The 72089-nt window shown below is 33.3% G+C and overlaps 4 protein-coding genes and 2 pseudogenes across 6 annotated transcripts in view; 1 reads left to right on the forward strand and 5 right to left on the reverse strand.

Moving 5' to 3' along the window:
• Positions 1-6032, reverse strand: part of LOC118042732 (TMV resistance protein N-like) — a 7735-nt pseudogene extending 1703 nt beyond the window's left edge.
• A 15947-nt stretch (positions 6033-21979) lies between these two features.
• On the reverse strand, positions 21980-28092 carry LOC118042729 (TMV resistance protein N-like). Of its 3 annotated transcripts, none has more exons than XM_035050453.2 (7): positions 27963-28092; positions 27210-27815; positions 25107-26199; positions 24718-24993; positions 23598-24617; positions 22566-23512; positions 21980-22499 (listed from the first exon to the last, which is right to left on the reverse strand). In XM_035050453.2, the coding sequence occupies exons 2-7, from the start codon at positions 27713-27715 to the stop codon at positions 22259-22261; spliced, it is 4083 nt and encodes a 1360-aa protein (XP_034906344.1). In that variant the 5' UTR covers positions 27716-27815; positions 27963-28092; the 3' UTR covers positions 21980-22258. The 3 variants fall into 3 exon arrangements, with proteins under 3 accessions (XP_034906344.1, XP_073261748.1, XP_073261747.1); XM_073405647.1 differs by having other exon boundaries at positions 27210-27810; positions 27963-28060; XM_073405646.1 differs by having other exon boundaries at positions 27210-27969.
• A 6313-nt stretch (positions 28093-34405) lies between these two features.
• LOC118042746 (TMV resistance protein N-like) lies at positions 34406-36844 on the reverse strand (annotated as a pseudogene).
• Positions 36845-50795: 13951 nt separating this feature from the next.
• On the reverse strand, positions 50796-54095 carry LOC118042730 (malate dehydrogenase, chloroplastic). Its single transcript, XM_035050454.2, has 2 exons — positions 53910-54095; positions 50796-52331 (listed from the first exon to the last, which is right to left on the reverse strand). The coding sequence occupies exon 2, from the start codon at positions 52321-52323 to the stop codon at positions 51085-51087; it is 1239 nt and encodes a 412-aa protein (XP_034906345.1). The 5' UTR covers positions 52324-52331; positions 53910-54095; the 3' UTR covers positions 50796-51084.
• Positions 54096-64390: 10295 nt separating this feature from the next.
• LOC118042736 (GDSL esterase/lipase 7) lies at positions 64391-66725 on the forward strand. The gene is made up of 5 exons (XM_035050463.2): positions 64391-64814; positions 64957-65078; positions 65697-65921; positions 66080-66332; positions 66427-66725. Exons 1-5 carry the CDS (start codon positions 64589-64591, stop codon positions 66636-66638), a joined length of 1038 nt encoding a protein of 345 aa, XP_034906354.1. The 5' UTR covers positions 64391-64588; the 3' UTR covers positions 66639-66725.
• A 4519-nt stretch (positions 66726-71244) lies between these two features.
• Positions 71245-72089, reverse strand: part of LOC140954836 (uncharacterized) — a 1420-nt gene continuing 575 nt past the window's right edge. The window contains exons 3-4 of the mRNA XM_073405667.1: positions 71810-71874; positions 71245-71709 (exon numbers count right to left, since the gene is read on the reverse strand). Of these exons, the coding sequence (XP_073261768.1) occupies positions 71389-71709; positions 71810-71874 (386 nt within the window). The 3' untranslated portion in view covers positions 71245-71388. The remainder of the gene's footprint in view (positions 71710-71809; positions 71875-72089) is intronic.

The raw sequence follows: 72089 nt of genomic DNA on the forward strand, positions 1-72089 counted from the left end.
TGAAGATAGTTTTGTAATACCAGTCTCATCCAAATGAAGCACCAGCAATTCATTCATGTTTCCTATTATATCTGGAAACTTCTCAAGTTTTGAGCAGCCATCAAGCGTGAAAACATTAAGTGATTCCATTTCTAGATTGTTTGGGAGAATCCTAATACTTTTACAGTTCACAAGATTCACAAATTGAAGCTTCTTGTGAGTGCGCAGTGATGGATGGACCTCAGACAAACTTGTACAACCTTCAAGAATCAGACTCTCGAGATTTTGGAAATTCCAGTAAAATCTGGAGTCTTGGTCATTGTATAGTGAGTTGCTGAGAATTGATGATTTTCAAATTAACTGCACTCTGCAATCAGGCAGGGGGAGAAGAAAATATGGGATGCTACTATCATAAATATTACTAGGAAAACGATAAAAAAAATACAAAGGCCCTTAAATTAGGTGATGTCACCTTACGCCCATACCATAATTGCTCAATCCTACTGTTATCCATGTGAAGTTTCAACTAAGCTCATCTACCTGTAAACCAGCTGGCAATGAATTTTAAAGGGTAAGAATGCCATTCAAGAAATCTTAGCTTATTGGAAGGATTTTCAGGTCCTTCATAAAGCTGCACGTTGTCGATTTTGAGCAATCTTAGTCTGCTCATTTTAGAGAAGGCTTTCATGTTCCATTGTGCCTCTTTTATTCCAGGCATGTCCAGGAAAATGGCTTCTATTTTTTCTTTTCCCTGTTAACCAAAAAGGGAATACAAGTAAAAAACAAATACAAAGTAGAGATGGAGCGTAAATTAAAATAAACTTCATGAAATCTTATGGATAATGTTCTCTATCAGTTACTCACTGTGCTGTCCATCAGTGCAAGGCAGGCATCCTCGTATGTCCACAATCTACTGCGCCTTCCAGGCTCTTCAGGGGATTCACAACGAACAATTTCCTTACCCAGTATCTGTAATAAATTATGCATCCAGACTTGATCCCGAGAGACACTTATGAGAGATCTCTCAATAAGAACTGGTATTCCAATACCTGCATGGAATCCACGGCTTTCAAGTATCCTTGTTATTCGATCAATTTTAAACCCCATCAGGAAACATGCAATGTCTAAAAATATTTTCTTATCTGATTCATGGAGACCATCAAAACTAATGCGAAGCACATCAATAATTTTGCCATCAGGAATCTCATTCATTCTATTAATTGCACCTCTCCATTCAGGGATACTTCTTGCATACAAAAACGAATCTATAACTTCAATAGCTAGTGGAAGGCCATTAGCATAACCCACAACTTGCTTTGATAGTTCCACAAAATCTTCAGCAGGCTGGTCATTTTTGAAAGCTTTCTGGCTAAACAACATAAGAGCATCATCATCATTCAATTTTTCAGCCTCATAAATTTTAGTATCATCATTTCCAGTTAACACATTTGTATCTCTGCTTGTTATGATCATTCTGCTCCCTGAACCAAACCATCTAGGCTCCGCAGCCAAGAATTCTAGTTGTTTTTTGTCATCTACATCGTCAAGGATAAGAATAATCTTTTTAAGTCGTAACCTCCGCTTTATCATCTCAATCCCTCTATAAGAATCCCATACAGAAGCACGTTCCATTAGGATTTCAGAAAGAAGTTGTTCCTGTAAATGGTGTGGTCCATCTTTCTTAGCAAAAACTTCTCTGACATTTGCTAAGAAGCAGTTGCCTTCAAATTGCCAACGAATCCTATCGTATAGTACCCTTGCAATAGTTGTCTTACCTATGCCACCCATTCCGCAAATCCCTATGAAGATTGTTTTGCCTACTTCTTCACCTATATAGCCATTTAATACCTCTACACGAGAATCTATTCCAACTAATTTTTTGCTAATTGTTGGCAGAGTGACGCTTAGTTTGTACGATATGTATTCAACAATTATTTTAATTGATTCCGATTCATTCCTGCATAGGAGGGTGCAAAACATTAATCATGCAATGTGCAAAAATCAAATCAGATAGTGATAATGGGAAGATAAACATTAGCATATTGTAGCTCGAAAATGTATTGCTGTTAGCCGAAAATTAATACACCAAACTTTGAGAAAAATAGGGCCCTGATAATAGATAGCTTCAAGAACATAGAGGAAAAGGAAAGAATAAACTGAAAAAGGAACCAGGATTGTATTGATGCTAAGAATGATTCGTACAATAGCTATCTTATTACCTATAGAATCACACAGTTACTACAGAAGCATGCATACAAGAACAAAAGCTAGGAAATAAAATATCCATTAAGTTTGGTTTTAACAGACCAAAAGGCAAAAGAAGTTCTATCATATTTTTTGTCGACCACAATGTTATTTTTATAATTATTTTTTAACAAAAAAAATCAATTATAGTATTTTGAGTTTTTTCCCATATTAGCATAGCCTGAAGAAAATTTCCCAAACTGACATAGTTTAAGTGGTTACGCAAATCCAATCCATGCACCTTGAGATGCACTGATATCACATATACTTCTCACAACCCAACAAAGAAAGAAAGGAAGATTTTTTTGCGTTAGTGATGCCTATGCAATTGATGAAAAGTTTTTTTTCCCACCTATAGTATTTTGAGAAATAATTTTTTTCATGGGAAAAAATTCATGTAGCTTATATGTCATTAAAAAATACTAATGATAAGTTGCCACTTGTTGAAAACTTCACTTTAATGTGTAGTTCTTTAACTAGATTTTTGGCCTCCAGGGTTGGATTATTTTTTCTAATCTTTAAAGAATATAATAATATTTTGACAGTAAAAATTTCAATACATGCTTTAAAAAACACTTTTAAAATATTAAGATAATAATATATTAGACGACGATATATTTATTTAAAAATATAATTGTGATGACAACACACTAGATTGACCTGGAGCAACTATGGTTAACTTGTGAAACTCACAAATCCGAAGCACAAATCCATGAAAACTCCATGGAACCCATATCAAAATAAAATAGCTCCCGATTTCAATCAACCAAATATTAAAAGCTAAACATAAAAAAATTATTGAATTAAAAAGGATTTTTTAAAAAATAGTAGCTAGATTGAACAAAGAATGAGAAATAAAAAGACTTAAGATAACCCCGATTATTTTAAAAATTATTTAAAAATCTTATAGAAAACAAATAAAAAAATTAATAGAGCTCAGTCTTTAATTAAATTAAATATTGAATAATAAAACAAGAAAAAAAAATGATTTTTTTTTTTTAAAAAAAAACCTAGACAAATCTCCTAAACCTAGGTTAGTGTCCTAAATTCTCAATCCATTAAATCCTAAATCTAGACTCAACCAAAAAGCTTAATTCAATATTAAAGTATGAAATAAAAAATAATATATATATATATATATATATATATATATATATATATAATATATATATATATTATATATATATGAGTTTTTTAAAAACTTGCCAAGGTAAAAAAGCATAACAATAAAAAATGAAGGATGAAATCGCCAAAAAAGTAAAATGAAAATAATCTCACATAAAATAAATAGTAATCAAAAGAATGAGAATCAAATATAATATATTAAAAAATTAAAAAGTATAAAATTAACAACAAATTTCAATTCTAAAAAATAATTCAAATAAAAAAATATCAACTGAAAGAAAATAGACCAAATATGAAAAAAAAAAAAATCAGATTGAAGGGTTACTATACAAGTTTAGAAGGTCGGGTGCGGAATTCAAAGAATAAAAAGAAAAGAAAAGAAAAGAAAAGTCATTTGGTGTCAAACCAGAAAGAATTACTCCACACATGCCACTCAGAGAGGCAGGTCATGTCGTGGTGAATTAAAAAACATCAATGAAGGTTTTTTTTTGGGTGTCATAAGTCATTGCTCATGCTGCTTAAATAAGACAGAACAACTTACTCGCTTGTGTATTCTACAAACAAGTCAACCACTTTTTTTTTTTTTTTCACAAAAAAAGAAGAAGCATGAATAAGCCCTTGAAGACAAGGTAAGTATTTTTTAATTTTAAAGGAAATAAAGTTATTGTATTGCACCTAAAAAGTGAAAAATCTTAAAAGAGCCCCTATAGCTAATTTATTTATTTTTGCTTTTAAAGGCAACTAAGTAATTATACCATTAATAAAAATACCTAACTACCCCTATCAATTCTATAATGACTATTGACCCTTATAAAAAAACCCTATTATCCCTAATAAGTAGTCTATTTTTTTAGAATGAAAAATGAGTAAATTCATTGTTACAATCCATTAGTAAAAGAAAGACACCTGTCAAATTTTAATTCAAAATAAAAAAATAAAAATATTCACAAAAACAATTATAAATAAATTTGTCTTTTTGATTTATAAATAGTTTTGATTTTTTTAATTCAAGATGGAAAATATTTTTATTTTATTTTGAAAAGCTAAAACCAACATATTCAAAAACTTTGGTCAATTTTTTGTTTCTTATGATGAATTTGTTGTCATTTCTTCACAATTTTTAATTTTTTAAGCTAACTTTTTTTTTTGTTCATGCTAGATTTGTTTTCCAACTTTTTTATACATTTTAATTTTTATGTTTAATATTTATTTTATTTTCAAAATATAAAGAAAAACCTAAGAATAGAAAGAAGTTTTATATAAAGATTAGAAATGCTTGATCACTTCATATCAAAATTATCATAAAAAAATAAAAATAAAAAATCATGCATATGAAAAAAATACACATTTACTATCATGCTTGTTCATCATGGAAACAATACAGGGCATATTTGACAATCTTTCCAGTTCCGGACCTTCTCCAAGTTTTCCTTGAAATTTTGTTCATGCTCAACGAAAGCTTCCTCATATTTCCGTTTCCGCTCGGTTACCTCTGAGGGATCCACATCATAAAAAACTGGCAGAACAGTTTGGCCCATCTCTTTCATGCACTGAACAATCTTGACAAGTTCATCCAAGCACCATGGTGAAGAAGCGTAATCTCTTGAAAATATAATGACTGAAAACCTTGATTCTTCGATGGCCTTCCAGAGAGCAGGTTCTATGCTCTTTCCTCTCTCGAGCTCCCTATCATCCATGTATACATCGATGCCTCTCTGTTTCAGATTAGAATATAGATGACTAGTAAAGTTGTTCCGGGTGTCTTTGCCTCTAAAACTAAGGAACACATCATACATATATAGTGGAGGAGAAGAAGATGAAGATGAGGTTATCCCTTGTACGCTGCTGGAAGCCATGAAAATCCCTATAGAGATAAATTAGTACCGATCCTTCTAGCCTCAACTAGCTCGCTTGGTTCAGCAATTGCTTTCCAAGCTATTTTGTATAAGGCCTGCCCTGTGGTCAAACATGAAACAGAAGGTAAGATCAAGAAATTCGGAAATTGAATATAGTAATCTACCAATTAGCAATTTCAAGCTGGAACATGTATAATTCTACTTTCTGATTCACCAAATGTCTACGAGTATTACACGAATCCAGACGAAACAAACCGTGTGGTAAGTGTTGGCTAAAGAGGCACAAGATCCAGCCAAGCCCAGTATTTTTTCTTCTTATGGTATCTTAGTAACCAACTTCCAAAGCCCTTTTCTTTCTTTTTATTCCAATGACTTCGAATTTTTTCCGGTTACTTTAGGTCAAGAACTCGTACCGGTAAGTTTCCTGGATTTTCTTACGGATCTTTTTCTTACACTGTAAAGAAGATGAGTTTCGGTGGAGAAAAAGCAAAAGGAGAAATGAAAGGGATATCGAAATTTGAGTTGCACTGGGCGGCAGAGGCACCTTCCTGTCAAGAGCAGGGGTTGGGACACACACATCTCAGTTGAAAAGTATTTTTTAATGAATTTTCAAACTAATAACTACAAAACTCTTACATTAAATATTATAAATTCCCATTGATTTTTTTTTTAAATAAACTTAGCCACCACCCGATGAACTGGAACTAATTAAAGAAAAACAAAAAAACATTCATATTAAATTGAGTTTAGAATCTCCACCTTTAATATTTTTATCACAAACAACCCAACTTTAATTTCTCTCCGATCCCAAATACCACTTCTTCTCCCTTTCCCAATATCTCATCTCAAACCTTTTAACAACGGTGCTTGATAATATAATACCAGTTATTTTTTAAAAGTTTATTTTTTTAATTATATTAAAATAATTTTTTTAATTTTTTAAAAAATAATTTTGATATAAATACGTTAAAACAATTTAAAAATAAAAAAATTATTTTTTTTTTTGAAAAATCAAATTTCCGAACGGTATGAAACCACTTTCCCAATCCAACTTTTGGATATTGATTCAAATCTCTTTAAGCACTCTGCTACACAAATCATTGGTACCAACACTACTTTTATAGAAAGGCCTAATTGAAATAATCAAATTCTTTAAAACTTATGTCGTTGTAAGCTTTGATTTTTATGGATATTTCCAACTTCTCTGGTGCACCTTTCAATTTTCCCTAGATTTATAAGTTTCCAATTAAAAACTGGTAAGAAATAAGATACACAATTTGCCGCCGCCATAGTTTTCAATAACACTTCCCTTGGTGATGCCATTTTTTTCTTTCAAGATTGGAGTTTTTCTGCATTTCTATCAATACAAAAACCTCAATTCTTGATCGCCCTCACCTTGTTAGAAACCTTAACCAATGAACTAGCCCCTTTGTCATCGTTGCAACAGCTCCACTCCTTCACTCCAACCCAAATAGCCATATCAAACCACCACAACATCCACCACCCATACCAGCAGCCCCAACAACCACTCTACAATCACCTCTTTCCCTCTCGTCAACAATTCAATAATTATAGCTTTGTTGTTAGTAGGTCTTTTCTTTTCATTGCTCCCCCAAAAATTGCATATTGGTTTTTTTTTTGTCCTTCTTCTTTTGATTTTTTATTTTCATCATTGAACCTTTAATAAAAACTTTATTTCTTTTTAATTTAGTCCTTCAATTCTAATTTATAATATATTATACTTTTCAATTTGGTTCTTATTTTTTTTATTTCTAGTTTTTTAGTTGACCCTTTTATGACAATTTTTTTTTCAATTTCATCCTTCAATCCAAGTTTATTTTATTTTATTGTTTTTAATTTGGTCCTTAATTTATATTTTTGTTTCCGTTTGCCCTTTTGTATAAGTGTTATTTCTTTTTAATTTAGTCCTTTGATTTTGAATTTTCATCTATTTCTTTTTTTTGTTTGGTCTATATTCTTTGGATTTCTTTCTTTTTTCCCTTTAACTCTTTTATAAAAGTTTTATTGACTTTTAATCTTACCATTCAATCCAAGTTTATGGTGTGTTATTTTTTTTCAATTTTATCCTCATTATTTTTTTATTTTTTTTTGTTCAAGTTATTTTTTTTCAGTTAACCCTTCAATTGAAAAAATTTAGTTATACTCTAATTTATTTTTATTCTTATTATTATTTTTTTTAATGTTTAATATACTGGTGCTTGTATAACAAAACTGAATCCAACCTCTTGGATAATGGAGCCACGATAGCTTGAACACCAAATGCAAACTCATAAAAATGGTTCTACGTCCAATAATGAAAATTCTTAAGGCCGCTATGTCAAAATTAAGGCCGCTAATCATTAATGAATCCCAGCCACTCATCTCCCGACACTTTCTACCCGTAATTAAGATAGCATAGACGAAGACTCCAAGAGATAATCCAATATTTCTTCCTGCTGAAGCACCATTAATTGCCTGCCTCAACTGTAATGCGGTTGATATTAATTGCAGCACTATTAAATGGAAGAGTGGAGCGTGAACAGTGGAGCCTTGCTTCACTGTCACACTGTTCACTAAAGTGAACAATGGGAGCGAATTTTAATTTACTCGTACTATTTCATGAATAGTGTTTTTTAATATATTTTGAAAAACTAGTGCGAGTGAATTATTTCATTCATACTGTTCACGTGAACAATATATATATTTTTTAAATTAGTTTAAGGTGAATTAAATTTATTCGTACTGTAATCTCAATTTTATTCTTGATAATATTTTACCTAATTTTATTGCACGCGCAAAAAATCATGGAAACTGTAGTTCTTGTCGAATGAATTTTGTACGTAATAAAATTGTAATTTTTTTTTAAAATGTTGAGTTTTACTCGAAAAACTAGTATTTAATATTATTTAATAACACTACATAAATTAGAATGATACCGCATGATGACGTAACATTTGTGGAATTTGATCGCAATTCCAATTATGTTCTTGTCGGGTCTGACCCAGTTAAAAAAATATTCAGTTTTTATTTTTATTTTAATTGTGTTTTTATTCAAAATAAAATAAAATTAGAAGGAGATCGCTTGATGACGTAACAAAAAATTCAGTTTTTGTTGTTGCGTGCTTAAGAAACCATGAAAAATATAGTCATTGTTGGATAGATTTCGAATGTGATAACATTGCATATAGTTTAATGGAATAATAAAAAATATTTGATATCAATATTATTTATTTTCATGATGTAATAATAGTAATTAAATCTACAATATTTAAATTAAAATATTTTTTAATTATTTTATAACCTCAATTTGAAAAGCATTTTTTTTAACCAAACACATTAAACTACTTTTTGTTCAACAACTTTTTTAAAACCACAACCACAACAGAAACCTCAATACCAAACATGAAGGCATCACAACTAGTCTTTTGAATCCATCCAAAGATAATACTTTAAGAATGTTTAAAAGCAAAAAGGGATTCTGGCGGTTGTCTTATTGAAGTTCCACTTACATCAAACTCCTCCAAACTTTTAACTTTCCCCAAATTTTATGGTATATTTTGAAGTTCAGAGCAGCCAGACAAATCGAGTTTTTAAGAGATTTCAAACAACGTATGCTACTCAGAATGCTTTAAAGGTTCTTGTAGTTGTTCATGCTCAATACTTTTAAGCCAATCAAATGACGAAATTGATGAAGATAGTTTTGTTCTCCATGTAACAAAAAAAGGAAAAGAAATCCATGACCAATATTGCTTCCCCCCCCTTTTTTTGAATAGAGGAAAAAAGTTTGAAAATTGTTGCTTTTTCATTTTTTTAGATATTCAAATTAACATATAAAGATTTGATATTTGAGGGTTTTGTTCAGGTTTTTAAGTGACTGTGTCGCACCCGACATCGTGGCGGCCCTAAAAATAATTCTCTCAATCATGGAAAAAAAGAACAGATTCTGGCATCCGGTTCTTTTAGAAAAAATGTCTCGTTTGAGGAGTCGCCACCTAGTATTATGGTCACTAGGAACCCTAGCTGGTCAACAGAGATTCTATGACTCGGGATTGGTTACGTAAAAGGGAAGATATTATCACCCCTTAAACGTTCTGCCTAAGGCAGACTGCATTGTTGGTTTTGTCTTAAATTTCTAAATATTTATTAATTTATGATGTGATGATTTGTTTATAATATTCCTGACTCTGGCGCCAGTGAATATTCGAGCTCGAATAATTCCAACTCTGGCGTTGGTAAAAATTCGTAGCTGAAAAAAATTAGATCAATATTTTTTAATTCCCTACTCTAGCGCCAGTGAATAAATAAAAATAAATTTATTTTTACGCATGCACATATTTTTTATTTTTCTAGCTAAACAAAATAAAAATACAACGAATAAAAATAATATAAATTTAAACTGGTATTTTTATTCCTGACTCTGGCGTCAGTGAATAAACCAATAAATTTACATTATTTTTATTCATGCATACATATTTTTTTACTTTTATTTTTTTATTTTTTCTGTTTTTATTTTTTGTTTTTCTATTGTTTTCTATTTTTTATTTTTTTGGCTGGGTCCAGCCCAGCCCATGTGGGCTGGGCTGGACCCAGCAGGCCTAGCCGGGTCACAGGCTTGACCCGGCTGGCCATTATTTTTTTTACCAGCAGGCGTGCGTGAACAATTCACGCACGCCCGCTATAGGAGCATGTAATTAAATTGCCAGAAGAAGGGAAAGCGCAACTTACCTGGTGCTGGAAGTGGCGATCCGGATTTTTCAGTCTTTCTTGGTCGTCTATCCTTGCCTCAAGATCCCTGCGTTCATTCGTTCCCCTTCTGTCGGTGTTCTCTTCTGTCAGCTGCTCGTTCCTCTCCTGTTTTTTTTCAGTCTTGTCCTCTGGTTTTGGAAGCTGGTGCTGGAGAAGAGGCAGTCAGTGGGTTTCTTGTTTCAACGTCCTCCTCTCTACGTCCCTTTTCCTTGTTTTGCTGTGTTATTCCTTGCTTCTCTGTTTTTTTTTTTCCCCTTTCTGTTTTTGTTTGTGCTCTCTGTTTACTTCTTTCGTGTTCTTCCCCTCAGTTTTTTTTTTATTCTCAGTCGCTCTCTATCTGTCCTGCCGGTTCCCCCTGGCTTTTTTCGTGCTCCTCGGCTCTACTCTTGTTTTTCTTTCCCTCGTTTCTGCCCCTTTTCCCTGGTTATTTTTCTGCTTTGTTCTGTGATTTTCTTCCCCTCTCCTGGGTTTTCTTCGCTCTGTCTTGCTCTCCCCACTGTCTCTGCGTATTATTTCTCTGGATTTATACTCTATTGTCTTCCTGTCGGTTCTGTGTTTTCTTCCCGTTTTATAGCCACAGAATTCCACCGTTACCAGGTAATCAATCGACTGTTATTGCAGGAGTAATGGTGGCGGCCGGCAGCTGAACCGTTGAAGAAGATGAACAGTGCTGCGTTTAATGGCCATTTGCATTTTGGTCCTTGAATTTCTGAAATCATGCAATCAAGCCCCTGGATAAAATGTAAATTTGGACCCCTTTATTTCAGCGCTTTTCCAATGTAGTCCTTGGATTTTAATTTCGAAATTTGGACCCCAAACCTTAATAGTTCTTCAATTAAGCCCCTGAATAAGTTAATTTAATTAAATTCAAGTCCAATTAAGTCTAAAACTTATCAATTATCCAATTAAACTCTTAATTGGATTAATTAAATCAATTCCAAGCTCAATTAAGTCTCAAAACTTATCAATTCTCCAATTAAATCCATGATTGGATGAATTAAATTAATTTCAAGCTTAATTAAATCTCAAAACTTTATCAATTCTCCAATTAAACCCTTAATTAAACAAATTAATTCCAAACTTAATTAGATTAATTCCAAAGTTTAATTAAACCCCAAAACTTCCATTCATATTGCCCTTAACCCAAAAATTAATTCATTCTTCATTTATTTCATTTTACTTGTTTTCTCATCATCATTATTTTTTTCATCGATTTTTTTATCCTTTTCAATAAATAAAATAATAATAATAATAATAATAATAATAAAATGGTCAAAAATTGGGTTATGACAGTTGCCCCCTTTTTATAATATTTACTATGCAAAGATATTGGAAAATTTCATTTTCTTTTATCTTTGTGTAGTAAATTTATAAAGAAAAGTAGATAGAGAAAGAACCCTTTTTTTTTTTTTTTTAGTCTTGAAAACTTTGAAAACAGTAGATTGACACATGACCTTTACAGAGATTGAAAACAAGAAACAAGTCATTTGGAAGACGATCCACCTTTTTTTTTTTTTTTTTTAAATGGATCAAATTATTTTGGGCAACCTGCCCGATGATAAAAGAAAGAAGAAGAATTTCGCGAATGGTCTAATTGTTCCAGGCGACCTGCCCAATGATTGAAAAAAAATACGAGGATGATTTTTTTTTTTTTTTTTTTTTTTTTTTTTTTTTTTTTTTTAAGGATGGTCACATTGTAATGGGTTACCTGCCCAGTTGGTATATTGTAATGGGTTACCAACCCAGTTGGTCACATTGTAATGGGTTACCTGCCCAGTTGGTAAATTGTAATGGGTTACCAACCCAGATGGTCACATTGTAATGGGTTACCTGCCCAGTTGGTATATTGTAATGGGTTACCAACCCAAATGGTCACATTGTAATGGGTTACCTGCCCAGTTGGTATATTATAATGGGTTACCAACCCAGTTGGTCATATTGTAATGGGTTACCTGCCCAGGTGGTCACATTGTAATGGGTTACCTGCCCAGTTGGTATATTGTAATGGGTTACCAGCCCAATTGGTCACATTGTAATGGGTTACCAGCCCAGTTAAAAGAGAAATGAAAGTGAGGGCTCTAAGGCGCACTCAAAAGGAGGTAGGATAGGAAATGCACTACCTTTGATGGTCGAGGGCTCGAAGGCGCGCTCGAAAAGAATTGAGGTGAGGGCTCGAAGGCGCACTCGAAAGGAGGTAGGATAGGAAATGCACTACCTTTGATGGTCGAGGGCTTGAAGGCGCGCTAAAAAAGAATTGAGGTGAGGGCTCGAAGGCGCACTCGAAAGGAGGTAGGATAGGAAATGCACTACCTCAAGAATGAAAAATGAAATGTGGTTGAAAAGTACAGAGATTTTTCTGGTGGCCTAATTCTCATGGGTAGGCTACCTAGGTTGAAAATTCTTAAAAGTGAAAATTTTTCAACAGCAATTTCGATCTTTGGCCATTTCAAGTTGGCCTTCCACTTGATGGATTTCGTTGGAATTTTCTCATATGAAATTTGCAAAACTCATTATCCAATGTCTCAAAGTTTAGATGATATGCATGCATCTTTACCTGATTTGAAATATAGGCCCCCCATTTAGTCTTCTCGTTGCTTGGTTGGTGAGATCTTGCTATCTGATTTGAGTCATCTTTGGCTTTCTAGTCCACTCGAGTTAGCCCATGTAAGTCTATTTCCAGATTTGTTTGCACAACTCAGCCTTTGTGGTGCTCATCATGACCCACTTACTTGCTAGAGATTTTATGTCTCATCAAATAATCTGAGAGGATTATTCATTACTCCTTGTCTCACTGCTAAAAACATTCGGTGTCCCTTGCTGAAAGGATCAAACTGTCTTTCATAAACCAAAATGCCCCCTTGTCTTGTTGTAGGAAATGTTCCTCTCTTTTTCTAGAATTTTTCCTTCTAAACACAATGTTGCCCCCTTGTATTGGTCATTGCCCCGAAGTGTGCTCTGTCAGCGACTTAGACAAATAATGGTTTTAAAAGACCATTCTCTCATTTCTCTTTTTGTTCATTTTGGTGAAGGAATGTGGGTCTATAATGAGTCTTGAAATCTTGATCTTGCATTTGGAAAACAAAAATTATTTCGATGTGAATCTAAAACAATTTGCTTTTGAAATCTTGCAACTCCTTAGTTATTTTCTTTCTTGGAAAAGAGGTTATTTGCTCTTATGTTTGGCAATGAGATCTTCTGTGAAAATACGTCATGAGATGAACTTTTGTTTCAAAGTGAAGGGCTCGAGAAAAAGCTCGAGGTTTTGTATGAGAAAAATTTGTCTCTTTTTGAATCATTCATTTTTATCATCATGAATAATAATGAGTAGTTTATTCTTGATGTCATGAATCTTATGAAAAAGTATTCTTTGCATTTTGAGAGCATTGTTTATTGTTCTAGGTCGCTTGCATGCTTGATTAGAAAGGACTTCTATAGGCATGTAACGTAGGCTATGGTTCTTGGCTATGAAAGAAAAGGATTCATAAGGCTCAAAGAGTGTTTCAGGGTTTCAAAGACTGAAGATCACGATCAATAGTTTGACTTTTGGCGTCATTCATATTTTCTTTTGCCGCTCTTCTTTGATTTGCCCCTCTTTTTTTCTTTTTCATTGCTTTGCTAGAGCATACTCATTTTATCTTGGTTATCACTTTTTCTTGTGATTTAGGCATGCCCCCTAGCATTTAAGTTTCTTGGACTCTTTTGCCTCTTGGCTTTCTCACGGCTTTATCATCTTTCTTGATCATTGAAATTTCACTTGCCCTTTACTTTTTTCTTGTGGTGTGGGCATGATCCCTAGCATTTGTGTTTCTTGGGCTCTTTTGCCTTTTGGCTTTCTCACGGCTTTATCATCTTTCTTGATCATTGAAATTTCACTTGCCCCTAGTGTAGGGTGTGATCTTAATCGAGATTTTTTATGAAAGAAAAAAAAATTATTCAGGCTCAAAAAGGGATCACAAGGGATGTATTTATTTTAGAACGTGAAAGGAATAACAAAGATGGCCTTTCCTCATTTCAAGCGCAAGCAGCTATGATCAATAAACTTTGACCTCATCTAGTGTGATGGTTTAGTCTTTGCAAAGATGTAATTCATGAGTTATGAGCAACAAGTTCACTACATACCATTATTCATACATTTAAAAACACATGATTCAAGAGTCATGGGGTAAGGGTATTTATTCATTTCTTTTTTCTTTCTTCTTTTTAGAGTTTGGTCACTTTTATAAAGGAGTTGCTTGATTCAATTGTCATTCTACAAGTAGAATGTCAAAAATATCGTTTTTGAATAAACATCAAATTATTTTTTGAAATCAAAATGCCAGATCAATTTTTTCAAAACTCCAATAGGGAAACTGATTTTTGTTAAAAGAGATGAATTGCGTCTATGAGATCGCACAAGGTTTCAAAGATGTGTTTGTGAATCTTTATAAGAAAACTCTTTCAGAAAAAATAAATAAATAATGATAATCGTAAACATGATTGAATGACAAACTCATTATTTCATTGAAATTTTGGAAAATAAGTTCAACAAGAAAGAACTTATGACAACATCTTGGGCTGTGAATACTGGCATGATAACATATAAAGGGGCTAAACATTTAGCGATCATTGATTGGAATTTTTGGAATCTTTCAATCATTCATTCTCCTCGACAGGGGCATCTTTTCAACAATCAATTGAAGTCATTTGTAGATCATTCTTGACCTAATATCACCATAGATTTATCTTCAAGATAGTTGATTTCTGAGAGTTGGTGTGAAGCAATTAACTATAGGAATGATAAGTGTCTTGGCAACCACCTTCAGTGAAACTGTTCTTCTCAGTCGGGTTAGCAATCTTACCTAACCTGATGGCTTGTTCAATCCTCTCCGCTATAACAACCAAGTCAGTAAAATGTTGTGCCGAGCTTCTAACCAGGTACTCAAAGTATGGAGCTTTAAAGGTGTTGGAAAATAAATTGATCATCTCTTTTTCCAACATGGGAGGATTAACTTGTGCAGCTACCTCACTCCATCTCCGGGCGTATTCTCTTATGGACTCCTTATTGTTCTTCTCCATAGCTTGCAAGATTAAACGATCAGGGCCCACGTCTATATTGAACTTATATTGCCTCATGAAGGCATCAACTAAGTCCTTCCATTTTTTAACCTTGGTATTGTCCAACCGCATATACCAGGTGAGGGCAGCGTCACTCAAGCTTTCTTGGAAGAAATGAATCAACAGTTTCTCATCATCAACCACCTCAGCCATTTTGTTGTAGTATGCTTTAAGATGAGTTATAGGGCATTGAGTTCCAGTATATTTGACAAATTCTGGCACTCTAAACTTTTTGGGAATGACAATGTTGGGCACCAAACACATCTCAGCAGCCTTTATAGGATCATATAGGTGAATTCCCTCCAATGCTCTCAATCTTTGCTCCAGGGCAACTAATTTGTTCATACCATCTTCTTTTACCCTCTTGCCCTTTTGAGATTCCTTCTCTGTAGAATCAATGGTAAACAACATTCTCGTGGGTATGCTGGTTGAAAATGCATGGCTTGTTGAAAATCAGATGACAACCCATTTGCCCCTAGATTCTGTGGATTGAAGGGATTTACGAGCATATCTTCAGGTTGAGCTATAAGTGTTGTTTTTCCGAATTTATCTCTCAAGGCTTGCTCGAGTAGACTAGTAAGCCTTGTGACTTCTTCCTTAAGATTGTCCACCTCTTTTTGATGTTGGGCTTCCAATTGGGCTCTTTCTTCGTTTTCCATTTGTCTTTTTCCCGAACAAGTGTTATAGATGGGTTTCAATGGGGAAACTATATTTCGACCTGCTAAATGTAAATCATGCAATTATGCAAAAATGCTGAAGCAATAAAAAAATACATATGAAATGCGGACTTGCCCTTTACGGGGTGACAACCTAATAGAAAGATCCTAATTATTCAGTGCATCAAGGGGTTGGTCATTATCTAGTCTCAAAAGGTCTCTCGCATGCTCAGTGATCGTCCATGAAAGGTCGATATGAGGCTTACAAGTAGTGTGAAGATAGAGGCCCTGAGTAATATCAGTTTGGCATATCAACCACTTCCAAGTAAACAATCAAGCGAGAGTTGGATGGTTTCACGAGTCTTACCCAGGCTAAAGCCATTGGGGTACCGTTACTTCCCCACTTATCCTAGGTTGTAAAGTGTGTGCTCCCAAAGTGATGCATGACAATATAAACAAGGATGCATGCTAAAGCAATAAATGCAGGAAAAAATAAACAAATAAACACAACAACAACAAAAAATAATAATAAAAAAATAGCAATAATAAGACAAAAGACAAAGCTTAATCCTAAGTCCCCAGTGGAGTCGCCATTCTGTCGCACCCGACATCGTGGCGGCCCTAAAAATAATTCTCTCAATCATGGAAAAAAAGAACAGATTCTGGCATCCGGTTCTTTTAGAAAAAATGTCTCGTTTGAGGAGTCGCCACCTAGTATTATGGTCACTAGGAACCCTAGCTGGTCAACAGAGATTCTATGACTCGGGATTGGTTACGTAAAAGGGAAGATATTATCACCCCTTAAACGTTCTGCCTAAGGCAGACTGCATTGTTGGTTTTGTCTTAAATTTCTAAATATTTATTAATTTATGATGTGATGATTTGTTTATAATATTCCTGACTCTGGCGCCATGGAATTATTCGAGCTCGAATAATTCCAACTCTGGCGTTGGTAAAAATTCGTAGCTGAAAAAAATTAGATCAATATTTTTTAATTCCCTACTCTAGCGCCAGTGAATAAATAAAAATAAATTTATTTTTACACATGCACACATTTTTTATTTTTCTAGCTAAACAAAATAAAAATACAACGAATAAAAATAATATAAATTTAAACTGGTATTTTTATTCCTGACTCTGGCGTCAGTGAATAAACCAATAAATTTACATTATTTTTATTCATGCATACATATTTTTTTACTTTTATTTTTTTATTTTTTCTGTTTTTATTTTTTGTTTTTCTATTGTTTTCTATTTTTTATTTTTTTTGGCTGGGTCCAGCCCAGCCCATGTGGGCTGGGCTGGACCCAGCAGGCCTAGCCGGGTCACAGGCTTGACCCGGCTGGCCATTATTTTTTTTACCAGCAGGCGTGCGTGAACAATTCACGCACGCCCGCTATAGGAGCATGTAATTAAATTGCCAGAAGAAGGGAAAGCGCAACTTACCTGGTGCTGGAAGTGGCGATCCGGATTTTTCAGTCTTTCTTGGTCGTCTATCCTTGCCTCAAGATCCCTGCGTTCATTCGTTCCCCTTCTGTCGGTGTTCTCTTCTGTCAGCTGCTCGTTCCTCTCCTGTTTTTTTTCAGTCTTGTCCTCTGGTTTTGGAAGCTGGTGCTGGAGAAGAGGCAGTCAGTGGGTTTCTTGTTTCAACGTCCTCCTCTCTACGTCCCTTTTCCTTGTTTTGCTGTGTTATTCCTTGCTTCTCTGTTTTTTTTTCCCCTTTCTGTTTTTGTTTGTGCTCTCTGTTTACTTCTTTCGTGTTCTTCCCCTCAGTTTTTTTTTATTCTCAGTCGCTCTCTATCTGTCCTGCTGGTTCCCCCTGGCTTTTTTCGTGCTCCTCGGCTCTACTCTTGTTTTTCTTTCCCTCGTTTCTGCCCCTTTTCCCTGGTTATTTTTCTGCTTTGTTCTGTGATTTTCTTCCCCTCTCCTGGGTTTTCTTCGCTCTGTCTTGCTCTCCCCACTGTCTCTGCGTATTATTTCTCTGGATTTATACTCTATTGTCTTCCTGTCGGTTCTGTGTTTTCTTCCCGTTTTATAGCCACAGAATTCCACCGTTACTAGGTAATCAATCGACTGTTATTGCAGGAGTAATGGTGGCGGCCGGCAGCTGAACCGTTGAAGAAGATGAACAGTGCTGCGTTTAATGGCCATTTGCATTTTGGTCCTTGAATTTCTGAAATCATGCAATCAAGCCCCTGGATAAAATGTAAATTTGGACCCCTTTATTTCAGCGCTTTTCCAATGTAGTCCTTGGATTTTAATTTCGAAATTTGGACCCCAAACCTTAATAGTTCTTCAATTAAGCCCCTGAATAAGTTAATTTAATTAAATTCAAGTCCAATTAAGTCTAAAACTTATCAATTATCCAATTAAACTCTTAATTGGATTAATTAAATCAATTCCAAGCTCAATTAAGTCTCAAAACTTATCAATTCTCCAATTAAATCCATGATTGGATGAATTAAATTAATTTCAAGCTTAATTAAATCTCAAAACTTTATCAATTCTCCAATTAAACCCTTAATTAAACAAATTAATTCCAAACTTAATTAGATTAATTCCAAAGTTTAATTAAACCCCAAAACTTCCATTCATATTGCCCTTAACCCAAAAATTAATTAATTCTTCATTTATTTCATTTTACTTGTTTTCTCATCATCATTATTTTTTTCATCGATTTTTTTATCCTTTTCAATAAATAAAATAATAATAATAATAAAATGGTCAAAAATTGGGTTATGACAGACTGTATCAGTTATATATATTGGGATTCTCAATGAATTGTTAACGAGGTTAGTGAAAAATAATTTCATGAGAACAACTGGACAGTACTATTGTGCTTCTTATAATGATATAGGAGTTGCTTAGAGTTCTTGAAAATGGGCATTTCTTGCATTGATGGATGTCTGCTGCACATTTGTTTATGGCTTCTTATTCTTTTGTGTGAATAGCCCCTTATTCATAAAAGCCTTGAATTGATATGCATATCAAAAGATTAAAAAATGAAGAAGAAGGAGAATATGCTTTGTTGAAGACATTTTCAGATGTAATTATGGGTCCAAAACAAGCTGATTCATTGCATTTATGAGTGTTTGATCGCTGTCTTCGACCTTGTAAACCTTCATTCGACTTCATGTTTTTCAGGTAACAGCAATCTTTTTGTTATCCAAAAAAATGAGTTTGATCTGGAGAAGGGTTAATTTTGTAGTTAAGTAGATTCGTAGAACCCTTTCTTGATCAATTAGCCAATGCACCCGAGCTATACTGTGGGTATGATTCCTGCTATGTTTTCTAAGCGACGCTTCGATAGCTAGAAAATTTTCTTAGTGGGAACCCATGATCGATGTGTGTGTCTATATATATATATATATATATATATATATATATATATATATATATATATATATATATAATAAAATAAATCCAGTGGATGTTAGCTAATGATGTATTAGTATTAGGTGGCTCGCGGATTGCTATCTACCGGGTGATTTTTTAACATAAAAAAATAATGTTCACACTATGTCTGTTTTTTTTAACATGAAAAAATAATGTTGAGATTACTTTTAAAAAAATATAAGACTTTGATGATTAACTAATATTGGTTAATTTAATAATATAATTAAAAAAAACATCAACGATTACAAAGGGAACAAAAAATTTGACAATAATCGAGGGCCACCATCCATAGGTATCCAAAATGCCATTCTCAATCATTTTCAGCATAAAAACCTCAAACCCATCCTAATAGTTTCTATAGACCCATTTTTAACTTAAAAATCAATTCTAATCCACTTTAAATATTTTTAAATTGAAATTTAAGTTTCAAAACAAAAAACATGATATATCATTACCTATCACACTCACCTCTGAAACTCAACCACTTCAATACATGATAACCTAACTTGCAACTTCAAAGCGAGTGAGATCAAACATTACTTTTTCTAGTAAAAAAAGATAGGGGTTATTCACTCAAAAAAAGGCTCCGGTGCAACTTCCCAGCTGCTTTAGTTTTTTGCACTTGCTGGGATTGCATTAATGGATTTTTTGCTTTGCGTATGAATATGTTCACGCGTAGTGAGACTTGATGATTAGTTGTGACCATGCCATTGCATTTATAAAAATGGCAGCTTAGTTTTTGCTTATGTTCATGCTAATCTTTATCAACCTTAATTTGTATTTTATGAGCTCCTGTTGGTTTGCTTATGGTGCACTCCTATTGTTTTTAACAAATTTAAAGAATAGGACTTTATAATAAGCAAGGGTTTAAGATTTTTATACATGGTTGTGAAAGCAAACAATATTGTAATAGAAACTAGCAAAGGGAAACCCAAGATCCTAAAGGATTTTGTTCTTATGAAATTGTTGCTTAAAAATATTGAAGGCAGAGATAAGTGATCTTTAATATGAAAGATGAGCTGGTTATGCCATAGATTTCCACATTGTTGATGCCAACTTTATAAGTATGTAAATGAATCCTTTATAGTGTTAATGCCATTAGTTATTTTTTTTTTCCTTTAACCTATTTTTGGGAATCATATATTGTTTAGATGAACATTGAATACCGATCGATTTGCTAATTAAAACATCACTTTTGTTTATTGGTTTATTTGGTAAAGTTGGAGGACAAGCAATAACTCAAAGTTGCTTAACTAAAAGATTTTTATCTTAAGGAAGGAGTGATCCTTGCAAATACCACATCTGCTGGAATGGAACCAAGGATAGCTTCTGAACACTATTCATTAGTCTTCACTGCTATTTTTATTTCTCAATCACATCATGGTGGAATTTTAGAGTTTCTTAGTTGTTAATATTTGACAATCTTTGTTGTCTTTTGTTGGGGATTCCTACTCCCCATGCGCGGACCGGTGGTGTTCTGATAGTTGTCCATTGAAGACTAAGCACACTGAGACACAATATTTAATGTGGTTCGGCAAATTGCTTACATCCACTGAAGAGGTTCATATTATTAGAGATAAAGAAGGACACAATACAAATACATGGAGGAGGATCACATCCACTCTACTCAACTCTCAGCGGTGCACTTGCAGCTGCTGCAATGGCAGCAACCATGGCAGTTACTTTCTTCTTCTCTTCTCTCTTATTCTCCTCACAATCTCTTTCTCAATTTGCTCTCTACCTTATACCTCTATTTATAGGCATGGATGGTGAGACAAGATCCACAAAATATGGCATCAATTATGCCACTACATTTGCTTCCATTTTGTGTCAAATGGGTGATGAGTTGTTCCACTTGTATAAAGTGGAAGTGGAGTATTTGCCACAATAATGGCAATTTCCTAACATCTTTTTTCTTTGAATATGTAATTAAGAACAAAAGACTAAGGCAGGTACGTACTTTCTGATTTTTTATCATCTTCTGTAATAGGGTCTTACACAGGTGGAGCAACTAACAAAATTTTCTTCATGGTTGCAACTGTAAGATCATCCAAGTATTTACTCTCAATCTCTCTCAAACTCTTGACAAACATTATTCCAGATGATTGTTCCAAGTGTTGAAGAATTCAGTATTTAAGGGAAAGAAAATCTTTCGTGAGAATTTTCCTTATTGCCAATAACCACAAATTGAACGGTTGAGATATTCAATGACAATGTCAGTGGTGGAGCCCATGGTTGAAAGAAATCATAAATAAGAAAATCTGGCCTTAATGTTGTCAGAATGTTTGAGAAGCTACTACTTGCCATATCAAATGGTTGCATCAAGTTTCGCAAGGGATGATGTGGAAAGATCTGAAATTAAGAAGAAAAGAATAAGAAACTGATATTGTTTGCAGCTGTTTATTTCTTTTTCTTTCTACAACAGGTTGCTGCATATTTAACTGTTTATGCTAGCTTTTTCTCCATGTTGTTTTTCTCTTTTGCATTGCTAGAAAAATAGGGTGCAAAATGGCTATGAGAATCATGTTTTTAGCCAAAAACAATTGCCAAAACAATCAAGCATGATGAAGAATCATGTCATGTAATTCAACAATATGATTTTCACTACATTATTTTGGTTTGCTGCTGTTTATTTATTTTTCTTTTTACAGCAGGTTGCTGCAAATTTGACAATTTCTTTATAGGAGAAACATGCATTTTCACTTCACTTTACTTTAATTAGAATTTTGCTTTTATATGTATTTGCTAAATTTGTGTCGATTTTTCACTTGCATGAGACTATTTTACTTCACAAAATATCGTTAATTATTTATATTAATCTACACATATAGAATTAGTAGCTGGAAAAACCTCTTGGAATCTACTGTCACAGAAACACCGAGACGCCAAAATAAAAATAAACTGATAACCAAGATTGCAAAATGTGAGTCTAATTACCCCAAACCAAAACCATGAGCAAAAACAAGGACCCGTCCTAGCATGATGAAAATCCTTGCTATGTTTTTTCCCTCGTGTTGGCTACTTTGATGAACATGCAAACAAGAAGGAAGATCACAGGATGTCTTGAAATCACTACTCACTTTACTTTGATGGTAATTAACAAGGAAAAAAAAAAGCAAGAGCTAATAAGAAATTAGATCCACGGAAAACTGACGAAGATCTTCAAGCTAAATCAAGTTGGATTCTTCCCCAAAACTCATGCAGCAGAAGCTGCTGCACAGCCAGCTGCTGCTCAAGCAGCTGCTGCTCACTCAGCTGCTCAAGCAGCTGCAGCTGCTCAAGCGACAGCTGCTCAAGCGGCAGCTGCTCAAGTAGCAGCTGCTCTAGCAACAGCTGCTCAAACAGCAGCAGCTGCTCAGACAAGTGCTCGCTCTTCTGGATCCAAACATTCCTTTTCCCATTCCTATAAAGAGCATAGAATTGTTAACATCAAGTCGAGGTACACACACAAAAAATATGTAATGATTACCTTTTCAATGATCTCGATCCAGATGAAATTTCAACTTTACTGAGAATATTCATCCATCTTTGTACCTTCTCCTCGTTTTCCCTGAAATTTTCTTCATTCTTGTCAAAGACAATTGTATAACTCTCTGTTTGATCATCTATCTTTGATTGTTCGACATCATAAGAAACTGGAAACACAGTGTCCGATCTCATCTCATCCATGAATCCAACAATCTTGACAAGCTCTCCAAAGCACCAAGGTAAAGAAGCACAATCTCTTGAAAATATAATAATTGACAGCCCCGATTCTTCAATGGCCTCAAAGAGTCTTGATCTAATTGCCATTACTTTCTCTGGTTCCTTCTCAACTGGGATAATGCATCTCCAGGCTCGATCTGACTTTAAATAGGTGACACCATTACTAGTGTCTGTGACTCTGATGCCAGGAAAAACATTGGCCTTCCATTGATGGTAAGATGAAGAAAAAGTTAAAGAAGCTTTATATGAAGAAGCTACTTCTTTGCTTGTAACAATAAAATGGGCAGAAGATGGTTGTGGTGTAATATATAGAGAAGATAACAAACAAACACCACAATTCTTCACCTTTACTTGTCGCTCGTAAGAATGGAAGGACAACTCAATGTTGCTAAAGGATTCACGCTGCCATTCTTTAAGCTCTTTAAGGTAATCAAAAGATAGATAGAATAGCCAAATATGATCTGACAGAACTTGGATAGAGTTACAACTAATACACATCAGCGAAGAATAATTCTCTCTTCCATTGGCTTTGAAATCACATCGAAGAGGTCTTTCTCCATATGCACTGAATGCAACACATGCAACAAACCCCATGCTCCAACTAGGCACTTGCACACTAATTGAAGATCCCTTACTTTGATGGTTAAACCAGCCTGGAATTTCATTTCCTGGAACAGCGATACCAAATCCAGTTCTTGGATTAGACAAACCCTGTACCATAAAGAACCAAAATGTCAGATAGATAGAGAGAGAGGGAGAAAGATAGAAAAAAGTTGGGGTTTGATTAAGAGAACACCTGGAGGTATCTTTGAAGCATGGTCAACCCCATGTTGTCTTGGCCATTATGATTGTACAATTCCCAGCAGTTAAGACATATGAACTCTGATCTTTTGGAACTGCTTAGCTTTATCGGATCTGGAATTGTTTTTAGGCTTATACAACCATTCAAATATACCATTTGAACTTTAGATGGAACCTGAGGCAATGATTCAAGCATCGTGCAATCCTCCAAGACAAGCATTTCCAGTTCAGAAAGCCTATTTATGCTTTTAGGCAGGCTAACAAAGTTATTCTGGCTCAGATCTAAAGACCTCAATGAAGATAAGCAACCAATATCTTCAGGAAGTGCCCCTTCTCTTAGATTGCAAGAGCGTAAACCCAGTACTTCTAAAGAACACAGACCAGACAAAGAAGGCAGCACAACTATTCTTTTGCATCCATCGAAAGATAATACTTCAAGATTCTTTAAGAGAAAAACGGATGCTGGCAGTTGTTTTATTGAAGTTCCACTTACATCAAACTCCTCCAAACTTTCAACTTTCCCCAAATTCTCTGGTATATATTTAAGTTCAGAGCAGCCAGATAGATCAAGTTTTTTAAGGGATTTCAAAAAACCTATGCTACTTGGAATGCTTTCAAGGTTCTTGCAGCTGTTCATGCTCAATAGACCTAAGCCAATCAAATGATGAATCGATGAAGATAGTTTTGTAATACTAGTCTCATCCAAACGAAGCACCATCAATTCGTTCATGTTCCCTACTATATCTGGAAACTTCTCAAGTTTTGAGCAGCCATCAAAAGTGCAAACTTTAAGTGATTCCATTTCTAGATTGTTTGGGAGAATCCTAATACTTTTGCAGTTCACAAGATTCATATATTGAAGCTTCTTGTGATGTGTAAGTGATGGATGAACCTCAGACAAACTTGTACAACCTTCAAGAATTAGGTTCTTGAGATTCGGAATTCCAGTAAAATCTGGAGTCTTGGTCAGGTTCAGTGAGTTGCTGAGATTGATGATTTTCAAATTAACTGCACTCTGCAATGAGGCAGGGAGAAGAAATATGGATACTTCTATCATACATATATAGGAAAACGATAAAAAGAAATATAGAGGCCTTTAAATTAGTTGATCTCACCTTATACCCATACCATAATTGATCAAGATTACTGTTAGCCATGTGAAGTTCAACTAGCTCATCCACTTGTAAACCAGCTGGCAATGATTTTGAAGGGTAAGAATGCCATTCAAGAAATCGTAACTCGTTGGAAAGATCTTCAGGTCCTTCAGAAAGCTGCACGTTGTCGATTTTGAGCAATCTTAGTCTGCTCATTGTAGAGAAGGCTTTCATGTTCCATTGTGCCTCTTTTATTCCAGGCATGTCCAAGAAAATGGCTTCTGTTCTTTCAGTTCCCTGTCAACCAAAAGGGAATACAAGTAAAAAAATAAATACAAAGTAGAGATAGAGCGTAAATTAAAATAAACTTTATGAAATCTTATGGATAATGTTCTCTATCAGCTACTCACTGTGGTGTCCATCAGTGCAAGGCAGACATCCTCGTATGTCCACAATCTACTGCGCCTTCCAGGCTCTTCAGGGGATTCACTACGAACAATTTCCTTACCCATTATCTGTAATAAATTATGCATCCAGACTTGATCCCCATAGATACTTATGAGAGATCTCTCAATAAGTACTGGTATTCCAATACCTGCATGGAATCCACGGCCGTCAAGTATCCTTATTATTCGATCTTTTTTAAACCCCTTCAGGAAACATGCAATGTCTAAAAATATTTTCTTCTCTAATTCATGAAGGCCATCGAAACTAACGCGAAGCACATCAATAATTTCACGGTTAGGAATCTCATTTAGTCTATTAATCGCACTTTCCCATTCAAGGATACTTCTTCCATGCATAAACGAACCTATAACTTCAAGAGCCAGTGGAAGGCCATTAGCATAACCCACAACTTGCTTGGATAGTTTCACAAAATCTTCAACAGGTTGGTCTTTTTTGAAAGCTTTCTGGCTAAACAACATAAGAGCATCATCATCATTCAATTTCTCAGCCTCATAAATTCTAGCAACACCATTTGTAGTCAACACTTGTTTATCTCTGCTTGTTATGATAATTCTACTCTCTGGACCAAACCATTTACTCTCCGCAGCCAGGGATTCTAGTTGTTTACGGTCATCTACATCATCAAGAACAACAAGAATCTTTTTACGTTGTAACCTCCGCTTTATCATTTCAATTCCTCTAGAAGAATCACATATATTAGCACGTTCCATTAAGATTTCAGAAAGAAGTTGCTCCTGCAAACGACGTTGTCCACCTTTCTCAGCAAAATCTTCTCTGACATTTGCTAAGAAACAACTACCTTCAAATTGCCAACGAATCCTATCATATACTACCCTTGCAACAGTCGTCTTACCTATGCCGCCCATTCCACAAATCCCTATGAAAATTGTTTCGCCAGTTTCTTCACCTATATAACCATTTAATACCTCTAGACGAGAATCTATTCCAACTAATTTTTTGCTAATTGTTGGCAGAGTGACGCTTAGTTTGTAGAATATATACTCAACAATTATTTTAATTGATTCTGACTCATTCCTGCATATGATGGTGGAAAACATTCATCATGCTGTGTGCAAATCAAATCAGATAGTGATAATGAGAAAATAAATATTAGCTTGCAAATGCATGGCTGTTAGCCTAAAATTAATACATCAATCTTTGAGAAAGATAGGACTTGGACAATAGATAGCTTCAAGAATAGAGAGGAAAGAATAAACTGAAAACGGAATCTAGAATCACACAGTTACTAAAGAAGCATGCTTTCAAGAACAAAAGCTAGGAAATAAAATATCCATTAAGTTTGGTTCTATCATATTTTTGTCGACCACTAAGTTATTTTTATAATTATTTTTAACAAAAATTTCAACTGTCTTGCATAGTAAAGTTTTTATTTGTTCATGCTAGATTTGTTTTTCAACTTTTTTTTACATTTTCATTTTTTTATCAAATTTTTTTTTTAAAATATAAAGAAAAAGCTAAAAATATACATTTACTACCAAGTGTTTTCATCAACAAATCCACAATTTTATCATTCATTGAATATTATTTACCATCTTTTGATTAACAAAACTCAAAGAACACTAAAGCATTTGCTAAATGATTTGCGAGAAAAAAAATATAATAAATTGAAAAATAATTTTTCCGAACAAAACATTCAAAAAATAAATAAAAAAGAGATTTTCATTCGTAAATAAATGAAAAATTAGGAAAAAGTTAGAGAATTGTTTTTTAATTTGTATTTCTTAAAAACTGTAACAAATGAAATTTTGAAACGTGCTCCTTTTTTATTTTAAAAGTCAACATTAAAGAAAAATTAGTTTGATCACAGACAAAAGGGTCGTTAAATAGCTATTTAATGGATAAAAAATATACACTAACAATTATAAGAACTAGTTTTGATAATCTTGTTGTATTGTGATTATTTTGATATTTAATCACATGTTTCAATTGAAAAACATTAAAAAAAGAAAAACAAGAAGCTATGTTCATCATTGAAACAATATAGGGAAGATTTTAGAATAAGAATAAGTAGATAGATGATTTACCTATCCCGCACGTCCCAGCCTGATAGATTGGCCACCGAAGAGAGACAATCTTTCCAGTTCCGGACCTTCTCCAAGTTTTCCTTGAAATTTTGTTCATGCTCAACGAAGGCTTTCTCATATTGCCCTTTCTGCTCGGCTACCTCTGAGGGATCCACATCATAAAAAACTGGCAGAACAGTTTGCCCCATCTCTTTCATGCACTGAACAATCTTGACAAGTTCATCCAAGCACCATGGTGAAGAAGCGTAATCTCTTGAAAATATAATGACAGAAAACCTTGATTCTTCGATGGCCTTCCAGAGAGCTGGTTCGATGGTCTTTCCTCTCTCGAGCTCCCTATCATCCATGTATACATCAATGCCTCTCTGAGCCAGATTAGAACATAGATGACTAGTAAAGTTGTTCCGGGTGTCTTTGCCTCTAAAACTAAGGAACACATCATACATATATAGTGGAGGAGAAGAAGATGAAGATGAGGTTATCCCTTGTACGCTGCTGGAAGCCATGAAAATCCCTATAGAGATAAATTAGTACCGATCCTTCTAGCCTCAACTAGCTCGCTTGGTTCAGCAATTGCTTTCCAAGCTATTTTGTATAAGGCCTGCCCTGTGGTCAAACATGAAACAGAAGGTAAGATCAAGAAATTCGGCAATTAAATCTACCAATTAGCAATTTCAAGCTGGAACATGTATAATTCTACTTTCTGATTCACCAAATTTCTACGAGTATTTCACGAATCTAGACCAAACAAACCGTGTGGTAAGTGTTGGCTAAAGAGGCACAATATCCAGCCAAGCCCAGTATTTTTTCTTCTTATGGTATCTTAGTAACCAACTTCCAAAGCCCTTTTCTTTCTTTTTATTCCAATGACTTCGAATTTTTTCCGGTTTCTTGAGGTCAAGAACTCGTGCTGGTAAGTTTCCAATGATTTTCTTACGGATCTTTTTCTTTACACTGTAAAGAAGATGGAGTTTCGGTGGACAAAAAACAAAAAGAGAAATGAAAGGGATATCGAACGCGCATTGGCCACACCCATCACAATTGAGTGATTCATATTTTTTAATGAATTATCAAGTCCATATTATTTAACAAAATTTGTCTCTTTTCCAGCGCATAAAGCTTTTGCATTCCGAGAACTTTGCATTAATATGTGCATGCAAAAGTTCCAAGGTGAATCACAAAAATCGTTAATTATTGTCTACATAAAAATAGTTAAAATGAAAATAATAAGAATTTACAGAAATATTTTTAAGAGCAGGGGTTGGGACACACACATCACAGTTGAAAAGTAATTTTTAATGAATTTTCAAAACTAATAACTACAAAACTCTTACATTAAATATTATAAATTCCAATTGATTTTTTTTTTTTAAATAAACTTAGCCACCACCCGATGAACTGGAACTAATTAATGAAAAAACAAAAAAAAAATTCATATTAAATTGAGTTTAGAATCTCCAACTTTAATATTTTTATCACAAACAACCCAACTTTAATTCCTCTCCGATCCCAAATACCACTTCTTCTCCCATTCCCAATATCTAATCTCAAACCTTTTAACAACGGTGCTTGGATATATAATAGCAATTATTTTTTTTAAAGTATGTTTTTTTAAATATATTAAAATAATTTTTTTATTAAATTTTTTAAAAATAATTTTGATTTAAGTATGTTAAAACAATTTAAAAATATATATATATTTTTTGAAAAATCAAATTTCCGAACGGTCTGAAACCGCTTTCCCAATCCAACTTTTTGGGATATTGATTCGAATATCTTTAAGCACTCTGCTACACAAATCATTAGGATTATTCTTGAGGTGCCAACACTATTTTTATAATTCTTGTCGAATGAATTTTGTACGTAATGAAATTGTAATTTTTTTTTTAAATATTGAGTTTTACTCGAAAAACTAGTATTGAATATTATTTAATAACACTACATAAATTAGAAGGATACCGCATGATGACGTAGCATTTGTGAAATTTGATCGCAATTCCAATTATGTTCTTGTCGAGTTTGACCCAGTTAAAAAAATATTCAGTTTTTATTTTTATTTTAATTTTGTTTTATTCAAAAAAATAAAATTAGAAGGAGATCGCTTGATGATGTAACAAAAAATTCAGTTTTTTGTTGTTGCGTGCTTAAGAAACCATGAAAAATATAGTCATTGTTGGATAGATTTCGAATGTGATAACATTGCATATAGTTTAATGGAATAATAAAAAATATTTGATATCAATATTATTTATTTCATGATGTAATAATAGTAGTTAAATCTACAATATTTAAATTAAAAATATTTTTTAATTATTTTATAACCTCAATTTAAAAAGCATTTTTTTAATCAAACACATTAAACTACTTTTTGTTCAACTTCAATTTCAACTACAGTTTTAACCAAACATATATTTTTCCAAACTAACCTCAACTAAAAGTACTTTTTATAAAACAACTTTTTTTAAAACCACAACCACAACAGCAACCTCCAAACTTTACAGCAACCTCCAAAAGTATTAAAGTACTTTTTAATACTTTAAGAATGTTTAAAAGAAAAAAGGGATTCTGGCGGTTGTCTTATTGAAGTTCCACTTACATCAAACTCCTCCAAACTTTTAACTTTCCCCAAATTTTATGGTATATTTTGAAGTTCAAAGCAGCCAGACAGATCAAGTTTTTTAAGAGATTTCAAACAACGTATGCTACTCAGAATGCTTTGAAGGTTCTTGTAGTTGTTCATGCTCAATACTTTTAAGCCAATCAAATGACGAAATTGATGAAGATAGTTTTGTAATACCAGTCTCATCCAAATAAAGCACCATCAATCTCTTCATGTTTCCTACTATATCTGAAAACTTCTCAAGTTTTGAGTAGCCATTAAGAGTGAAAACTTGAAGCGATTCCATTTCAAGGTTACTTGGGAGAATCCTAAAACTTTTGGAGCTCACAAGATTCACATATTGAAGATTCTTGTGACTTCCAAGTGATGGATGGACCTCAGACAAACTTGAACAACCTTCAAGAATCAGACTCTCGAGTTTTGGAATTCCAGTAAGATCTGGAGTCTTGGATAGGTATAGTGAGTTGCTGAGATTAATGATTTTCAACTTAACTGCACTCTGCAATCAGGCAGGGGAGAAGAAATATGGATACTACTATCATACATATAAAAAGAAATATAAAGCCCCTTAAATTAGTTGATCTCACCTTACACCCATACCATAATTGCTCAATGCTACTGTTAGTCATGTGAAGTTCAACCAGCTCATCCACCTATAAACCAGCTAGCAATGCTTTTGAAGGGTAAGAATGCCATTCAAGAAATTGTAACTTATTGGAAAGATCTTTAGGTCCTTCAGAAAGCTGCATGTTGTCGATTTTGAGCAATCTTAGGTTGCTCATTTTAGAGAAGACTTTCATGTTCCATTGTGTCTCTTTTATTCCAGGCATGTACAACCTTCAAGAATTAGGTTCTCGAGATTCAGAATTAAAACATTAAAAATTACTTGCCTCCTGCTCAATTGCATCACCAATCATACAAGCAGTAGTCACAACTCTTGCACATCCATGTTCCCCACCTGTCATTACCATTGCTGCGAGTTGATGCATTGCAATAACAGACATCTTGTCAACTCCTGCTCTTTCGCAATTGCATCTGTAAAAGGCTCAAACCAACCAAGGAACAAACTCTTCATATATGGCAAATTAGGAGCCAACTTATGCTCACGCATATCCGTCAAAAGCTCCTTATATTCTTTCGTTGCCAGTTCCCATGCTTCCGCCTCAATCTTCACTTGCCTTCTCCTTAAGACCCTTTGCTTCCTTGACCCCATTCCAGGGTTAGCATGTAGCCTCCTCCTCCTAAAGTGCTCCTCTTTCTCCTCTTCTTTCCTCATTTCTGGCTGCAATTCTTGCACTTCATCGGCACCAAACACATTATCTTGAGACCTTATGTGGCCTTATGCAAATTCAAGTCCAAAATGCTTCCATTTAAGAGGGGTGTTATAAAATAATATAAATCATATTTTGAGACCTCACCTAACAGCTTAAGTTATTGGATTGAATTGATTATTTGACAGTCAAGAGAAATTAGTTTTAAAACGTAGTTATTGTATTTAAATTTTAATCAAAAATTAAATTGATGAGTTAAGATTTTGTTGAAAAATATTTTTTTGCATGAATATTAATTATAACATGAAATATTAAAATACTTAAAATTAATTATAGATAAATAAAAAATTAATTTCTAAGAATTCTGAATGAAATTGATGGAAAAAAAATCATATTGATAAGAAATTATTGGTTTTATCTTTTAGAAATATATATTGTTTTTTAATTTAAATCTAACACAGACACCAAAAACCAGAGTTAAAAAAATAGGCAGACTAGCTATTCCAAAATAATGGTTGAAATTTTCCAGAGCACGGGCTTTCCGCCATGTAAAAGTTTTAATATGGAAACAATCCTTCCATTCGCAAACATGGGATTATCCTAAATTTAAGAAGAAAATCCATACTTAGTAAAATGTGAATCTAATTACCCCAAACCAAAACCATGAGAAAAACTGTCGAAGATCTTCAAGCTAAAGCAAGTTAAATTCCTAACCAAAACCTGGGGAGCTGCGGCTGCTCTGCTGCTGGAGCAGCCGCAGTCGCCGCTCCTGCCGCTACTGGAGCACCTGCGGATTGAGCTCCTGCTCCTGCTCGAGCAGCTGCTGTTGCTCAAGTATAGTCAAACTATACATGGAATCGATGTTACATGTTTTGTTGGGTATTAAAAAAAATTTGTGCATGCATGTTTTTTCGATGCAATTTCTTACATAAAAAAATTTAAATTGTAAATACATATATGTAATCAAATAATCAAATAAATTAATAACTATGTGAAATAATAATAAAAAAAATATATTAACAATAACTAAAAATAAAATTAAAAAATTCAAATGTGTTAATAAACGGAACATTTATCTAGTTATATTTTTTGAATTTATTTATTAAAATTAATTTTTTTATTCAATCAAATGATATTAAAAAAAAACATACATATTAAATTGATTAAATAAAATAAAAATAGAAAACGTATTATGCAAGGTTGTTGTACTTGTTATGTTATCTGAAAATATATTTTTTTATTTTTTTAAATAAAGTTCTTTTATACAAAAATATTAAAAAAAATTATCGATTAATCATAATAAGTTTTTTTAAAAATTAAATACGAATAACACCATAAAAAACAATATCTATCCAAAAATAAATAAATAAACAAAAAAATAATCACAGATGAGGAATATTAATTGAAACATAAATTTTAAAAATATTTTAAAAATGATATATAAAAAAATATCAGTAAAAAAAGCAAATATCACTATATCAGAAGAAAAAAAAACATTGTTCTGTTGTTGTGGCTTAACTTGTTGAATCCGTGACCCGGAGCATAAATTCAAACGGGTTTAATATTGTTTTCCCTTTAAATTCATATTCAACCTTTAACAAAAAAAGAAATTAAATATGTGACCCAGATCATGAACTCAACCAGACTCTATATTGTTTTCTCTTAAATTTATATTCAACATTTAAAAACAAATACATACAACACCATAAAAAAACAATTTCTATTTAAAAAAGGTTAAATAAACAAAACAAATCACATATGAGTGATATTAATTGAAACATAAAATCAAAATTATCTAAAAAAAGATATCAGTAAAAAAACAGCAACATTAGAAAAAAATAATAATTGTCCGGTTATTATGGCTTAACTCGTTAAACCCGGAACTCAGTTCATGAACCCAATCGGGTTCAATTTTTTTCCTTAAACCTTAAAAAAATTAAATAGGTGACCCAGACTATGAATTCAACGAGATTCAAAAATTGTTTTTCTCTTAAATTTATATTCAACTTTAAAAAAAAAATCAAAAATTAAAAATACACAACACCATAAAAAAACTCAATCTCTATAAAAAAAACATCAACTGGGTTGAAATTTGTTTTCTTAAATTTATACTCAACCTTAAAAAAAAAAAAACTTGTGACATGGATTATGCACTCAACCGGTTTAATATTTTTTTCCATTTGAATTTGTAGCAAACGTAAAAAAAATGAAGTAAACAATATCATCCACAGTAAAACATGTTGGTTTAATTCAGACCATAAACTTAACTGAGTTTAATATTAAGTTTTCTTAAATTCATAATCTACCTTGAAAAAAAAACTTGTAACCCCATTGTGTACTGACCTTGCAAGGTGTTTTTCCCATGCAAAAAAAAAAATAAAATTTGTTAACATTAAGTTCTGAAAGTTGATATTTCAGCATTCCCAGTTTCATTTACTTGAAATGGTTGATAAATCGAGCCACACGCACAAAAAAGAAGAAGATTATTACCTTTTCGATCTAGATGAAATCTCAACTTCACTAAGAATATCCATTCATCTTTGTACCTTCTCCTTGTTTTCCCTGAGATTTTTTCCAATCTTATCAAAGACAATTGTGTAACTCTCTGTTTGATCATCTATCTTTGATTGTTCGACATCACAAGAAACTGGAAACATAGTGTTCGATCTCATCTCATCCATGAATCCGACAATCTTGACAAGTTCTTCAAAGCACCAAGGTAAAGAAGCACAATCTCTTGCAAATATAATAATTGATAGCCCTGATTATTCAATGGCCTCAAAGAGTCTTGATATAATTGCCATTACTTTCTCTGGTTCCTTCCCGACTGGGACAATGAATCTCTGGGCTCGATTTGCGGCTGTGATGCCATGGAAAACATTGGCCTTCCATTGATGTTACGACGAAGAAAAAGCTAAAGAAGCTTTATATGATGAAGCTGCTTCTTTGTTTGTAACAATAAAATGGGCAGAAGATGGTCGTAGTGTAATACATTCAGAAGATAACAAACAGACACCACAATTCTTCACCTTTCCTCTAGGCTGGCAAGAATGAAATGACAACTCAATGTTGCTAAAGGATTCATGCTTCCATTCGTTAAGCTCTTTAAGGTAATCAAAAGATAGATAGAATTATGGCCAATTATGATCTGACAAAACTTGGATAGAGTTACAACTAATACACATCGACGAAGGATAATTCTCTCTTCCATTGGCTTTGAAATTACAAAAAAGAGAAGGACTTTCACCATTTGCACTGAATGCAACATACGCAACAAACCCCATGCTCCAACTAGGCACTTGCACCCTAATTGAAGATCCCTTACTTTAATGGTTAAACCAGCCTGGAATTTCATTTCCTGGAACAACGATACCAAATCTAGGTCTTGGATTAGACAAACCTTGTACCATGAAGAACCAAAATGTTAGATAGATAGAGGGAGAGGGAGAGGGATATAAAAAGGTTGGGGTATGATTAAGAGAAGACCTGGAGGTATCTTTCAAGCATGGTCAACCCCAAGCTGTCTCGGCCTTTATGCTCGTACAATTCCCGGTAGTCAATACATATGAACACTGATCTTTTGGAACTACTTAGCTTTATCGGATCTGGAATTTCTTTTAGGCATATACAACTGTTCAAATTTAATGTTTTAACTTGTGATGGAACCTCAGGCAATGATTCAAGCATCCTACAATCCTCTGAGACAAGCGTTTCAAGTCTAGAAAGCTTATTTATGCTCATATGAAGGCTAACAAAGTTATTTCGGCTCAGATCTAAAGATTTCAATGAAGATAAGCAGCCAATATCTTCAGGAAGTGCCCCTTCTTTTATATTGCAAGCGCATAAATCCAGTACTTCTAAAGAACACAGACCCGACAAAGAAGGCAACCTTTGATCCATGGGATTCACAGATATTCTTTTGCATCCATCAAAAGATAATACTTTAAGATTCTTTAAAATAAAAATGGATGCTAGCGGTTGTCTTATTGAAGTTCCACTTACATCAAACTCCTCCAAACTTTCAACTTTCCCCAAATTCTGTGGTATATTTTTAAATTCAGAGCAGCCAGACAGATCGAGTTTTTTAAGAGATTTCAAGCAACCTATGCTACTCGGAATGCTTTCAAGGTTCTTGCACTTGTTCATGCTCAATAGACCTAAGCCAATCAAATGATGAATCGATGAAGATAGTTCAACAATACCAATCCCGTCCAAACAAAACTCCATCAAATAGTTCATGTTTCCCACTATATCTCGAAACTTCTCAAGTTTTGAGCAGCCATCAAGAGTGAAAACTTTAAGCAATTCCATTTCAAGGTTGCTTGGGAGAATCCTAATACTTTTACAGTTCACAAGATTCACATATTGAAGCTTCTTGTGACGTCCAAGTGATGGATGGACCTCAGACAAACTTGTACAACCTTCAAGAATCAGACTTTCAAGATTTGGAATTTCAGTAAGATCTGGAGTCTTGGATAGGTTTAGTGAGTTGCTGAGATTGATGACTTTCAAATTAACAGCACTCTGCAATCAGGCAGGGGAGAAGAAATATGGACACTACTATCATACATATATATGAAAACGTTAAAAAGAAATACAAAGGCCGTTAAATTAGGTGATCTCACCTTACACCCATACTACTATAATTGCTCAAGACTACTGTTAGCCATGTGAAGTTCAACTAGCTCATCCACCTGTAAAGCAGCTGGCAATGATTTTGAAGGGTAAGAATGCCATTCAAGAAATCATAGCTTATTGGAAAGATCTTTAGGTCCTTTAGAAAGCTACACGTTGTTGATTGTGAGCAATCTTAGCCTGCTCATTTTACAGAAGGCTTTCATGTTCCATTGTGCCTCTTTTATTCTAGGCATGTCCAAGAAAATGGTTTCTATTTTTTCTTTTCCCTGTCAACCGAAAGGGAATACAAGTTAAAAAAAAATACAATGTAAAGATGGAGCATAAATTAAAACAAACTTTATGAAATCTTATGGATAATGTTCTCTATCAGCTACTCACTGTGTAGTCCATCAGTGCAAGGCTTACATCCTCGTATGTCCACAATCTATTGCGCCTTCCAGGCTCTTTAGGGTCTTCACAACTAACAATTTCCTTACCCATTATTTGTAATAAATCATGCATCCGGACTTGATCCTCAAAGACACTTATAAGAGATTTCTCAACAAGAACTGGTATTCCAAAACCTGCATGGAATCCACGGCTTTCAAATATCCTTGTTATTTGATCAATTTTAAACCCCATTAGGAAACATGCAATGTCTAAAAATATTTTCTTATCTAAATCTAAGTTAGTGTCTCAAATTCTCAATCCGTTAAATCCTAAATCCAGACTTAACCAAAAAACTTAATTCAATGTTAAAATATAAAATTAGAAATAATACACACACACTAATAACTATTTACTCGAATTAGTTTTGATGCTCTTGTTGTATTGTGATTATTTCGATATTTAATCACACGTTTAAATTAAAAACATTGAAAAAAAAAGAAGCTATGATCATCATTGAAACAATACAGGGAGGATTTGAGAATAAGAATATGTAGATAGATGATTTACCTCTTCCGTACATTCCCGCCTGATAGATTGGTCACTGTAGAGAGACAATCTTTCCAGATCTGGACCTTCTCCAAATTTTCCTTGAAATTTTGTTCATGCTCAACGAAGGCTTTCTCATATGTCTCTGAGGGATCCACATCATAAAAAACTGGCAGAACAGTGTGCCCCATCTCTTTCATGCACCGAGCAATCTTGACAAGTTCATCCAAGCACCATGGTGAAGATGCGTAATCTCTTGAAAATATAATGACAGAAAACCTTGATTATTCGATGGCCTTCCAGAGAGCAGGTTCTATGGTCTTTCCTCTCTCGAGCTCCCTATTTTCCATGTATACATCGATGCCTCTCTGTTTCAGATTAGAATATATATAGATGACTAGTAAAGTTGTCCCGGGTGTCTTTGCCTCTAAAACTAAGGAACACTTCATACATATATAGTGGAGGAGGAGAAGATGAAGATGAGGTTATTCCTTGCACGCTGGTGGAAGCCATGAAAATCCCTAAAGCAATAAATTAGTACCGATCCTTTCTAGCCTCAACTAGCTCGCTTGGTTCAGCAATTGCTTTCCACGCTATTTTGTATAAGGCCTGCCCTGTGGTCAAACATGAAACAGAAGGTAAGATCAAGAAATTCGGCAATTAAATCTACCAATTAGCAATTTCAAGCTGGAACATGTATAATTCTACTTTCTGATTCACCAAATTTCTACGAGTATTTCACGAATCTAGACCAAACATACCGTGTGGTAAGTGTTGGCTAAAGAGGCACAAGATCCAGCCAAGCCCAATATTTTCTCTTCTTCTGGTATCTTAGTAACCAACTTCCAAAGCCCTTTTCTTTCTTTTTATTCCAATGACTTCGAATTTTTTCCGGTTACTTTAGGTCGTGACCTCGTACTGGTAAGATTCCTGGATTTTCTTACGGATCCTTTTCTTACACTGTAAAGAAGATGGAGTTTCGGTGGAGAAAAAGTAAAAAGAGAAATGAAAGGGATATCGAACGCGCATTGTGAGCAGAGACACCTTCCTGTCAAGAGCAGGGGTTGAGCCACACACATCACAATTGAGGTTTGCAGGCTTCTTTCTTCTTCTTGTTCTGTTTTTAAAGAGAAAAACAAAAGCCAACTGTAAATAAAGATATGTTGGCTAACGGGTATATATACTTTCAACTTGCTTTTGGCTCGATCGGTAAGCTTGGTAAGAAGATGCTATTTTAGCTATTCAAATAGCTATGCTCCAATGACTTCAAATTATAAATTGGATGACAAAATTTAACAATGAAAGGCATAATAAAATATAATCCATAATAAATATCATATTAATAGCTTTGTTTTAAATATTTATATAATTTTGTTGGTCTAGTAGGATCGAAAAGACACTTTAATGTATAAATTATTGTTGTTTAAAACAATATATTTAGTCTAAAAATTAGAAAATAGCATTGTTCTAAATATTTATATTATTTTTTCACATAAAAAATATTAATTAACAAAAAGCTAAAACATGGAGTGAAATTACTGTAACTAGTAAAACACTGTAGGTTTTGTCTTTGGTTTGTTGGAGAGTTAGGTTGTTTTCTAGGGCTGTTTTGGTCTTTTTAACAAGGATAAAAAAGAGAGGTGATGATGATTTTTGACGTAAGAAAAAGAAGTATAGGAGGAAAGACAAGCTTGGATTCAATAGCTATTGCGTGTTGTTCCCAGTTTCTTATTGGTCAGGGCTTGCGCACTTTGATTTACAGTTGGTTAGAAAAAAAAGTTCATCTCTATGGTATAAATATCTCTTATATCTATATTAATATTTGATGAAAATATGGTGAGTTTTTAGAGGATTTTTATACACCTAAAAGGTGTAGGGAAATTAGAGTCTAGGATATCAAATATAGCTAATGCTCATAGAGACTGAGCTATTCCCATAAGTTAAACGCAAGAAAAGATAGTCATTCTCTTGGGCGTGCCCAAGAAAGGAAAGCCATTCCACATCGCCAGACCTAGAATGTCCGGGACTTGGCACATTACCGATTCCAATGTGCCTAGATTTGGCTAGCATTATACCTGACAGGTTTTTATTAGGGTATGTTTATATTGCTGAAAATTTAAACTTATACATCTTTCTTGAATTTTTATAAAAACATACAAATAAAATCTTAATTCATCACTTTCAAACTCCGCTCCAACATTCTTTGATTGATGTATGAATATAGCATCCTCTCTTTTTTCTGTCGTGCATAGTGACATGGAAATAGTCGCACACAAGATGCCTTTTAGATGTTCAAAAATTTCACTATAGCATTCGTTTTTTTTTTTTTTGTCATTTTATATATTTAGCTCTCCATCTCAATTTACCCCTCATTTTTATTTTTTCTACCATCAACATTATTCATGGTTTACTTGCATGCTTTGTTTTGAGTATTGATTATGATTGATGAATTATTCGCTTTAATGAGATCTAACTGCTCTCCATGTAACAAAAAAAAGGAAAAGAAATCCATGACCTATATTGCTTTTCCCCCCCTTTTTTAAATAGAGGAAAAAAATTGAAAATTATTGTGCTTCCTATAATGATTCAGGACACTACAAGATTTCACAGTTTTACCGACGGAAATCTTCCGTCGGTGTGTGATTAGCAGTTCATCGGTAAATAATTTACTAACGGAATACATCCATCGCCTTTCCTTTCGTAGGTGATACCCCATTCCGTTGCTATTTCGGTCAGAAAAATAAAAAAAACCATTTACCGACAGTTTTACAGACGGACTTTGCGCGCAAAAAAAAAAAAGTTTCCCACTGAAAAATACCAACGGAGTTTTATTTCGTCTGTGATATGGTAATTTACCGACGGCTACTTTTCATCGATAAAGTTGTCAATGACTGATTGAAATACCGATCGAATATATCCGTCTGTAAATTTGTCGGTAGTGGTGGTAACATGCCGATAGATTAAGTCCGTCGGAAATCTGTCGGTGAATGTATGAAATACCGACCGAATTTACCATCTGTAAATTCATCAGTGATTGTGGCAGCTACTGTCAAATGCCGACGGATTAATTCCGTCGGTAAAACCCTTTGTAATAGTTTTTTTTCAAAATTTGTTTTTTAAAAATTATTTATAATACATAATATAAAATTATATAAATTAATGGTAATAAAAACTAATTATGCAAATAAAATTTATATTAAACATCAAATACAAAAAATCAAAGTTAAATAATATTCATTACAAAATAAATGTGTTTCAAAAACATATTAAATGAAATTTTAAATGTAAATAATGTTTATTACAAATCAATATAATGGTGGTGGTGGTGGAGGAGGAGGAGGAGGCTGGTGGTTATACGGCCAAAAAGGATTAGGCGCACATGTTCCACTCTGTGATACCATGTTTATGACCATTTCGCGAAGTTGTTCATAAGCCGCTTTTTGTTGTGCATACTCCGCTTTTTGTTGTGCATACTCCGCTCTTTGTTATGTAGACTCCACTCTTTGTTGTGCATGAGACACTTTGAGTTGTGCGTACTTCGATGATAGGTTGAATCCTCCATCATTTTTGTTTTAACTTTTCCGCATTGCTTTGTATTATTATATTTTTTTGGTTAGGACTCTAGAGAATGAAAATAGAAAAACAGTAAAGAAAGGTAATTAAATTGAAAAAATTATTTATCTTTTTTTCTTTCCAACTTATATGAAGAGATAATTTTAAATTTAAAGATAACTAATGAAATAATAATTTATTATTAGAAAACTCCTTGTTAAATTTAAATCCTAAATAAAAATAAATTCTAAAATATTTTGGAGGGGTGTTTGCAAGGGCCCGGGCCCAGCTTGCCACCCCTTAGTTCCGCCTCTGCTTTTGGCCATTGACTCATCACAAGAACATGCCCAATTAAGCATGGAGGATTTAACTAAATTTCCTTAATTAGCCCGATAATGAAGAATGTTTTAAGAATCTCATCCCAGATAGAATCAAAATCGATTTGGACAGGTGTTGTGCGTACTCCGATATTGATTGGGAGCTCCCAACGGTTGAAACACTACGGGTTGACCGCAAGTTGTCGGCCATAGTGTTGGAGAGCCCATAAACTCGATTTTTATCGGGTCCACCTGACGATTCAACCTCCATCCACAAATCCGGATCGAATTCTAGATGGGTCAAAGTATCGTCCCCGTATCTCTCCCTCAATCGATTATTATAGGTCTCCTGAAAATAAAAATAAAAACTAATCATCATCTTCAATTCAATAAACATAATAACTTACAAAATAAAATGGTTGAACAAACATACCACAAAATGTTGAGCATGGTTTTCAACGAATTGTTACACTCCCTTTTGACAGTCTTGACTCCGCACGTGCGTCTCCACAAATAGCTCCATCGGGCTCGACTCACGTCCAAGAGACGTAGCCTATAATGAAAAATTTTTATTAACAACAAATTAATTGAATGATATATTTCATTTAAATTAATATTACCATCCGTTTCGCATGTGCAGAAAACGGAACGGAGCCGCCGGTGTGCGTTGTCACCGAACCATGAATTGGCTAATTCTGGTTGCCAGCACCGGACTATGAGTGTCGTGTGAACCGCTCAGACATCACGTGCTCAAGATAGTTCAGCCATATATCTTGCGGGATGTATATCGGTTTGAAATTCCTTGAAACCGCAACATCGTTCAAGCCTTGGAACCACTTATCCCTCGTTTTTTTTGCCCTTTTTTGTGCTTCGTACCAAAAATCACGCAACCTACTTCACATAACCACAAATTACATTTCAAAACATAAATTTTGGTCTAAAAAAAACTTGTATTGTTTTTGATGTTACCTAGTTGCTGCGTGATTTTCCCACACCCTCCTCACAACAGTGTTATGCTCACTGTCCCTGCAGAATTTGTCCTGTGTATAAATAATTAATTTTAAATAAAAATAATAATTTATTTACAATTATATTAATAATTTATTAGCAATAAGTTGAAAACTATAAATTAACACCAACCTCAAATTTGTCAAACCATGCATTGATTTGAGGCATCTATTCAGGATGCCTGGATATTTGACTACATTGAAACAATGGAATCTCCATTGATGATATTACTCAAGCGGCCTCAATATTTACGAACCTGAAAATAAATGAAATTAATGAAATAGTGATTACTTCATAAATTATGTTATAATTTTTATTTTTTTCAAAAAAAACTAAAACCTTAACAAACTTACATTGAAAGATCGTCCTTCCATTGTGCCTTGTACTTATAGGTAAATTGATTTCACTGCGAAGGCACGCCAGATCTGCGCTATGAAGTAGCGCTGGAAGACGCAGCATCGGTTGACGGCACTAGACAAACTATTTACCTTACATGAACGACCAGCTTTGATAAGGAAATATCATCATCGCTGCTAGACAAACTAGCTACGACCTTACGTGAACGACCAGCTTTGGTTTTCGTTCTACGCATTTACCCAATTTTACACAAATAATTATATAATTAAATTCAAATATTAAAAAAAATTTCAACAACACCTCCCCTGTATTGGATACTAGGGGTGTTCACGGTCCGGTTCGGTCCGGTTTTAACATAAAAATTTAACCGAACCGGAAAATTCTATTCCTTGTTAATATAACCCGAACCGAACCGAGAACCGGTTCAAACCGAACCGGTTTTGTTCGGTTCGGGTCGGTTTTTTAGCTTTAGAAACCAGAAAAACCGAAATCAATTAAATAAAAAAAAAAAGCATTATATCCTCGTGTCCTGTCCTGTCCTGTCCTGTCCTCTTATTTAAGTGAAAAAAATTAGAGCTTTGGTAATAACAATCATCACGGTCCTGGATGTGGGACCCACTGAAGGGATGTCCTTCTACACTTGTGATGGACATTCCAATCACACGTTTTAGAAATGTTTAGAGGGAAAGGTTGTGTGGGTGGGGATTGGGAGTGCTGGGTTTTATTTTGTGGGGGGAGGGAAAGTCGGGAAAAGGGGAGGGAAAAGGGGAGGGGGTAGCTGGAAAGGTTTTGGGGAGGGGGTATTAATTATTAAGTTTAGAATGTTTTTTTTTTTTATATGTATTTTTAGATTCAATTAAACCGGTTCGGTTTAAGCCTTCTTAAACCGGAACCGAACCGGACCGGGTGGTTTTTTTAATTTTTTAATCGGTTTATTCGGTTTTTTCTATCGGTTCGGTTTTTTCGGTTAATTTTTTCTCGGTTTTTTCGGTTTAATCGGTTGGTCGGTTTTTTTGAACACCCCTATTGGATACTACCCAAATCCACAAACCTACAAATATTAACAATAGCCATAACCAATTGACCCAATCTATACTAATTATTCCAACATATTCAATTACTAATCCTAAGGTAAATTCAACATTAAGAATTACAATTGAACAAATTATTCAATAATTATTCCAATACAACAATAAAATATATTATTCCAAAATAAATGGAAAAAATTAAACATAAATCATGCAATAATAGAGTAAAATTAATAATTATTCCAAAATATTCAATTACTAATACTAAGGTAAATTCAACATTAACAATTACAATTCAAAACATTATTCAATAATTATGCCAATACAACAAAACAATAAATTCAAAAAAAACTCTAGACTAACAATCAAAATAAATGAAAAAAATAAACACAAATCATGCAATAATAGAGTAATTTACTAATTATTTCAACATGTTTAATTACTAATTCGAAGGTAAATTCAACATTAACAACAAATATTCTACAAATTAACTAATAATAATTATGCCAATACAACAATAAAAAATATTCAATAAATTTAAAAAAAAACTATAGACTTTAGGAATGAAATATGCATACCTTAATAATGTGTTGAATTCAAAACTTTATCTACATTACAAAAGAATACACCAAAACATAAAACATAAAAAAAATAAAAATAGCTAAACACAAAACCATTAAAAATAAAATGAAATAGAAGAAAAGACATACCTTTTAATATGATGAAGATTCACAAGAAATCTTGCTAGAGATTCTAGGTGAAAGTCTTGAAGAATTGAGAGGAAAGTTTTCATGAAAAACAGTGGAGAAGAAAAAATGAATTGAAGGGGTAGTCCGGGGAACTTATACTGCAATTTTACTTACGGATTCACCAACAGAAATAAAAAATTATTATTATTTTAATTTATTCCGTCGGTGAATAGTAAAAAATCCGTCGATAATTTTTGAATTTCGCTCCAACATTTTTAATTACCCTCTAGATTTTTCATGATCCATCGGTAAATCCGTCGACAAGATGACGCAGTTTGAGATGCATTTAATGCACCGCTCTTGGGAAATTCGCACATTCTGTCAGTAAGTTCGTCGGTAATATTGACCCACAGACAACTTACCAATGGACTAACGTCTATATGTATAGTCATCGGTAATTGTGGCATTTCATGTAATTGTTTTCAAACTCTCTGTGAGATGCCGACGGACATGAGTCCGTCGGTATTGATGTCGGTGATTGTGGCATTTCATGTAATTATTTTCGAACTCTCTATGAGATGCCGACGAACATTATTCCATCAGTATTGGTGTCGGTGATTGTGGCATTTCATGTAATTGTTTTCAAACTCTCTATGAGATGCCGACGGACATGAGTCTGTCGGTATTGATGTCGGTGATTGTGGCATTTCATGTAATTTTTTCAAACTCTCTGTGCGATGCCGATGGGCATGAATCTGTTGGTATTGATGTCGGTGATTGTGGCATTTCATGTAATTATTTTCAAACTCTCTATGAGATGCTGACGAACATTATTCCGTCGATATTGGTGTCAATGATTGTGGCATTTCATGTAATTACTTCAAACTCTCTGTGAGATTTCGATGGACGTGAGTCTGTCGGTATGGACGTCGGTGATTGTTGCATTTTATAGCAGGATGTATTTGTATTGCCTATTTACCTTCCTGCAAAAACTGAAATGATAAACTGTCCATCGCATAAAACAATAACAACAATGCTTAAACAATAAATATTTTATTTTACAAAATATATCATCCATAATCTAAATTACATGAAAAAAAAGGGTTTTACATAAGGCTTCATTTTGATAGTTAGTCAGAATTTAATTCTTCTTCGTCATCAATTGAATAGTCATCACCTTCATCGCAATCTTCAATATGGATATCATCTTCTTCATCGACATTTGCTTGTCCGCTAGAGCTCAAAACAACATTCAACTCCTCTGCATCAATATCAACAAGACTATCATCGAAAACACGAAAATTTGAATTTTCTTCCAATTCATTTGAAGGAGCTACTCGATATGGTTCAACCAACTCACTAACTTGAAAGACTTCATCTCGCACACTTGTGTCTTCGTTCTCATCTTGAACAACCTCGACACAACCTCAGGGTTTTGTTTTTAAAACGGACAACCAATCCACTCTTGATCGATCCTTTCTAAATGAGGGGGTGTATGTGTAATAAACTTGTTGACATTGCTTTGTGAAAATAAAACATCGTTTATATTGCGGAGTCTAGCTTTTGAGTTGATTTCAATCAGACTATAGTGCGGATCAACTTTAATTCCTCTGTCGGTCATGTCATACCAATAGTATTTGAATAAAAACACTCTATTCTGCTCACTATGGTATTGTAGTTCGACGACCTCTTCTAATTTACCATAGTAGTCAACTTCTAACTCACTACTAGTGGATCCCTTAACACAAACACTGTTATTGTATGTCTTTCTTTCTTGCCCATTTTCTTCAGTATGGAAAACATATCAATTGACAAAATACCCGTTGTAGCACTTAACTTTTCTTTCAGGCCCCAGGTTTAGTGAAGACAATGACTTAGGCACACTCCTTCCCATTTGATAAACCTTGTATGTAATGTACATCAATAAACAATAAATGAACGAGAATCTCGTAATACCATGCATACGTACAGTAATTTTGCAAGTTAGAATGAGTTTGTGATAGTGCTTACATGTGTTCTGAACCACGTGGCAAATTGTTCATCTGGGATTTGGTCAGCTATGAGTTATTGGAGAGCAAATATTGTCGATGTTGCCTGCAAAGTGATAATGAGTGTATGATATTACAATATATAATTAACAGTATATTACTGACAAAGTTTAATTAATTAGTATTACACATATAAACTTACTGAATAAAAGGTCTCAGCTCATCACAGTTAAATATAACATAGTTGTGTACTTGTTTGAACTCTATTTCTGACAAATATCTTCCTCTTACGGAATTTTTAGATGTGGGTCATCCAGTATTGGAGAATATTGACAAGTTCCCATTGGAAGGCACTTCACCGCCATCATCATGCCGTGGAATGCGATTGATTCTCGTTCTCAGATGAGGTTCGAAATAGTACGAGATAAATGTTGAGATCTCCTCAACAATATAGGCCTCACATATCGATGCCTCAACATGCGCCTTGTTCTTAACCTTTTTCTTGAGATTAAACAAGTACTTGCATTAAATTAATCAAGTATTTTTAATTAAGAAAAACACTTTTATATATGAATTACATTGCAACTGTAATATCTAACCCTTCGAATGGGTACATCCATCTATACTAGACCGGTCCTCCAGTTTTGCCTCGAACGGTAGATGTATAGGGAGATGCTCCATTGAGTCAAAAAATAATGGAGGGAATATCATCTCAAGTTTGCATAGTGTCTCGATGATATTCGTTTGAAGCCTCTCAATGTGCTGAACATTCAACTTGCTAGAGCATATATCTCTGAAGAAATGACTGATCTCCGTTAATGCATCCCATATTCCCTTTGGCAACAAATCACGAAAAGCTAATGGGATAAGTGTTTGCATAAACACGTGGCAATCATGACTCTTCATTCCATACAATTTGTAGTCCTCTATATTAAACAGCCTTGATATGTTCGATGCATGTCCATCCAGAAAACGCAAGCTCTTAAGCCATTTGTAGACTAACAGTTGTGCGTTTTTCTCTAACACAAAGCTTGTCCTTGGTTTTGCGACCCGTGACTTATCATAAACCAACTCCATATTTTTACGGTTACAGTACAAAGCTATATCCAATCTAGCCTTGATGTTGTCCTTTGTCTTCCCCTTCACATCCATGACGGTGTTGAAAATATTCTCAAACACGTTCTTTTCGATGTGCATGACGTCAAGTTTATGGCGGAACAGATTGGTCTTCCACTAAGGAAGCTCTCAAAAGATACTTCACTTTACCCAATTATGGGTCAAACCAAAACTAGAAAACTTTTGCTTGCCTGATTGAAGGCCAAACACAATGTCACCGTACTCTAATACAACATCATGTAATTCTTCACCAGAAAGATGCAGGGATGCAACATCCTTTTCAACTGTGCCAACAAAGAAATCTTTTTTGTTCTTTCTGTACCTGTGATTAAGTGGCAAGAAGTGACGGTGACAGTAAAAAAAAGAAGCTTTATCTATGTTTGCTAGCGTGAATGCCTTGTTGTTTTCCATGCAGTATGGACATGCGAGTTTCCCATGCGTGCTCCAACCAGAAAGCATTCCATAAGCTGTAAAATCATTGATAGTCCACATCAAAGCCGCCCTCATGAGGAAATTTTGTTTCCTCGATATATCATAAGTCAAAGCTCCAGAGGACCACAACTACGCCAACTCATCAATCAACGGTCAAAGACAAACATCTATATTCGGCCCCGGGCTGCTTGGATCGGGTATGATAATAGATAAAAACAAGAACTCTGCCTCATGCACATTCCCGGTGGCAAGCTATAAACTGTGAGTATGACTAGCTAACAAGAATAGGGAGCAGCAAATAACCCAAATGGGTTGAATCTATCTGTACATAACCCAAGACGAACATTCCTTGATTTAGCTAAAAAGTTAGGATGCACACTGTTAAAACGTTTCCATACTTCGCCGTCAGAAGGATGCACCATCACATCATCAACCATATCATGTGCTTGGTGCCATGTCATGTGCTCAGCAGTCCTTGGTGACATGAATAACCTCTGCAGTCTAGGTGTGATTGGGAAGTATGTAAGTTTTTTATATGCCACTAGAGTCTTTCCCTTGCCAGTTCTGGGTTTATAACGGGAATGCCTGCATGTCATGCACTCGGTCATCTCAGCATTTTCAAGATAGTATAACATGCAGAAGTTAGGGCACATGTCAATTTTCTGGTATCCTAGACCGAGGGGTTTCATCATGGACTTCGTAGCATAGAAGTTCTCTTTCAGCCTGTTCCCTTCAGGTAAAATGCTTCTAGCCCAATCAATAATTTTATCATACCCGGCCTCACTCAACCCGTGCTCTGACTTGATGGTGAACACGTGTGCTACGACCGATAATTTACTGTGGTTTGTGCAGCCATCCCATAATGGTTCATTAGAATCTTTCAACAAATCAAAAAACCTAGCTGCATTTGCATTAGGTTCTTTTTCTATGATTGGACATTGACTGACATTACTTTCATTCATTCTCATTGCATCCATAACCATATTTTTATAAGGATTAGTGTTGTCATTTGCCGCTTCATGCACGTTGCTAGCACTAAAAGTTGACCCAACCACCATTTCTCCCATTCTCCTCTTACTAACAAATACTTCTCCATGTGCATACCAACACTGGTAATTCTCCATAAACCCTTTGTGTAGAAGATGCATCATTACAACATCTGGATGCAAATACTTTTTATTTTGACACTTCCTACATGGACACCTAATACCGCCTCCAGTAAAATTTCTAGGAATAGATGTTGCGAAATTAATAAAACCCTGAACCCCGTTACAATAATCCATCCTCCGCAATCCTTGGGGTGAATCTCGATACATCCATGAACGATCATCCATGACTTATATCGAACCTCTATAAAATTATGATGACATCATGTATTAATTAACTAAGTTAGGTAAATAAACTTGCAAAAATATTACTTTACCTCGAGATTATCTAACAAACCAATCACAACTTCTCATAAATATTAAATATTCATTATCATTTATCAATGTCCATACAAATTAATATATATAAATTTACGGAAATTACCACTTTGCAATACCATCGATAAAACTTAAAACGGACCTATTAAGCAAGCTATTAATTATTTCAAAATAGAACATGTAATTCGGTAATTCCATAAAGTTTTAACAATTTACAAACAAATACAATCTTACAAAATCTAAAACAAACCATAATAGGTATAAAATTATACATTCATATACTACAAGTTTGTTTGAGAAATAACAATAAAACATGTACATCTACTAACAAAATACATATACTAAAAAAACAATAAAATTGACATTTAAATGTTAAAATTTAAAAAGATAGAATTACTTATAAAAATTGATAAAATCCATCGGTAAATCAGAACACAGATGTTGTGACCACAAAACTTCAAAAAATATAACTTATTATGCTGAGATGAGGGAGATTTTTGTTTGGAGGGGAAGGGGGGTGGTTGTTTGCAGATGGGGAGAGTTAGGATTAGGAAGAAGAAGGAGAAATAAGGGAGAAGAGGGTCGGCAGAGAGGGCATATATTAATTTTTGCCGACATAATAAGTTTGTCGGCTATTCTGATGGCAAAATCAACACGTCACCATATGGATCTGCCATTTCAAATCCCTCGGTGATTCCGTCGGTATTTTTAACGGTGAACCGATCACGTCACCCGTACAGATCTGCCATTTCAAATCCCTCGGTAATTTCGTCGATATTTTTTACAGTGAACCGATCACGTCATTGTATGGGTCTGCCATTTTGAATCCGTCGGTGATTTTGTTGAAAAAAATCACCCGCCAAACCTCCATATCAACGACCTGCTTTTTTTTTCTTAATTCTGAACTTTCCGTCTGTAATTGTCCGTCGGTAATTACCGACTGAATTATGGACGGAAAATAGTTGTTGGTAATTTTGACCTTAAATTACCAACAAAAATATTTTGTCGGTGATTCTATTGCTATTAAGCGAATTTCTGGTAGTGGGAGCTGCTTAGAGTTCTTGCATTGATGGATGTCTGCTGCACATTTGTTTATGGCTTTTTATTCTTTTGCGTGAATAGCCCCCTTATTCAAAAAAGCCTTATGTAATGTTGAATTAATATGCATATCAAAAGATTAAAAAAAAAAAAAAAAACAAAGAAAGAAAGAAGGAGAATATGCTTTGTTGAAGACATTCTCAGATATAATGGGTCCCAAAATAAGTGTGGTAGAAAACATGTGTATCTATGGGAAGTCCAAAACAAGCTGATTCATTGCATTTATGAGAGTTTGATAGCTGTCTTTGACCTTGTTAACCTTCATCTCGACTTCGGCTTAATTGAGAGTGAAGTACCGATTATAATTTAAAGTTATTTTTATTTAAAAATATATTAAAATATTATTTTTCTTTTATTATTTTTAAAATATTATTTTTGAGATTAGCATGTCAAAAACAATCTGAAAATATAAAAAAAATATATTTTTAACAAAAAAATTAAAATTTTAAAAAAAACATGATTTCAATCGTATTTCTAAACAATATTTTCAGACAACAACCTTTTTGTTATAAAAAAACCGAGTCTGAATTATCCAGAAAACTATGACCAGATCTGGAGAAGGGTTCCTTTACACTAGAAGATGAGTGGCCTTGGTTAATTTTGTAGTCAAGTAGATTCGTAGAACCCTTTCTTGATCAATTAGCCAAAAATGCTAGACTGTGTTACTGACTTTAGAACTGCTCTCGAACCCAGTAATTAGATACGTGCATTATTGCATGATGCTCTACTGTTGCTATCCATTTCGAATCTTCATAGGGCATCCTTCCTCTTTACGAGAGGCAAAGTCCAAGTTCCTGGCCCTTGTCCTCCATGAGATTAAGAATGGCAATCCTATGATTACAATATTCAATAAAGCTCTTGAAATGTTGCTTCCTCACAAATGGGTTACCCTCCTTCATCACGGGGAATACCTATTCGTTAAAAAATGGGGCTGCCTAGCTTCTTATAAAGGTTTCCTGGGATCCTCTTACTCGTATGAATTCATATATTAACACATGCCTTTGCTTATCTGTCACAATATAATTACGAACATACAGAGATTCTGGTAATACAGCCTTCCTAACAAAGACAGCTGCGCAAGGACCAGGTTGAAAATGGCAACTCAATATGGTTTCTTGGTTATTCAAATGACATTAGATGCATAAACGTTTTCTCAGTTATTAATAAAAATGTTGGGATACATCAGCAGTGTTATTTCAAAAAGGTAAAGGGAAAGGTACATCCCCTCAATGATAGCAATTGCAATCTTCGATGCTATCATGGAATATCTCATTAAAAAAGAGTTTCTCACGATATTAAAAAAAGAAACGAAAATTCTACAAAACTTAAGAGTGCTGATGTAATGATGAGCCGCAACAAAAATTATCAACCGCAATAAACCTGCATTTCAGTATGGTTTAGGCTTCCAGAACTGACCTCACTCTATGCAGCCACTGGTTCCCTCTGAGCAAATGCGATACCTTTCTCAATGCTGGCCTTCAGTTCAGGCTTGAGAGCTTCCAGTGCCTTCTGTTCGTACTCAGTCAGCCCTTGGAGGTCAGATGAAATGAAAGCTTCGACCCCCTTCCTTCCAAGTTTTACCCTTGATGCGAAGAATGGAAGCTCAGTAAGATCTGATTGCACAAACGAGCACTCATAGACATCAGCATCACCGTCCAATGCACGAAGAGAAGATTCAACAAATCTGGCTGCAGCATAAGCCATTGACAGGGTAGCAGACCCTGCGCCTGCCTTTGCCTCCACAACTTCTGTCCCAGCATTCTGGATCCTCACAGTTAGCTCCTGCACTTCCTCATCAGTGAAACTAACAGAGGGTTTTGTCTTTGATAGAAGGGGAAGAATGGTTATCCCAGCATGCCCTCCCACCACTGGTACATCCACATCGATAAGCTTGAGGTTTTTCTTCTCAGCAACAAATGTATTTGCCCTCACCACATCAAGTGTAGTAACACCAAAGAGCTTCTTTGGATCATACACACCCTTCTTCTTCAAAACTTCAGCTGCAATTGGCACTGTAGAGTTGACTGGATTGCTGATAATGTGGATAAAAGCATCAGGGCAGTTATCAGCAACAGCCTCAACCAAGGTCTTTACAATGCTGGCATTGATGTTGAAGAGGTCATCACGGGTCATACCAGGCTTCCTTGGAACTCCAGCAGGTATGACAACAATGTCTACACCTTTCAAAGAATTGGGTAATTCAGCAGCTCCTGTGAAATCCAGAACTTGCGAGGGAGTGTTACAGTGACTGAGGTCAGCAGCGACTCCCTTGACATTTGCTATATCATAGAGGTGCAGGGCTGAAACCAATGGGGACATCTTAATTAGAAGTGCTAAAGGCTGACCTATCCCTCCTGCAGCACCAAGAACAGCCACTTTGTAGGATGCCTGTGGGTTTAGGCGATACTGTGACCTTTGGCTTGATTTTTGAGCTTTTGGTGCAACAGAGCATCGAAGGGCTGCATTGCTTTCCTTGCCTAAGAAAGATGACTCTGACTCGGACGTCACAAATGTTGCAGCCTTGAGACCACTGAACGTTGCAAGTGAGCTCTGGGAGTTGAATCTCACAGATGAGAGCTTTGATTGCGGGAGTTGGCTCGCTTTGGTGCCAAAGGAGAAATTAGATCCAACTGAAAAGGTAGCCGCTGATGCTGCTTCCATCTTGAAATCTGTTACATAAGAATATTTTAAGGTTTAGTTATGAACATAAACAACAGTTAGCTTTGCTGGAGAAGATACAGGCCAGTTAATGTCCATATGAAGATTCACAAATAACAAGAATGCAACTGTCAAGTTACATCAGGTCACTATGATTTAGTAATTGAAGAGACTCAAAAGTGCTATTTTATGAGATCAAAAACTGCTAATACTCCAGTGCACACAATCAATTATAAACACATATTAATTTCAAAGTTGGGTGTTCGAAAGAGGTAGTGACATATTGGTTTAATTATAAATCCTTTGCTTGTGAACAATTCTCTCTCCAAACAAAAATCATTGAACCATCACCTATTCATTATATTAAGAAGTTGAAAAATATGCTAATTAAATAAAAGGAAAAAAAGTGCTCTCCCAACCAATATGTTAAATTTTAGCTGAAATGGGTATGTTATACAAAACTTGCAATTCAATCTATATACAAAAGAATGGCACCTAAAACATCATTTTTTTTTTTTGTTATATAGGAGAGGTTTGAACACGAGACTCCTTGAGGGAGGGAGAGACAGCAATGTCAGTTGAGCTACAACTCATCGGCTAGAACAACATGATCAAGAACATAATAAATAGTCACACTCAAATATCTCTTTTATGGAGTGATTTAAATTTACAAAGGAATTATATGATGGCATAATAGACTCTTTTATACAAGCTTCAATGCACTTATATATATTATATAAACCATCCTTTTCATTCTGAGTGTGTGCGGCGTGTGTTTTATGAACGAGAAGTTCATTAAACTTCATCCAAAACTAACGGCATTGTTCAGCACTGTCTGAGAACCTCCATTAACTAAAGCATGATCCAAACATATAACATATATGCAAAACAAACTATAAAACAGATCAACCGAAATCAAGCAACCTTATTGTTTGAAGGCACAAAATCCTAATCTTGAAGCATATCAGAATAGCAGTTCATCACTCACTACATATATTTGTGACAATCAAGTTGGCAAAAAGGCCAAAGCAGTTCATCCATGCATTCATTACCAAGAACCCATCTGATAAATCTCATTTACACGTCAGATGGATGCTTTCTAAAACAACTCAACCCACAATAAAGGACTAAAATGAATAACTTTCGAAACGTCACGGACTAAACTGTATATTATGTCATGCCATCTTCAACCTCAACCAGACCTGATAATCATGTTTCACGAAAAACCCAGCTTTGCCATCTCCTATTCATCGTCAAAATCACAACGAAACCCGATAATTAATTTAAAGTAAAAACCATCTAATCAATCTTTTTTAGATTCAAGCACAACACTTGATACAAAAAATACAAAAACATAAAATTCAAATACCCCCATTAATACAGAAAATTCAAAATCAAATCTTGTTAAACAGACGATGAAAATCCCAGATCCAAACTTCAAGATTGATTTGCATCTCATTCAAGGAAATGCTTCCAAATTGAAGCCAAGGCTAAATGAAATTTCTAAAACAACAACAACAAGAATAAACTTAAGGTGCGATTTTTCAAGTAACATAATTCAAATAAGATGGGAGCTAGTAAGTTCTTGCCTTTTTGAAGAGTTGAAGAGAGAAAAGTATGAGCTTGCTGCGAAAACAATGAAGAGAGATTTGAGCTTTGCCGAAGGGGTTGCACTTATTCAAGTGTCAAAATGAATAAATAAGAAAATATTTAATAGAAATCTAGGAAGCTCAAACAACTGACCCATTTTTATATGTGCAAGCTTGTTGCTTTCCGTTGTGCTCGATTCAATGGGTGCAGATTTTCTTGGTGGGGTTGGTGACGGAAGTAAGCTTATCCAACGGCTTCAGATGTGCCACGTGGCTTACCCTGGGACAGCTTTCTTGGCATATTCTTTGGAAAATCCGACAGGCTTGTACGGCTTTTTAGATTTGGGCTCAGTGATACACAAAGACTTTTAAGGTTTCGGAACAATGGCCTACTACTTGTCTTTGTATTTCAGCTCCACGGCCTTCATGAGCTCATCGTTTTCATCTGCTTTTAATTAGCCTCTTTCTCCTCTAAGTAAAAAGTTATTTGGTCAAGTTTTAAACCCCTTTGAAAACCTAAATTCATATATTTTGAATGTCATATAGTGTGATAGTACAGATAAATAGTAAATATTATCAAATACATTTACAACTGCAACAACCACAACAAGAACTATGGTTATTATCAACTAGTCCATGGATTTGAATTCATAGTATTATTTAGTAATTTACTCGTGCTCAGCTATGATCGTTCAAAAGTAAAAATAATATTATAAACATGAAAAAAAATTTGAATTTTTAAAATTAAAATTTGATGTGTGTATTTTAAAAAATAAATTGATAATTATATGGTTTTAATAATTTTTTAAAAAGAACCGTTAAGGACAACCCAAGATTAAATAAAAACCGAGAAATAGATGCAAATTAAGATTTAATGTCATGTTGTGGAGAGTAATTTATATATATTTTTAATTTAATTATATGAAAAAAAATTAAGAGAAGTAATAATTTTAATTATACTCAAACAAAATAACTGCCAACATAATTCCTTCTTTTCTATATTTTTTTAATATAACTTTTTTTTATGTTCTTTATTTGATAAAAATAAAAAATAATTAGAACTATAAAAAAAAATAAATGATTTGAAATAATGATAAAAAGGCATTCATACAATTAAAACTCCTTTATCTTATTAATGCCCTCTCTTTTTTCCAACATTGTTTTTACAAGTATAGTTTCTTAGACAACATCTTATCATAATTATAAAATTCAAGTTTAAATAAAAAAAAATACATGAATGTATTAAAAATATAAAAATAATACAAAACACATGTGATGACGAATATTTTAGTTGCGTCGATAAACCTATTCAAGCCTAGAGGGTCCACCTAAAGACCTATCGACCTAGTCTATTGTCTGGCTTGGGTTTCAAATCAAACCAGGTTAGAGTTGACATCATACGACCTGGTTGACATGGTGGGTCCAAACACGACTCAATCAATTTACCCAGAACCCAAATTGACTTAAAAAGAAAAAAAAAATCAAGACAGTGTTGTTTCCATTTAAAAAAAAAAATATTAAGACGACTATGTTTTGGATGGACATGGATCAACTCTGATTCCCTTACCAAACCCATGACTTGGGTAATGAAATTAACTCAGGTTTCAAATTAAACTAGGTTGGAGACATGATATGTAAATCCCTACGTAAATATAAAATTAAAAGTAATAAGACCTCGACAAGTAATGAAAATTTGGGATGGAAAGATACAGATAATAACAAAAATAAATGTGATGTGTAATAAAGGAGATGACCTCCAAAAATAAATTTAAAAGTATTATTGAAGTTAAAATAAGAATTATGAATTTCAGCTTAAAATTCATAATATCGACGAAATTGGTAACGAGTTTCGACATATAGAAGAATTAGGAATTTTTTAACAAATATGCTTTGAAAATGAGGGAATAATTCAAGGAATTATAATAAAAATAATAAATATAAGTTATGAAAGAATTGCATCAAAAAGTATTGGTGCAAACCCTGGCTAAAAATCAATAATGTTATCGTAAAATTATAGTAAGTCTGTAAAAGAAATTAATGATAAAAAGGCATGATAAATATATTTTGAAGTAATAAAATGATCATAAGGACTTAGTAAAATAACTGATATGATTTCATCAAGGATTGAATAAAAAAATTAAAATTTTAATGTAAAATCACATATTGGCCAATTTTACATTATCAAGCATAACTCACAATCTGACCATCAGATTAGATTGAAATTTTACGAGTGGCCTCCTAACATATCACTATACCTTGAGTTAAAAGTTTAGGTCAATCAAAGCTCTATTAGGCATTACAAAGACACTAACAGTCGGGTAAAATAACCAAAAAATAACCTATAGGTTCATTAAAGGCATTGTTGTCAATTTGGCTAAATTTATCCTTTTTCTCCCTATAAGAAAAAAAAAAATGGCAGTGCAGTTGAGAGTAAAGGGAAAAGAGCCAACTATCATCATCATCATCATCATCTTCTTTTTCTTTTGAAACATATTCCATAGAAATTGATGTTCTTGTGATGAGAATAAGAGATTGAAACCCTAAACACCCAACACTAAGCCTAAAAAATCATCAAGAGATAGTGTGAAAAATAGGAAAAAGATGAAGATTTGAGGTGGAAAATTCGATTTAAAGGAGTGGAATTGACATTAACACAATAAGGAAAGGTTGCTACAGTTGCCTAATTTACTTTGATTTCATTTCAGTAAGTTTAACATTTAATTTTCAAGGATTGTAAATTAACGTTCTTAAATTATTTTGGAGGAAATTGAAATTTGTTGTTGATTTTTGTAATAGAAAATTAAATGAAGATGTATATGTTTGGTTGTTATGGAAATTGAATGTGTTTTGTCTTGAATTGTGAAATCTTGACAGTTTTATCACATGATTTCTAGTCAAAATATGAGCTAATAAATGAAGGAATTTGACATATGTTTCTTGATTAAAGTTTTAACTATGGATGACAACTTTTAAATAAACTGACATTGTTTAATATGGAGTTATAAAACTCCAAATATGAGTTAAAAATAAAAAAGAGATCAAATTAGAATTTGGATAGTTTTAATCTAGACAATTTTATAACTAGTAAATGAGGTAATTTGAAATATTTCTCTATATGAAAGTTGTAGATAGGTATGTTAAATTTCAAATACAAGTATATTTGCTTAAATTGGATCTATAAAACCCCGGATATGAGTTATAAACTAAAGAAAGGTCTAAATTGGATCCTATTGGACAGATTCTTCATACTACTATAATGGATGCCTTTTGATATATAAATGGCATAAATGTATTCATCACCCTTCATCAAAGTTATATCTTTATGTCTTAGCTTTTCATAAAGATAAACCACACTTAAAATCAAGTTTTCTAGTTTGGTTTGATCAAACTAATTAGGATTTGTTATTTCCAATTCTTTGCTTGAAATTGGTTATAATTGTGTGTTTAGAGGGGCTAAATATTATGTGAACAAGTATTAAAAATAGATTCTACAAAAAAAAAAAAGGGGTGAAACTTAAGGAATGATTATGACTTTGAGAAGTTTAATTTTCATGGAACTCTGATAATCTATTTGTTAATTGACTTAATAACATGAATTGAATAAAAAATAAAATGAGATTCTTATGGTGGTTGATATGTTATAATAAAGAAATGAAGATATTCTTGTTGGTATAAGAGAGGTTGTTTAAGCAAGACAATAACAAAGAACATCAAACGTACAAGCTTCAGGTAAGAGTTTGACACCTCATTGCTAATTAGAAGTCTTAAATATTTTATAATTGTAGCTTCTTTACATGTATAGTTTTGGTTTAGATAACAAAAATATTGTAAAAAGGGAAAAAGCAAGAAAATAATGAAATTAAATATTGGATGAATTGATTGGAAACCGAAAGGGTAGCCAGAGTTATTGGCATTCCATAAGGGAATTGACAGAATGATTGGTGATCGAAAGGGTAGCCTGAGTTGTTGGTATTTTGTAAAGGAATTGCTAAAGTGATTGATAAACAAAAAAGTAGTCTAACTTATTGGCATTTCGTAAAGGAATTGCTGAAATGATTGACAATCGAAAAGGTAGCTAGAGTTATTGATATTTTGTAAGGGAATTGCTATAATGATTGGCATAAAAAAAGGTAGTTAAAGTCATTGACATTTCTTAAGAGAGCTTCTAGAATGATTGCCAACTAAAAGGGTAGCCAAAGTTATTGGCATTTCATAAAGGAGTTGATAGCTTGATTGGTAACCAAAAAGGTAGCTTAAGCTGTTGGTATTCTGTAAGAGAATTGTTGGATTGATTGGAAACATAATGGGTAAGTTGGAGTTTTTGGTATTCGTAAGGGATTACTAGATGTATGAGTATGCGTAAAGATTAACTTGAGTTGGGAATATCCGTAAAGAATGGTTGAGTTTGAATTGATTTTTGAAATGATTAGGTTAATGATTGACTTTGAAATGAAGAGACCGGTTAAATGGAAAGAAAAAAAAAAGAAAAGAAAAAAAAAAGGAAAATGGATTAAGATATTAAAAGATGCTCTGTATATATTAACCACTACTAATAATGGTGATAAGTCCTTGTGTGGATGATCGAGATATTATGATAACTATATAGATAACATGTTTTAAATTCAATATCAAGTTGTAGTGAAAAGGTTTAACGCGAACCGATATATTTAGCAAATCTTCCATGAAATAGGGATTAATAGTATTAGTTGATTGTAATAATGAGATTGTTAAGTAGTTAGAGATATTTTGAAAAGTCATTAAGGATGAAAAAGTTTTATGTTAGGTTATAAAGGTGACAGAGTAAGAATTGGCTGACAAAAAAGAAAAATAAATACAAATTTAATATTGTATATCAAAGGAAGAAGGTTAAGCCATTGAAAAAGATATTATAGAGGAAGACTAAAGTATGGTGTTAATGGAAGTAAGATGGTTAAAGATAAAATGACATGTCATATAGTAAAATAATTAAAGGGAATGTTAGTATCTAAACGAGACGATAAAAGGTGACAATTAAAAATCATGTATTATGGGTAGATGATTTTTGTTTATATATTATATATATATATATATATAAGAATGATATTTAAATATAATACGAGTGGTGGCACAAGCATTAGCAAAGTGGTTTAAAGGTTATACGAATAAAGGTATAAATAGGATGTCTAGATGAGTTGTTGTGATGAACAAATTATGTTATGCTTGTTTGGTATTTAGAAAAGCTAGATCTCGATGAAAGAGTAGTAAAAAGAGAGTAGCTTTGACAATTCATAAAAAAGATTTTAGGCCTTTAAGACAACACAAGGCATGCTAGTTTAGAATATTGTGAAGATTTAAAACTATTAAGATAGTAAACAAATATGAATATGATATCTTAGAAAAGAAAGGGAAATGGGTTATTAAGAAGGTATCAGATGCAAGAAGATGAAGATCTTAAACATAATTATTTCTCCCCTCCATCATTTTTTGACTACCCTTACTTTTTTTTCCCCCTTAAACATAAAGAATGTGATATGAACAAAATAAAGTTTTGGATGAAAAAGTAAAAGTTTCAAACTAAAGAAACCAAAAATTAAATTTGAAAAAAAATTTCAAGGAAAAAATTCGTAAAGAGATGTCTCTTATATAATTTTAAAGCACTCTACGTAATAAATCAAATGCCATTGGTATAGCTAAGATCACCAAATGTGAAAGTAATGTCTCATTTTAAAAGAAACTTTAGTCTTGATATTGTTTACATTAATCTTCAAAAATAAACCTACACCCACCATAGATGACTAAAGAACTTTATATAATTCATTTTTAACCTTTATCACAATCATGTATTTGAATAATTCTTCCAGACAACTAATGCACATGAATTCCAAATATATTAGAGAGTCTAGAAAAAAATGCAATTGGTAATTCAATAAAAATCATAATTTAACCGGTTTTTATTAGTGTAATAAAACAAGTTCAAAATTCCAGTCATAATATTTATATTTCATAAATGAGCCTAGATATAATTAAAAATTAACTATTCATGTTACTTCGTCAAAATGTATTATTGAGCTAACTTACATTTTCTTCACTTTTATATTGTTTTTCTGACTTTTTTTTTATTCCTTATCTTGCTTAAGTTTATAAATTAAAACTCAAATTAAAAGGCACATAAAATAAATAAATAAATCATAATTTTACTAAACCAAATAACCTTACACCAAATGAATGATAATAAATTTTTTGTTCCTCAAAGTAGAGTTAAAACTCAAGAAAACAAAAATTGATTATAATTAAGATCACAAAAATGAACTTTTTAAAAAATTATTATAAGCTCTATAATCATAAATAACTTCCCCAAATATAACATATATGCGAGGAAGAAACTTACAAATAAAAGAGGTTACACCGATTTTAAAAGACTAAAAACAAAGACAAGAAGTAAAAAAATACCAGAACTCACTTAGAAAAGTGATTTATTTTAAAAAATAAAATAGCAATTTCATGTACAAATAAATCAATATTTCCATACTATTTCTAGGAAAATCATAATTTATTGTTTCAAAAAATAATGGACAATACTAGAAGTGTAAGATAGTCCTTTCAATTATTTGACCAGAAAAAAACTCTCTTAAATCCTGCAACTCGGGTTGTCTACGTGGAATTCAATTGCATCATACGCGCAAAAATGAGTTTGAGTCATCATGGATTAATGAAGAAACTGAACGTGCTATCAATTTTCTCTATCCAGCTAGAAACAACTAGAAGATCTTTATTTAAAAACAAAAGAAAAATCATGATAATGGAGAAAGATAAATAATTCGCTTGCCACCATATATGACCTAATTAAAAGTTATATATATATATATATATAAAACGTATACACTAAAGCCATGAATAAGAACAATGAAAGAGGAATAAATCCCTACTTTTAAAAATAAATTACTCATACAATTATTATATTAATCATGACAAAACGAGATTTTTTTTATAAAAACGAAATGGTTGCTAATTTTTTATTTCTTAAAAAGAAAATCTGGTAGCTAATTACGAGGGAAAAAAAGAAGAAAAATCACCTTTTCTTTTAATTCGAGCAATAAATATGGCTTGAGGATTTTTATTGGCTTAATTACAACTTCCTCGGCTCCATGTTCTGTTTTCATAGTTTACAAGAAAACGGGCTGCCCCAAGAAAGAGGAATGGATCCATTTCAAAATTTAAGAGAATTTATTTTCGTTAAATGTATCGATAAATATAAGGGTCAGCTCTCTCCTTTTTTTGCCGCGTGAGAACGCCGGAGCTTTTGCTCGAGTTTTCGTGGGTGGCGGTGTATGTGTCAAAGTCAATGAATTTATGAACAGCTCAGAATCACAACCACGTGGAGCACGATTTCGGTAATGGTGTGTTTGCAGGTGTTATTTTAAATTTAAAATTTTTTTATTTAAAATAATTTATTTTATAATTTTAAATTATTTTGATATATTGATATCAAAAATATTTTTTAATTTTTTTAATTTTAATATATTTATAAAAAAAATTATTTTGAACCATTATCATTATCATTATTATTATCTTAAAAATACATAAATATCTTCGATAATGTCTTGGATGTTGATTGAAATATTTAATTGTTTTTAAAATATTTTTTATTCAAAAATATTTTTTTTATTTTTTTAAATTTATTTTTAATATATCAAAAAATTAAAATAAAATATAAAATATTAAAAAAATTAATTTTAAATAAATAATAAATAATTTTAAAAATCAAAACAATGTATTCATGGTAAAAAAGTACCTTATATTTTCGAAGACAGCTAAGAAATTGCCGAAGACAATTATATATATATATATATATATATATATATATATTTTTTATTATTTTTTTTTTTTTTCAAAGACAGCACAGTAACAAACACTACCGGAGACATCTAGAAGTTGCCGAAGTTGTGTTGCGTGTGGTCGGGAGTCTTTTGAGCTTTGCACAAATTCATTGACTTTGACACGTACCCCGCCACCCACTTAAAATCAAGGACTCCATCTACAAAAGGCAAAAGCTCCGTCGTTCTCACGCGGCAAAAAAGGAGAGAGCTGACCCATATATTTATCGATACATTTAACGAAAATAAATTCTCCTCAATTTAGAACTGTATCCATTATAAGATGATAGATTCATTTTCTATATTATTAATAGGATGTTTTATAACAAGTGACGCTTATATTTCAAGAATACAAAATCAAAGAAATTTTATTACCAAACTACTAAAATAGAATAATTCTATGCGAGTCATACCAATTTTTTCTAAGTAAAATTTTGATTATGAATTCAAAATTAGATACATGCAAAGTAAATTTTTTTTTTGATGATATTTTCCATCAATCTAGATCAATTTACTAAACCTACAATTTGATCATAGACTTAATTGGCTTAATAACAATATTTTTATAAAATAATTTTTATTTAATTATATGATAATAAAATATATGATATTAAAAAAAGCAAATAGATAAAGTTTTTTAAAAATAATATTTGGCTTTCATTAAATAAGGATGCTAATATTACAAAAAAATGTTATAATCTTATTTTAAAACAAAAAATTTATTTTTGCACTAGTTTTCAAATTAAAATACCACAAAAATTTAATAAGAACCTTTGTAAACTTATTTTTGATTCCAAAACACCTTAAAATCACTTAAAAAATAAAAAAAATCAACTAGATTTTAAAAAACCTTATAATCTTTGATCTAATTTTTAAGTCTAGATGAATGTTAAGGAATACTTCAATGAAACTTCTCTTGTCAAAAGAAGCTCATTGATACAAAAAAAAACATTTTTTAGTATCTCTCTATCCCATCTCAAGTCAAGAACTAAGATAAAAACAAAATAAAATCTTTAACTAAACAATTTTATCTCCAATCTAAAAGGACCTTTTTTTTTATGACAAAACTCCAAAGTAGAGTTTAGCAGAAAAGCTAAGGTCAAATTTTTTTTTTTTTTTTTTTTACAATAAGGGTTGTCTATTTTTGCTTTCTTTAATTTTGGTCTCTTAACTTTTCAATCTCATGCAAGTAATAAAATCAAATAGATTTTCACACAATTGATAGTCACCCCAATAGGAAGATGTTTTATTGAGACCATAATAATCTCATAGAAAATAATAAGAAAAAAATTATGAAAACCAAATCCCATTAAACACAATGTTAAAGAACTAAATTGAAGAAAAAAACAATAAAATACTGAAGGATTGAAAAATAAAAGAACAGTGTTCTAGTAAATAATGTGCTCTATGAAGGAAGTTACGAGAAAAACACCAAATCTTTTAGATTTTGTTTAATAAAATAGGCTAAACATACAAGATCAAAATGTTTCCCTTTAAAAATCTAGAATTCAAGAATTTTTATAAATCTAATTCATTGAAATTCTATAGGTAAAATGAAAGAATTATAAATTTAAAAAAATAATAGATATCTATCCCAACCAATTTGAATGAATGATTTTTTTTTTCTGGATAGTTATTTTTTCATGTTGAGCATAAATTTTCAAAATTTTTAATTGATAAATAATGAATAAAATATAAAATATTATTAAATTTGACCCAAAAAAAAAATCCAAATTCAACTTAAAATATATACATGGTACAACACACATGTGTGCATATATATATATATATATATATATATATATATATATATATATTAATTCAATATAATATATGCATATTGCAATATAACATTATATACCTATATACATACCTGTTATAGTTTATATTAATAATAAATAATCCAGATAACAAATATCTAAAGCTTGATGAATAGTGTGTGTGTATAGTCAAATTCCATACCCATAACCATAAGTAACTATGATTACTTATGGGTATGGACTTTGAATATATAATTTAAATATATATTTAAATTCCATATATGCCCATTAATAATCGTAGACTTTGAATATATAATTTAAATATATATATATATAAATTCCATATATACCCATTAATAATAGTAGACTTTGAATATATAATTTAAATATAGATAGATATGAATATAGCAAAGCTCTCATTAATTAGTAGATATCCATTAGCATCTCTAATTCTAAATACAATGTTAATTTCAACTTAAAAAATTAAATTCTTGGATCAATAGTTTTAACTTTATCCATTGACGTTGATGGCCGGTCAACTTTATGGTGAGAAACCAAATAACGTTTAAAAAACGACATTGAATGCTGATTCTCAGAGCGCACAAATAACAGAACGTGGGTAAGATGGTGAAGATGGAAAACCTAAGTAGTCATGGTCTGCATCATAACAATAGACTTTTTTCCCCTTTTGAAGCCGACAACAATGGACTCCAACTTGAATCTGTTCAAAAAAACCATTGACACATGGGTTGCTGAAACATGGGAACGCAATATATATCCTGTTTTCAATTCATTCTGGTCAAAATTAAATAAATCTGTTTTCAAAGTTTATGCCCAAATCAATATTTAATAAGCCTATATAACTCACCATTATAATACCAGTTCCTTGTTCGTGTCACTACATCCCTCTAGCTGGTTTCCATGCCTGTTTTGGGAGATCCCAAAAGAGTTCCTCGATAAGAACACGATACTTTCCCATAGCTTAAAGTGTTTTTGAGCACCTTGTAAACACACAGTAGTTGTATTCTTTTCAGATCTCCCTCTAGTTCTGCAACGAGAAACAGTGATGAGTACACTAATTATCTTTTCTGTGCTCCATCTTCTCATTTCTTTGGTTTGCGGTGCACCACTTGCACCAGCACTGTACGTATTCGGCGATTCGCTGTTCGATAGCGGGAATAACAATATCTTGCCCACCCTTTCCAAGGCTAATTTCAAGCCTTATGGTGTTGATTTTGCCGAAGGAGATACAGGAAGATTCACTAACGGTAGATTGGTCCCAGATTTTATAGGTATAATACAGTTTTTTACGCTACACATTTTGACAAGAACATCTCTACATATATATGAACCATAAAAAATACGTACTTTCCTTTTCTTAGACGTTGACATGTGTATAACCATATATGTTCGTTGTTAAAACTCGTGTTGTAGCTGAATTTCTCGGGCTGCCGTATCCTCCGCCGCGTATAAGCATCCGAACATCTACACCAGTAACTGGTTTGAATTATGCGTCGGCATCTTGCGGCATTCTTCCTGAAACTGGAAAGTCTTTGGTAAGACACTAACTCACTTAATCTATTTATTTCTAAGTTGTTTTTGTCAAAATGGACGATACATATATGGATAATTATTTACCCTTGAACTTTCAAAGAATAATTAATGACAAATTATTGGATCTCTAAAAAGGTAAATTCAGCCAGTGCATGATCAGAGAGCCTGTGAGGTGGGTTCAACTCAATTTTCTTCTATCATCATTCATGCTCGTGGAAGTTTTTCTGTTATAAGAGGTTAACGATAATATAGCCTTCGAGCTATATGACTTTCGTGCCAGCGTCTTTTAATTGGCTGAATTTTGCTAACCTTTTTCTTTGGTCGAAAATAATATCTAACCATCATGATGCTATAGATTGCTAATATATCATTTGCTTGTAACTTAGCATCATAATCACATTAATTACTTCCATTTTAAGATATATAGCAACACATGCTACCTAAGATTTCTCATATCACAAGCATAATTTCATATGTAATCATTGTTCAAATTCAATTTTCATGGGAAAACTGCTTCTATTTTATTTTAGGATAGAAAAGAAAGGAAAAGGGTACTACTTACTATATATTATAATCTCATTATCAATTATTCGTTTTGATGGGTGCCAATTAATTTTCAGGGGAAGTGCTTGAGTTTGGATGACCAGATCGATTTATTTCAGCGTACAGTTAAGTCAGGCTTACCAAACCACTTCGGAGGTCCAAACGAGCTGATGGAGTACTTGTCCAAGTCTATATTTGTAGTTTGCATTGGCAGCAATGACTACTTATCTGACACAAGCAAGAATTATACTCCTCAAGAATTTGCTCATCTCCTTTTGGATAAACTTTCACTTCATTTTCAGGTCTCTCTCTCTCTCTCACACACACACACAATTAATCTGAATTTCCAATCGGTGTTAAGATCATAGATTTCACTACTAATTGTTAATCAGTACTCTTTACTTGGTGCACACTTCTTCATATGTAGACCTAAATATTTACATATATCTATGACCAACAGAGGCTATATAATCTAGGAGCCAGGAAAGTTGTGATGTTTGAGATTGGTCCCATTGGTTGCATCCCATCAGTGACGAGGAAAATTCAACATAATGGAAAATGTGCTGAAGAGCTAAACGAGCTTGTATCATACTTCAACGATAATCTTCTTGGAATGCTTCAGAACTTGACATCCACTCTCCCCAACTCTATTTTTGCCCCAGGTCATGCTTATTGGCTAGGCTACGATGCGATTATGAATCCTTCTAAATATGGTACGTGGTCTCCTTTTTTTTCACCATTTAATTTCTATGGCTCACTAAATTGTTTTTTCTGTTGTTAATTTCCTTGGTGACTTTTTCTTTACAGGCTTACTTGACACAAGCAACCCATGTTGCAAAACCTGGGCCAATGGGACCTCTGCTTGCATTCCTAAGCTAAAACCGTGCCCTAATCGTGACCAACACTACTTTTTTGATGGTTATCACCTCACTGAATCTGTATATTCAGTCTTCGCAAGCCATTGTATCAATGATAGATCGGTTTGCTCTCCTACTCTAAAGGAACTCGTGCAAATGTAAGGCCTAGCTATAAATGATGGATCCAGATCGATCCGCAATTGCTACTTTTTTTTTAATAAAAAAAAACCCACTGGTTTGTTGCTATAATTAGATATCTAAATAATTCGAACATAAATAATCCGATCCAAACCTTCCCGACCCCAATATGTTTGATGTTTGAGGTTATCATGAGTTGGGTTGGGTTTTGTTGGTATCCTAAATGCAATGGTCAATTGAATTATAATTTCTTATTTTGGAAAAAAAATGGATTAATTGGACTAATTAATTAGTCCTGAATAGTGAACACTGGTACAAATCCAACTTGAAATTCCCTTGGGTTCTTTTTATGGAGGTGAGGGCATGCAGTAGGTATAGTTTAATAGTAAGACAATTGAAGCATTGCTAGGGATAAACAATTTGAATATTCTATGAATGGTACTCGTGTGTGTTATTTTTCCTTGAGAAAAATGTGAGCAAAGAAAGGTGTTTTAATTGATTTTTTAGATTCTCTTTTTCTTAATGGATTTCAAGATCTTTCGTTGAATTTAGTCACTATAACACACTGTTTACAATCTTTATTTGTGTTTGATATGGATGGTGGGGAATATCTAGATTTTTTCCCTTACAAGTTAGTGGGTGTTAGTGTTGTCAAAGTTTTCATAAATAATTGGACATGTGTGAGCATATATGTTTAATTTATAATCATGCAATTATACAAGATCATGGTAAGCATGGCAATCATAACAAAAATCTAGCATGTTTACTAAGCAATTATATAAACTTACATAAAAGATAGAAATGTAATCCTAGCATACATACTAATTATACATAGAATTATGCACAAGAGAATGAATGAATATCTAATAGAGGTGATTATTTTTTATTCAATTCAGTTTTTACCTAAAAAAATAACCAAACCGAAACCGGTTCAAACTGACCTATATGGATTCTTCTTATAAGATTTTATCTAGGCATATGAGCCAATTATAAATTCAAAATACTAGATTTATTCTTGAGTGTAATTCTTTATTCTAAGTCATAAACGAACCATCAATTATGAATCCATCAACACCTTTAAATTATATCTACACCACACAATGCAGTTTACCTCATATAAGGTGTGCTAGGAGTGTTAATATCTTTCTTAACCACAACCAATCCTTTATACTGGAATTTCAAATAAAAACAGTTCATTTGGGTTGTTTAATGATCCTAAATCAAAATACTAGTTGATGACTCTATGACCCCAACATCTCGCCACACCGCACGCGCACGCGCACATGCAACACACAATTTGAACTTCTTTTTTTTTAAGAATTTCCATTTTTTTGTTTTGAATTTATTTTACTTAAACATCCACCTGTTCTTGTACCCTTTGTTGCTGTCCTCAAAGCTCTGTTTTTGACATCTAATATGGAGGTTTGCTTTTTTATAGGCATTATCAAGCTTGAGATGATAAAATTGTTATAGGAAACTCATTTGATTGCTTAAGCCTTCAAGTCATTTGAGGGCCATTTGAAATAGTTGTCACAACGTGATAGAGACTAGTTATAGACATTTAGAGTAAAGAGGTTTCTCTCTATTTCTTTACCGAGACGCTTTGGAAAATAATTTAGGAAGGCCTACTTGAAGTTGACATTGTCAATTCCACCAATGATATAATATATGTTGGAAATTTTTTAGTGGTGTTTTTCTAAGTCATGAAGTTTGCAATAAAAACACTTCATTAATAAATACTCTTATCTGGCCTGAGGTTAGGAGTTAACTCAGTCACCAAGGAATTCATAATGGATACCACGAACAAATTTGGCAATAGTCATATTCTTCATCATTTGTTATCGGTAAGCACCAAGGCCAAAACAATATTGAGGAAGGCAACCTTGAAACCTGGCAATGAATCTAGTATAAATCTCTACTAATGGATCTCCTAATTCTTTCTATGTGACTGCCAACCAAACATGGAATATATCTCGCCATTTCTAGATAGGAATTTCATCCAAAGTAAATCCTTTCCTAGGTTCTAGAGAGGATTTTTAGTGAGAATTAGCATGAATATCATCATATTGGAAGGCAAATTCTTCTAGATCAATTTCCTCATCTACCGCTGAAGTAATGATTTGCTGAGAAGTATGAGGGTACGATTGAGAAGGGGGAGGTTTAGCGATAAAAAACTCACAAAGTCGAATAACTGTCATCATAAGTAATGCTTTCTAAAGAGGATGAAGTGTCAGAAGTGGTTCAGTAGGTTTATGGATGATATCAGATTCCTTTAGAAAAGCTGAGATGGGGTTAGAGTTGTGGATGGTTTAGATTTCAACTATTGTTTTTTATTTATTATCTTGAAGAGGAAACGATGGGTTTATGTTTTGATTTTGTAATGGTGTTTGAGTTATAGGTTTTTTAGCGTGGATTTTTTTATGAGTCTTTAAAAGATTGTTTTCTAGATGTGAATGATGAGGTAACAATGGAGATGGCAAAGATCTTGAACAGCTTTTGCTAATTAAATCTGTTATAGGTTGCAGAAATAGGGGCAATATACTCCTAACAGGAGGATATTGTTTTTCATTGTAGGCATGGGTTTTTTGGGCTTGAAATGATTGGAGTTAACCTTGAAGGTTTTTTACCTTTGACTCTTCAGCCATTATAGTCAAACTAGTGAAGGATATATCTAATGCCGCCATTTGGATGAGTTCAACATGTAAATGTTGAATTTTTTTCAAAGATCTACATAATTGTTTGATCCATGATAGGAAGAGTTTTCTGAAGCTGGTCCTCTATCCTTTCTGTTTGCTTTGCAATTTTGCAAAGCATTTTGTTCTGTGTCAAGGCATTCTTAGATTGCCAGTTGAGAACTGCTTCTATGTGTGGTTGAGAAAGTTCTTGAGATCCATCAGGATTCTGTGTGACAGAACCTTTTGCTTTCTAAGCATGCTTAGTTTTTTATTCTGTAGAATTATAGACTAGAAGAGGAAATTATTCCTCGTAGTCTTGAAACATGTAATGTTATTGTAGTTGTGGAGGAGGAGATAGTCATTCATGTACTCTTGCCTTGTAAGGCGAATGAGAGTTATTGACCTTTTTGGTTTTTTTTTTTTTTTATAAAGAACATAATAATCAGACTTTTTCTTGAATGTTCATCAATAGTTTAACCTCAGGGTCTTCATTTTCAAATCTTACTTTGAGGTATTGTTACAAACTCTTCTTTTTTCTTTTATTAGAAGAGCAATTAGAATCTTTAGTATAAGCAATATAAACAGAGCAAGTATAATCCAGATCAAATAATTTAGGCCCATCTTCAAATTGTGCCTTGTAAACAAGAATTCCATCTGATAAAAAAATGTTGAATAGGAATAGGGATTGGACAAAAGTCACCATCAATCATCATAGCATCATCAACTAAGATATTAGATGATGTGGATGCTTTAGAATCTTTAGAGAAAGACATCTAGAATGATCCATCCTTTTTTAGTGATGAAAATAATGTTGGAATTTTATATGGCCTGAATATTAGAATGGAATTGTTCATAGTTTGTCACCCAAGAGTCTAGAAGGAGCTGAATAAGCTGTCTCGAGACAATTTACCGAGAACAAAGGTAAATGTCAGAGTTTTTTCCTATTTCAAAAGTCAACAAGAGAGAGTCTTTAGTTGGAAAAAGGAGTTGACAAGTCCAAGGCATGATTCTAGACTCGATAAGCAAGCTAAGCATGAGGAGTGGCTGAGTATGCATTGGTGATCATAGGAGCACCAGTAATTTGGACTTGATCTTTTAAACCCCAAACATGATTGGGATTTGCTAGAAGGGTGCAGAAATTAGGAAATAATGTTAGAAACATTGTTCCTGAGGGTTGTTTGGAGGGTGGCCAAACATGCTTGTTAGTATTTAACAAAGTGAGAGTCAAGTATTGCTTTTCTTGAAATAGTAGGAAGTCCTTTTCTACCATGGAAGGTAAGAGAAAGACGTATGACCTTTCCTGCCATGGAAAGTAAGAGAAAGATGCATGACTCCTATATGAACATGAGTGTATCCTTGAGCCAGCAATTGGGGAATAAATTCATGAGGAAAATATATGATAATAAGGTGCTATGAGGAAGAAAACGGGATTAGATGCTAGTCAAACCATGAAGCTTGAACAAATTTCTATACATGAGAAGATATTGGTATTACTATGGTTTTAAGAGTTATTTTTTTTTAATATTCTATAAGGATGAACAAGAGAAATGTTTATGACTGGGATTCTAGAATCTTCACGTAGATGAGAGATTTTGTACAAATAATCTAACTTATAAGTTGAGCTAGATCTCAGAGATAGAGAGAAAAAAGATCGAGATAGATCAAAATAAAGGGTACTGTTATAGACATCGGTAATTCTAAAGACATTATTACTAGAACATCTGCAACCTACTTTTGATATCATAAGATACAATCACAGGTAATGCGATTTTAGAAGCCACTTTAAGGCTATACCACAACTCAAGTAACTTTTTTTATTACACTTTTATATATATATAGTAATCATAAAATATATACTAATCAGAAAACTAGTCCAAATTAAACTACCGAAGAAAAGGCTTATGAAAAACGCTTATAATGTACATAACTTTTATGTTTCTACAGCGAAGTTTCTTGTTAGAAGATTAAACAAACAGCATGTCATGGGCCATTAAAGCAAAACCAAAGAAGTTCTATCCTATATTGGGTTAAGGGACTTCACTTCCTATTGGGGACAAAATTGTGATTGAAAAGTAATCTATCTAGGGTTTCAGTTGTGCTCAGTGAATGGGCACTTTATTGTTAATTGGTGGCTTGCGGCCAGGCCTAGCATGTCCGCTGTAATCTTTGTGCATTAGGTTCACAATTTCCTTAGTTGCATCAAGAAGCCTTTGCATTTCACCTTTTGGAAGAGTACTACTGCCTTGAGGTTCCTGATCCATGTCAGACCTTGAAGGTCGACTTTCCAAGCTGGTTTTGGTTGGCAATGCTTTGGAATCCTGAGAGAGCTCGGGGTCGGACTTTGGGAGGTTGACTGTCTCCGTCCTTGGAGTTCCCAATCTGGCAGACAATGTCTTTCTCTCCAAATTGTTCATATCCTTCTGCTGTGCAAAAACAAAAAAGTTATTGTTGAGTTGATAGAGCATACATTAAATTTATAGCACGAGTTTATGTTAGAGAGAGAAAGGTATGGAGGGAGACCTTATTAGTATTCAATTGATCTTTTGATCCTCCAAGAGACTTGTCTAAAGCATTCTTCTCGTTACCTGCAGTCAGAGATAGCCATGAAGAAAATATTCAACATATTTTAGCCCAAGCCGCTTCTCAAGATTTGGAACCGAAGCTTTAAGCAAATATATGTAGTCTGATCACATGGATATAAATAAGAAATCAATGAACTGCTATACTGTAACTAAAACACAAGAACCCTAATTAAGGATTAATTGCATTAAATTCGTTGAAGCTTCAAAATTATACATGG

Source organism: Populus alba, chromosome 17 (genome assembly GCF_005239225.2).
Source record: "Populus alba chromosome 17, ASM523922v2, whole genome shotgun sequence".
NCBI classification, from domain to species: Eukaryota; Viridiplantae; Streptophyta; class Magnoliopsida; order Malpighiales; family Salicaceae; genus Populus; species Populus alba.

What these genes read in the sequence shown, in the direction of transcription:
- LOC118042729 (XM_035050453.2), bottom strand. Translation starts at nt 27,715, where the DNA reads ATGGCTTCCAGCAGCGTACAAGGGATAACCTCATCTTCATCTTCTTCT. An exon ending in TGCTTCAAAGATACCTCCAG is followed by an intron (nt 23,513 to 23,597) that starts GTGTTCTCTTAA and finishes TTTATGGTACAG; the next exon opens with GGTTTGTCTAATCCAAGAAC. An exon ending in GGATCGAGATCATTGAAAAG is followed by an intron (nt 22,500 to 22,565) that starts GTAATCATTACA and finishes TGCTCTTTATAG; the next exon opens with GAATGGGAAAAGGAATGTTT.
- LOC118042730 (XM_035050454.2), bottom strand. Translation starts at nt 52,323, where the DNA reads ATGGAAGCAGCATCAGCGGCTACCTTTTCAGTTGGATCTAATTTCTCC.
- LOC118042736 (XM_035050463.2), top strand. Translation starts at nt 64,589, where the DNA reads ATGAGTACACTAATTATCTTTTCTGTGCTCCATCTTCTCATTTCTTTG. An exon ending in ATTGGTCCCAGATTTTATAG is followed by an intron (nt 64,815 to 64,956) that starts GTATAATACAGT and finishes CTCGTGTTGTAG; the next exon opens with CTGAATTTCTCGGGCTGCCG. An exon ending in AACTTTCACTTCATTTTCAG is followed by an intron (nt 65,922 to 66,079) that starts GTCTCTCTCTCT and finishes TATGACCAACAG; the next exon opens with AGGCTATATAATCTAGGAGC.